This window comes from Macaca fascicularis, chromosome 7 (assembly GCF_037993035.2).
Source record: "Macaca fascicularis isolate 582-1 chromosome 7, T2T-MFA8v1.1".
In the NCBI taxonomy this organism is placed as follows: Eukaryota; Metazoa; Chordata; class Mammalia; order Primates; family Cercopithecidae; genus Macaca; species Macaca fascicularis.
Genome location: NC_088381.1, coordinates 12,792,331 through 12,864,419, shown reverse-complemented (window position 1 = coordinate 12,864,419; position 72,089 = coordinate 12,792,331). Strand labels below are relative to the sequence as shown.

The 72,089-nt window shown below is 36.0% G+C and overlaps 1 long non-coding RNA gene across 1 annotated transcript; it reads left to right on the top strand.

The window, feature by feature from the left end:
- Positions 1-21,405: 21,405 nt before the first annotated feature.
- Positions 21,406-42,439, top strand: LOC102145695 (uncharacterized). The gene is made up of 3 exons (XR_278646.5): positions 21,406-21,665; positions 24,439-24,585; positions 40,275-42,439. It is a non-coding gene; the product is annotated as an uncharacterized lncRNA (long non-coding RNA).
- Positions 42,440-72,089: the final 29,650 nt, after the last annotated feature.

Sequence of the window (72,089 nt, the reverse complement as noted above, 5' to 3'; positions counted from 1 at the left end):
GGAAAACCTAGGTAGTACCATTCAGGACATAGGCATGGGCAAAGATTTCATGTCTAAAACACCAAAAGCAACGGCAGCAAAAGCCAAAATTGACAAATGGGATCTCATTAAACTAAAGAGCTTCTGCACAGCAAAAGACACTACCATCAGAGTGAACAGGCAACCTACAGAATGGGAGAAAAGTTTTGCAATCTACTCATCTGACAAAGGGCTAATATCCAGAACCTACAAAGAACTCAAACAAATTTACAAGAAAAAAACAAACAACCCCATCAAAAAGTGGGCAAAGGACATGAACAGACATTTCTCAAAAGAAGACATTCATACAGCCAACAGACACATGAAAAAATGCTCATCATCACTGGCCATCAGAGAAATGCAAATCAAAACCACCATGAGATACCATCTCACACCAGTTAGAATGGCAATCATTAAAAAGTCAGGAAACAACAGGTGCTGGAGAGGATGTGGAGAAATAGGAACACTTTTACACTGTTGGTGGGATTGTAAACTAGTTCAACCATTATGGAAAACAGTATGGCGATTCCTCAAGGATCTAGAACTAGATGTACCATATGACCCAGCCATCCCATTACTGGGTATATACCCAAAGGATTATAAATTATGCTGCTATAAAGACACATGCACACGTATGTTTATTGCAGCACTATTCACAATAGCAAAGACTTGGAATCAACCCAAATGTCCCTCAGTGACAGATTGGATTAAGAAAATGTGGCACATATACACCATGGAATACTATGCAGCCATAAAAAAGGATGAGTTTGAGTCCTTTGTAGGGACTTGGATGCAGCTGGAATCCATCATTCTTAGCAAACTATCACAAGAACAGAAAACCAAACACCGCATGTTCTCACTCATAGGTGGGAACTGAACAATGAGATCACTTGGACTCAGGAAGGGGAACATCACACACCGGGGCCTATCATGGGGAGGGGGGAGGGGGGAGGGATTGCATTGGGAGTTATACCTGATGTAAATGACGAGTTGATGGGTGCAACACAGCAACATGGCACAAGTATACATATGTAACAAACCTGCACGTTATGCACATGTACCCTACAACTTAAAGTATAATAATAATAAATAAATTAAAAAAAAAAAAAATAATAAAACCACAAAGGGCAGAAAGAAAGTAGAAGAAAAAATAGGAACAAAGAACAAGAGCAATAAATAGAAAACAGTAACATATATGGTAGATATGAATCCAAATTTATCAATAATTACTCAACATCAGTGGTCTAAATACTATAAGAGAGATTACCAGAGTCACTGACAAAACATGACACAACTATATATTATCTAAAGGAAACCAACTGTAAATATAAAGACATGTATAACTTAGAAGTAAAGAAATACAGAAAGAGATACCATGCTAACAACTAACAAAATAAAGCAGAAATAGCTATATTAATTTCAGACAGAACAGATAAAGTTAGCAGGGATAAGAAGGGACATTATGTAATCACAAAAGAGCAAATTCTCCAGAGATACAAAACATTATTTAATAGGTATGTACCTAACAACAGAGCATCCATATACATGAGGCAAAAACAGATAGAACTACAAGAAGAAATAGATGACTCTACTATTAAAGTTGGAGACTTCAACACCTCTCTATCAGAAATGGACAGGCCTAGCAGGGAGAAAATCAGTAAGGGCAAAATTAAACTCAACAGCACAATCAGTCAACTAGAAATAGTTGACATCTATAAACTACTTCATCTAACAACAGCAGAATGCACATTCTTCCCGAGCTCATGTGGAACATTTGACAAGACAGAGCATATTCTGAGCCATAAAACACTCCTTACCAAACTTAAAAAAGTAGAAATTATAAAATGTGTGCTCTCTGACCATAATGGAATTAAACTAGAAATCAATGATAGAAAGATATCTGGCAAATCCCAAAATATTTGTATATTAAACAGCACACCTGTAAATGACACATGGTTCTAAGAAGAAGTCTCAAGACAAAATATTTTAAGATAAATGAGAATAAAATACAGCTTATCAAAATTTGTGGCATGCAATGAAAGCAGTGCTTACAAAAAAATATATAGTATTGAATGTATATATTAGAAGAGAAGAAAGATATGAAATCAATAATCTAAACTTTCACTTTAAAATAACTAGAAAAATCAAATTAAATCCAAAGGAAGCAGAAGAAAAGAAATAATAAAATTGAGAGCAAAAAATCAAAGAAATTGAAAACAGAAATTATTGATTCTCTCAATGAAGAAAATCAACAAAACCAAACCTGGTTATTTGAAAACATCGATAAAATTGATAAGCCTCTAGCCAGACTTACTAAGGATAAAAGAAAGAAGACATAAATTTCTAGTATCAGAAATGAAAGAAGAAACATCACTACAGATCCCATGGAACTTCAAAGAATAATATAGAAATATAAACAACTCTATGTTTACAAATTCAGTAACCTAGATGAAGAAAACCAATTTCTTGAGACACACTCTGCTAAAATACAAGAAGAAATAAACAGTTTGAATAAGCCTACCTATATCTGATAAGGAAACTGAATCAACAATTAATAGTAACCTTTGAAAACAGAAAACACCAGACTTAAATGGATTTATTAATAAGTTCTATGAAACATTTAAAGAAAAAGTTATACCAATTCTCTACATCTCTTTGATAGAATGTAACTGCAGAGCGAATACTCCCTAACTCATTCTATGAGGTCTGAATTACCCTGATACCAAAACCAGGCAATAAAAGAAAACCAGAGACTTATCTCTCTTATGAACATAAATGCAAAAACCCTAAAAAAATTAATAAATTACATCTATCAATATATAAAAATAATTATACACTATAACCAAGTATGCAAGGCTGGTTCAGAATTTTGAAACTACTTAACGTAATCAATCAATTCAACAGGCTAAAAAAGAAAAATAACATGATTGTATCAATAGATGCAGAAAAAGCATTTGATAAGTTCCAAAATTCATTCATAATAAAAATTGTCAGCAAGCTAGGAATAAGGGAGAACTTCCTCAATTTGATAAGGAATATCCAAAAAACAGCTAACATTATACTTCATAGTGAGAAACTGGAAGATTTCCCACTAAGATCAGATATAAGTCAAGGATGTCTCCTCTCATCATTCCTTTTCAATATCGTACTAGAAGTTCTAGCTAGTGAAATAAGGTGAGAAAAAGAAATGAAAGGCATACAAATTGTGAAGGAAGAAATAAAGCTGTCTTTGTTTGAAGATGACATGATAATCTATGTAGAAAATCTGGAAGAACTGATTTAAAAAACCCACCTGGGATTAATAAGCAATTATAGCAAGGTTGTAGGATACAAGATTAATACAGAAAAGTCAATCACTTTCCCACATATCAACAAGTGGAATGTGAAGTTAAAAACACAGTATCATTTTCATTAGCATCCAAAAAAAATGCTTAGGTATAAATCTAACAAAATATGTACAAGATCTATATGAGCAAAGCTACAAAACTCTGATAAACAAAAGAAGAACTATATAAATAGAGAAATATTCTGTGTTCATGATTAAGAAGATGCAATATTATCAATATGCCAGGTATTTCTAACTTGATTTATAGACTTAATGCAATCCCAATATAAATTGCAGCAAGATATTTCATGGATATTAATGAGGTAATTCTAAAGTTTACATAGAAAGGCAAAAGACAGAGAATAGTCAACATAATACTAAAGGAGGAAGAACAAAGTTGGAAAACTGACTTAACAGGACCTCAAGATGTACCATAAAGCTATGATAATCAAATGAATATGGTTTTGATAAAAAAGAGGACACATTTATCAGTGGAAGAGAATAAAGAACCCAGAAATAGGCCCACACAAATATAGTCAACTAATCTTTGACAGTTCTTTGACAGAGCAAAGGCAGTTTAATAGAGAAAAGATAGCTTTTTCAAAAAATGGTGCTGGAACAACTGGACTTTCACATGTAAAAATAAATAAATAATTATAGACAAAGATCTTATATCCCACAAAAATTAACTCAAAATGGGTCATGGATATAAATGTAAAATGCAAAACTATAAAACTCCTAGAAGACAACTCAGAAGAAAAAACTTAGATAAATTTGGGTATAATGATGACTTTTTAGATATATCACCAAAAGGATGATCTGTGAAAGTAATAATTGATAAGCTGGATTCATTAAAATAAAAAAAAAATCTGTTCTGTGAAAGACACTGTCAAGAGGATAAGAAGAAAAGCCACAGACTGAAAAACATTATTTGCAAAATACACATTTGATAAAGGACTCTTACCCAAAACACACAAAGAACTCTCAAAACTTAACAACAAGAAAACAAACAACCTGATTTTTAAAATGGGCCAAAGGCTGGGTGCGGTGGCTCACACCTGTAATCCCAGCACTTTGGGAGGCCAAGGTGGGCAGATCATCTGAGGTCAGGAGTTTGAGACCAGCCTGGCTAGCATGGCAAAAACCCTGTCTCTATTAAGAATATGAAAAATTAGCCAGCTGTCGTGGTGCGTGCCTGTAGTCCCAGTTACTCAGGAGGCTGAGGCAGGAGAATCACTTGAACCTGGGAGGTGGAGGTTGCAGTGAGCTGAGATCGTGCCACTGCACTCCAGCCTGGGGGACAGAGTGAAACTGTCTCAAAAATAAATAAATAAATAAATATATAAATAGCCAGAGATCTTAGCAGTCACCTCACTGTATTAGTCAGGGTTTCTAGGGGGAGATAACTAATAGGATATATATATATATATATATGAGTTTGTTAAGTATTAACTCATAGGATCACAAGGTCCCACAATAGGCTGTCTGCAAGCTGAGGAGCAAGGAGAGCCAGTTTGAGTCCCCAAACTCAAGAACTTGGAGTCTGATGTTTGAGGGCAGGAAGCATCCAGAAGAGGAGAAAGATGTAGGCTGGGAGGCTAGGCCAGTCTAGGCTTTTCATGTTTTTCTGCTTGCTTTATTTTCTAGCCATGCTGGCAGCTGATTAGATGGTGCCCACCCAGATTAAGGGTAGTCCTGCCTTTATTAGCCCACCGACTCAAATATTAATCTCCTTTGGCAACACCCTCACAGACACACCCAGGATCAATACTTTGTATCCTTCAAACCAATCAAGTTGACACTCAGCATTAACCATCACACTCACCAAAGAAGGTATATTAATGGCAAATAAGCATATGAAAAAGTGTTCAACTTCACATATCATCAGGGAATTGCAAATTAAAACCACAATGAAATACCACTTATCAGAATGGACATTGTTGAGATATTTCAACAATGAGATTCACATTTATTAGAACGGCCAAATATTCTAATATTGTTCACACTAACACAGCAAATATTGGTGATGATGTAGAGTGACGGGTACTCTTATTCAACACTGGTGGGAATGCAAAATGTACAGCCACCTTAAAAGGTAGTTTAGCAGTTTCTTATAAAATTAAACATACTCTTACCATACAATACAGCAATCAACTCCTTGGAATGTTCCCAAATGAGTTGAATACTTATTTCCATACAAAAATCTGCACTCAAACATTTATAGCAATTTTATTCATTTTGGCTAAAACTTGGAAGCAACCAAGATTATTATTTAGGAAGTGAGTGGATAAATAAACTGCAGTACATCCAGAGAGTGGAATATTATTCAGCACTAAAAAGAAATGAGCAATGCAAGAACCTTAAATGCACATTAGTCAGTGAAAAAAGCCAATCTAAAAATGCCACCTGCTGCAAAATTTCAACTATATGACAAAGTAAAAGTTTGTCTGGAAAAAGTAAATCTGACAGGAGACAATAAGAAAGGATCAATGTTTGCTAAAGTTTAGGAGGGGATGGAAGAATGAATAAGCAGAGCAGAGAGGATTTTTAGGGCATAACATTAGTTTGTATGATACTATAATAGTGGATACCTGTCATTATACATTTGCAAAAATACATACATTGTACAACATCAAGAGTGAAACTTAATGATGTAAGCTATAGACTTGTGTGATGACATGTCATTGTTGGGTCATCCATTGTAACAACTGAGTAACATCACCAGGACTTACAAAAACAGTGACTGTCAACATTATCTTTTTTACAACTGGTTTGATATTTTCTGATTATTCTGTATGACGTTGGCATCATTAAGAAGCCTAGTGTCTGGAAAATAGCATTTATGTCCTTAATGTTGAACAGAAAGAACACATACATGAAGAAACGAATGCCCAAATCTCAGCAAAATGGTGAAATAGGGCAAAGTTTCCTAAAAGAGTTTTTCCTTTGTTAATTACAAAGTACAAAGTTTTTACTTGGAAAAGCTCTTCATTCTTCTTAATGAATGGGCAGCATATTTGACCTAGAGAGGCTCACTAAACTAGTCAAAGAATTACATGTGTTTGAATAGGTGTCTCTTAGCTACACTTAGATGACAGGGACTGTTATTATTCATTTTATATCTAGCATAGAACCTCAAAGGGATGACTTTTGAGCTGTAAGTGCTTAATAAATATTTGCTGAATGACTGTTAAAAACGGATCAATTTAGTTTCCTAGGTAACTATGGCAGAGGATCTCAGTTTAAAGTTGGAATTTATACTTTCTCCCAAACACTAGTGTTATGGACTAAATTGTGTCTCCATTCCCAAATTCAAAAGATGAAGGTCCAACTCCCAGTACCTCACAATGTACTGAAGATAATATCTTTAGAGGTGATTCAGTTAAAACGAAGCCATTAAAGTGCAGCCCTAACTCAGTATGACTAACTCCTTATAAGAAGAGGAAGAGATACCAGGGACATAGAGAAAAGGGATATGAGGATACAGTGACAAGGCCAAAGAGAGAAGCTACAGAAGAAACCAAACCTGCCAACACCTTTATCTTAGACTTCCAGCCTCCAGCACTGTGGAGAAATAAATTTCTTTAAGCCACCTGTTCTGAGGTATATTGTTATGGCAGGCCTGGCAGATTCAAGCCATTCCTTTGAATATATAACAAGGAAATCCCATGTTTTAAATTTATGAATGTTTTATTTAACAAATATATTGACACTTCTTCAAATATCTTGGCAAACTGGTAAATAAGTATCTCTCAAATGTAAAATCTTTATTTTGTTTGATATAAATGTTTATTTCCCCCCTCTTCTTTCACCATTAAATAATTAACTATATATATATGCATTCTATTTATATCCCCCCAAACTTCCATGTTTATCTTATAATCTGTTTTGGTCTGACTTGTGTTAATTTGGCGCCTTTTATTCTAATTGATTGGAAGCTGAGGACCTCAAAGAGTGTTAGTCCCCAGTGCCTCCAACCATGTCATTTGATATTCAGTTCAATGTGTTCCTGCAGGGCCAGAATTGGTTTTTATGCAGCAATTTTCCCTTCATGCATGTTATTTCACCCCCACCCCCATCCCAAACCATCTTAGATGATGCCCTTTCAGGTTAGAACTAAGGAGGAAACAAACACTGATGGCATTTTATCAGCAGGCAGTGACTCAAGTATAACTACAACCCAAATTTCAGAGAGTGTACTTTTTTAACACTCCTACTGGAGGTATGATGATAATAACTAAAGTCAGACACAGACATTTCCTTCAACTTTTGCCAGACGATGTGGCTCCTTGAAGTAGATTACAATGAAGTCTTTACAAAGCAAGAGGCATGTTGGAGCCTCTCTCCCAAAGGGAAAACAGTTTCCAGTCTGAGACTGACCCCTTAAGTGGAGTCAAAATCCAACGGTTGCATCATCCTTAAAGCATGCTATCTAACCTGAAGGCAGCCTATAGAGTGGCAGTTAGAGCACACGTCCCTGGTTTCAAGTATTAGTTAATATTTTTTTAAGAGGATATGAGAGAGTTTTAAAGGGTAACAAAATCAAATTTTGAGAGGACTTTTATCCATATCATTTAGTTTTTTTTTTTTTTCCAGACAACATTTTTACATTGGTAAGCCTTGAACTCTGTAAGTTTTAAGATGACATACAAGACATTTTAAAAAATCATAATTACAATATGTTTGTTGCATTATTCACATCTATCTGATAAAAATATGCAAATTTAGTCAGAAAATTGAGAAAAGATTTAGATGCAGTTTCCAAAGACATTTCATTTCAACTTTTGTTCTTTCTTGGAATTCTGTTCATCACCAGTCAGAGTTGTGTCTGGATTTGCAATAGGTTCTGGGGACTACAAAGGAACAGAAGTCATGGTTGAAGACTTTACTCTGCTCCCACAATATGCTAGGAGCTGTCAGGCATACAGCATTCTTCACAATCAAAACCCCCTGTTAAGTACAATTTTCTGTTCAATACAGATCAAAATAATTTTTTTTTTTACTATTGCCCCTGTATCTTTGGCATCTCCATGAAGTTTTGTGGGTCCCTTGAGTTGGAGCAGTGGTCCCCAACCTTTTTGGCACCAGGGACCGATTTTGTGGAAGAAAATTTTTCTGTAGACCAGGGTGGGGGGATGGTTTCAGGATGATTCAAGTGCATTACATTTATCATGTATTTTATTTATATTATTACATTGTAATATATAATGAAATAATTATACAACACACCATAATGTAGAATCAGTTGGAGCTCTGAGCTTGTTTTCCTGCAGCTAGACAGTCCTATCTTGGGGTGATGGGAGACAGCGACAGATCATCAGGGATTAGATTCTCATAAGGAGCACACAACCTAGGTCCCTCGCATGCACAGTTCACAATACGGTTTGGGTTCCTACGACAATTTAATGCTGCCACTAATCTGTCAAGAGGCAGAGCTCAGGTGGTAATGCAAGCAATGGGGAGTGGCTGTAAATACAGATGATACTTGGCTCACTGCCTGCCGCTCACCTCCTGCCACACGGCCCAGTTACTAACAGGCCACAACTGGTACTGGTCCATGGACTGGAGGTTGGGGACCCCTGAGTTGGAGGATATTTGTATGCAGGAGTAACAGCAATGGCTCAGATTTTCTAGGGTTGTTCTCTGTGCTTTAAATGGTAACCAGATGCTCAATGATCATGAATGTCTTTAGTGTTGTGAAGAAAGTCCTATAGATTTCTCACCAACTTGAATTACTTATTTGTGCAATGAGATAGTGAAATTGATTTACCCCACAATGATTTCTTATGTGGTAACAGGGAGGTTAATGATAGGAGACCAGTGGCCATGGTAAAATGATGCCCAATGACCAATTTAGGAGGGCAGCTACCTCAGAAGCCACCTCCACCCTTGAAATCTGACACTTTGCATGACTTACATGAGAAAATGCTGACTCTTTTACATAGCCTACCCACTCATCGGGTCCCACTTTCAGGCTGAAAACCTCTTAGTTTAGTCTAGAATCTATGAATTCAGGGGTATATGGTAAGAGAAGGAAGTGCTAGAGCCTAAATGGAATTTCAGAAGTGATGTCATTGCTGGGGAAGAGGAGGCTGAGAATCAGCCTACCAGCTGGTTCCCTAGTGGCCAAGAGAGGTGAGGAACTGATGCAAGTTTTTAGATAAACCACAACTAGTTCAGCAATAGCTAGTCTATTTTTCTGCCTTATTTTCGCCCTAGGCATTTGGACCTATAATAGTTTTAAAAAATAACAACCAGATGTGGTCCTTACACTTATGCTACATATGATCTGGTGACAATGAAAATAAATAATTATATAATTAAAAATAGTTGGGCAAAGATACAGATAAAAGAAGCAGACACATATGCAGGTTAGAATCAATATATTTTCTCTTAAGAAGCAAAAAGTCCCCAGGATGCCTGTCTGCCCATATGGACTTAATTAACTTGGTTGATATTCAGACTTGGTTTGGGGCTTTTTCAGGGGTAGGAGGGGCAATTTTGGTGCCATGCAACATTCAGTATTTTGATTCCAGGAAAAAAAAGTGATAATGATCCATATTCCATTGTGTACTTTTTATATAATGCAAAGTTACCAAATGTGAACATTTTAATTGGGCTATTCTAAGCAGTACCATTGTTATAGGCCTTCTTGTCAAGATGAATCTTACATTAAAACATTTCTCCCAAGCTACCACAAAACCCAGAATCATAAAAAATTTAAGAATTGCTAAAATACAAAGGACCTGAACCTCCTTAGATTGTTTGTGTTTTGCATTTCACTCAGCTTGAGTAATGAAGCTAAATTTGGTTCGTTTCTTTTATACTTCGCCTGTCTCTAATCAGTTTCACTTTTGATTTTCCATGAGCTCACTGAATGGTGGTGTTTTGGGGGCTTACATGGTCCTGGTATTTTTGTCCATATTCTCAACAAGCTTACTATGGTCATGGAAAGAAAACATTTCAGGGCATATAAGGGTTTATAAAGGCTTGAATACTTTGTCAGAGGACACAACTTTGAGGCTAAAAATACTTATATAGGAAAATGAATGGAATTTTATGGAGCTTGGGTTTATTCTGAAATAAGAAAAGTCAAGCTTTATAGTCCATCGATATTTTCTCAGTTGCTTAATAAATTTCACAATTATGCTGAATTTTGTTGAAGCACTCTAATATGAATGGATATGTTACAGTATTTAATTTTTATCTGTTGATGTGTGTTATAAATCCTGGTAATGTAGGCACTGCATATATTTAATAAACACAGCTTGGATGCAGCATATCTTTCTAATAAGCATAACGCGAGCTCAGTCTGTGCCAGCTTGGTTAAACCAACAGATGATTTTAGCAGGAACAAAATGTTTTCAGTTTTCAGAGAATTCTTCTGTGCTATTAATTGGTAATGTGAATGAGCAATCGATATGCACCTTGCTGTATGTTCTGTTAAAAGATGATTTTAAATTAAATCTTTTAAGGCAAATTATTATTACTGAGTATAAAACGGCTGAATTATATCATTTATGCCAAGTCTTTCTCACTATTTAGTATTTTTGAGTAAAAGGGTAAGACTGCTGCCTCTGGATAGGTGACAGAAGTGGAGATTAAGCTGGCATTATCAGTGGTTTATATTCAGCTGGAGGATTACCTCGCTCCCTTGCCTCTTCTCTATGTTGGGTATGCTGCCTTGTAGCCATTCTGCTGTTCATTAGCGCCTCTACCAGAGGTGTGTGGGATGAGAAATCCTAGTCAGCCCCACTTTACTCCTTGTCAGCAATTCTGGTAAAAGAAGGAGCAGGGGACAAGATTGAAACTAATGGCTGAAATGAGGTTTGAGGATTATCTGTGGTTTTCATTAGCCCTCTTCACTTGTTAACAAGCTCAACCCAGAGCTGAATGCAGTATTTTTTTTATTCACCCGTATTTAGTCCCTGATAAAAATTCTGGTTTGCTATTTATGCCATACCAATAAGCAGGATATAAGAAAAACTGAATATACTAAGGAACTATAACTTAGTTTTGGAAAAATGATGTTACTATATACACAGATAAGGGTGAGATTTTTAAACACACACACACACACACACACACACACACACACACACACACACACACTCTTTATAATCAGTTCCTTGCAAAGTCTCTCATCTTCTGTAGTGTTTTCTGTTATTTTTTTTTTATACGAATGGTTATTAGCATAAGACACATTAGCCTGAAAGTGCCTTAGTCAATTCTTCCAAAATGAGACAAAGAAATTTAACACGGATTTAGTAATAGTTTCATGAAACATGACCTTAAAATTGCAAGTGTTTAATGTCATTAAATAAACACAGCACTGGCCTGGCACGGTGGCTCACGCCTGTAATCCTAACACTTTGGGAGGCTGAGGCAGGTGGAATCACGAGGTCAGTAGATCAAGACCAGCCTGACCAACATGGTGAAACCCTGAATTTACTAAAAATACAAAAATTAGCCTGGCATGGTGGCACGCGCCTGTAATCCCAGCTACTCAGGAGACTGAGGCAGGAGAATCGCTTGAACCCAGGAGGCGGAGGTTTCAGTGAGCCAAGACCACGCCACTGCACTCCAGTCTGTCTGACAAAGGGAGACTCAAAACAACAAAAACGTAGCACAGCACTACAGTTGTAGAAATCAAGAATCAAGAGTATACAACTACATAAAAAAAAATTGTCAGCTTTAACGTTATGTGAATTGGCACTTGGGATAAAATAGCAAGTGTCTGCATTATATGTGGGTTGACATAGGGCAGTATCTCAAAGAACCCAGGCAGACGTGAATGCAGAGCGCACCCTGGAAATCTGTGTCAGATGACTCTGTGACCCTGGAGAAAATCAATATACTGATGTTAAACACGCATGTGAAAAGTATGAATGAAATTATTTTGTAAAATATGTGAGTGGATAAAGCAATATTCCCCAGTAATATATTTAATATAGTCAACTTTAATATGCAGGTATAACTAAATCAACAAAATACTATAAGTAGACATTTGACAATTTTATCTACACTCCTAAAATCTTTATATATATTCAACTTGGCCAAAAATGACTTCAGGATTTTTATCAGAAATATCAAGGATGATCTTATATTCAGGGTTGGTCTTATGTCAGAGCATATATTAATTTTTGAAAACCAGGCTAAATTTGATTGTGCCAGTTTTAGCTACGAGAGACAGACATATCTCTTGGCAGACAGGGATAGGTCCCCAGTGAAATCCAACCTTTAAGCCAAAGACAGTTGAAAGCCTGAAAACTGAGCTATGGTTCTGGATAGATCCCTCAACTGGAGTGAGATTTACCCTTTCTCTCTCTCTCAGTTGGATCCTTCTGGATGATGCCTTTTAACGAGTTGAATGGTGCTTTTCCCAAAGCCTACCCACGGACCAATCAGCACTCACTCCCCCATTCTGAGCCAATAGAACCTCTGGACTCAGCCTCACAGAGGCCTACCCGCTTTCAGGCCGCCTCTCACAGCTGAGGGCAACCCGCTTTCAGTGTTCCAGTGTTCCTTCTTGCTGTTGAGAGCTTTCCTTCTGTCACTCAATAAAATTCTTCTCTGCCTTACTCTCCAGTGTCTGTGTACTTTATTCCTCTTGGTCGTGGTACAAGAAGCTGCAACTCGCTGAGCTGTGGGTGGTGAGAACAAACGAGCTGTAACCCGCCCCCGTTTTCTGAGTTGTGGGCAGCAGGTGCCAAGGGACCTGTAACAGGCCCCCAGTTTACCACTCTATGGGCGGTGGGCGCGAAGAGAGCTCGAACACACCCCTGTTTGCCTAGCTGTGGGTGTGAAGTGAAGCCATCGGGCGCCATTCCCTCCTGGCTTTCTTGCAGAACTACAAAATCTGCAACATTTCTTGGGGGCTCATACCTCGGGACTCCCTGGGTGAGAGCCGTGACACCTCCAGGGACTCCGCGGTTGCTGGCATCTCTGCGTTTTCAGTTGCCACCGTGTTCCCCTTGTCTAGACATTGGTGCCTAACACAAAATTTACTCGTGACACACCTGGTCCAGCTGTGGGCTAAGCACAGAGTCCCTTTTCTGCCGCGGTATCTGGGCTGGGACACGGGCTGAGTGCAGTCTGCTGGGCCCCACAGGCAGAGCAAGCGTGGCAGGCCCGAGCAAGGCCCTGGGCAAAGGATATAGCAGGCGCAAAGATTTCTTGCTGGCAAACTGGCACCAAAAGAATCTTGTAATGCTAGCAATCAAAACTATCATTAATTGTAGAGGGAAATACAGGATTAGCCCACTACCAAGGAAAATAACATTTGAAGAGAGTTTGATTTTTCAGCACAAATACAATGCATTTTAACCATACATGCCTCCAAAATAGTCTAGGCCATTCTATGAAATTCTATATGATTTAAATCTAGATTTTCATTGTTAGGAAAAGTGAGATAGGAAAGTGTATTGAACGTCAAACTCAGTCTTTGAGATATAGGCTCCTTTGAAACTGTTCTTTGGGTGAATCAAAATCACTGCCAATGGACACATTAACATTTGTGAATTGACTAGAATGTTCATTTCATGGCATGTAACTGATGTTGCTGTTAGTTATTTTTATTTAGTCAGTTTTTTAAAATTAGGATTTAGGCAACCAAGCATTACATGAGGATAAGGGTGATTTAGTTTTCTGTATTAATATGGCAGCTTGCATCTTTTTCATGACATTTTTTCTATAAGATACTGGTATTGAGAACACATTTTGCTTTTGTTTTTATTCATACATCAAAAGAGGTATCCTGGCGGGATGTGGTGGCTCAGACCTGTAATCGCAACACTTTGGGAGGCCGAGGTGGGAGGATTGCTTGAGCCCAGGAGTTTGAAACCAGCCAGGGAAACACAGTGAAACCCTGTCTCTACAAAAAGGAAATAAAAATTAGCTGGGTGTGGTGGCACGTGCCTGTGGTCCCAGATACTTGGGGGCTGAGGCGAGAGGATGGCTTGAGCCTGGGAGGTCAAGTCTGCAATGAGCCATGATTGTGCCACTGCGCTCCAGCCTGGGTGACAGAGTGAGACCTTGTCTCAAAAAATATAAATAAATAAATAAATAAATAAATAAATAAATAAATAAGACATCTTGAGACACAGAAGTTCAACTTTGCAACAATTCAGTGGGTCCAGAAAATAAGTAAAATCTAATCTATGACTCTCCTTGTTTCCTTTAATCTTATATAAGCATAACAGTGCTCCAAGTCTCCATCTTCTTTCTGAAATTAGCCTGTGCAATCTGTGAAAAAATATCTCCCTTTTCATGTAGGTGACCTCGATGTTAGTCCACAATAAAGGAACTTCTGGAGCTTTCCCTGACCAATCTGTGAGAACCTGCAAACTGGAGAAACTATACCATACCAGGCTCTAGAATCTATTGTCTAGGCCTCCCCAGAATCCCCCAATTTAAAACCAAAGCTTAGTCCAGAAAACTAACAGATGGCAAGTATCATCTTTCCTGGACAAGCTAGGAACCTGTTTTTTTTTTTTTCCTTAAGGTGACTTCTTAAAATATTTGAATAGTGTTTTTGTATTGCTGTTTTTGTATTTTCGGAATAGTCTGGAAATTGGTACTGAAATAGGTGATTGAAGCCTGGGGATGCCCTAGAAGCTGGAGAATTATGGGTTAATATTTGGTAATATCATAAATTCATATTTTATTTGTTATTTGACAAACCCTTGGGAAAAGACCAGAGTTCAAATGTTACCTTACAGAGTGCTTAGTATAAGCAGTGTAAGTTAGCCACTAGTTCATTCCACATGTCATGAATATGTGTTATTCATATATGTTATTCATCAGTAAAAATTACTGTATTTTTCTTTGGGTTGCTGGGCATCTTACAGCAAAATAACATGGTGGAAGGATAAGAGAGTTGAACAAGCAGCATATGAAGTGAGGTTATTTGGAAATTCCACTGCTCTGGAGAAGTGGGGTCTTCAGCTGAGGCTAACAACCTATGTTCTGCACCACACTGCATGAAGCCAGCTTCATGTAATGGGTAATGATGTGGGACAATACTCAAATACGTGCAGCAGTGGATGTGGCACAGATGGCTAAGACAAGGAGCACTATGAAGGCCACACCTTCAGTATGTGTAGAAATGCTCATCCTGTTCTAGCCTAGCCACCCAGAGCAGACAGGCATGAAAGTGGAGGGCAGGGAACCCGCTGTCCTTGAGTTGTTCTCTCTGAACTGACCAAGTTCTTGTAGAGAGGGAGCCCTTGGTGAAAATGAATTTGGCATTATATGTCAGACTCTGCTTATTCTAGCTGAGGAGAGAGAACAGCAGTGCGGAAGAATCAACCTGAGACCTACACAGATTCACAAGTTTATTAAGTCTATACAGTTTCACAAGTTTATTCATATTATTATTGTAAATCAACACTGTCCTGTCAATTCCTGTCCGTGGCATACTTACAAGTTGTTAAATGCTATATAATACCTTTGAGAGACGGGATGAGATGAATGAAAGTTATTTGTTTCACTTACAGTTTTAAACAGGGAATGAAGCACAGGCAAAAAACTACTTATGAAGGCTCCCCACGATGCCTCTATGAGTAGCAGAGCTACCAAACCTGTTGTCCTCCTAGTAGAGCAAGTGAGATCTATGCAGACCAATTACACTGGATCAAGGATAGCAAATTTCTCCCTCGGTGTCTTTATGGTGACTATTTGGAAATCATGCCTGGTCTATCTATTGAGATTTTATGAATTAAACCATTATATTGTTTAGATTAAAAATATTTAGGCTTGGTGTTACTAAAGCAGACAACAATATTACTGAAATATAGAGCTACAGTATGTGTGTGAAGAATAGGGTAGGCAAAAGAGTAGTAAGAGAATAAGGAGGAATAATGGCAATCAACATAGCAGATCTCTAAGAAACTGTTAAAGATATTATATGGTCTATTAATTGTGTAAGTTTTCAATTTCTGCTTTAACCAATTGCTTCACATTTGTTGGCTTAAAGCAACACAGATTTATTATCTTATATTTCTGTGGGTCAGAGGTCCAACACAGGTCTCACTAGGCTATAACCAACATGGTGGCAGAACTATGTTTGTTTCAGGAGGCACAATGGCAGAGTTCCTTTCCTTGCTGTTTCCAGCTTCTAGAGGCTGCCCACTTTCCTTGACTCAAGACCCCTTCATCTTCAAAGCCAGCAACATCCCACCTCTTCAACTCTTCTTTCATCATCATACTTTTTGACCACAACTGGGAGAAATTCTACGATTAATGGCTCATTTGATTACATTGGGCAACCTGAATAATCTGGGATAATCTCCCTAGCTCAAAATCTGTAATCTTAATCACTTCTGCAAAGTCCCTTTTTCCATGGAAGGGAACAAATTCATGGTTTCTGAAAATTAGGACATGAACATATTTGGGGAGACATTATTCTATCTAACTCATTAATATATTCTGCTTTTCCATCCCCCCAAATTCTCTTCCTTTTGCCTAGTCATAGAACTTTATCTTAAGGTCTTTATCAGTTCAATCTCTGCTCACTATTTTTGTTCATTCATTCATTCGTCTGTTTCTCTACTTCTTCATTATTTACATATGTATGAAATATTTATTTAACATCCCTTCTGTGTCAGACTACTCTCTAATCTCTTCAAAAATATATAGGAAAGGCAATTGTTTTATGAGTATTTCAAAAAAATATGTAGACAACTTCATGCTTGTTAAATGGGAAGTACTAAGTAGAAGACTGAACCCTATTGTCAGAGTAAGTATATGGAATAATGTTGGTCCTGAATGCTCTGTGACATTCATGGGTCAGTTGGTTGGATAAAAGTACTGTGATAGAGACTGGTAGGTGTATCCCCAAATCTATTCAGCCTAGAGCTGACCAAAGAGATTGTGTCTAAATTTACTAAGTTAGGTGCATGTGAATTTATTAAGTCAGGGTTGGCCATCTATGGCCTATGGGCCAAATCTAGCCCCCTGTTTTTATAAATAAAGTTTTATTGGAATAGAGCCATACACGTTCATTTACATAATTTTTTTTGCAGCTCTCATGCTATAATGGAAGAGTTAGATCTTTGAGATAGAATCTGTATGGGATGAAAAGCAGAAAATACTTAATTATCTGGCCATTTTACAGAGTACATTTGTCCACCTCTGGTCTAAGCCAACAGGAAACGTTCAGTATCTGTTAAGATGCTTTCAGTATTAAGTAACAGAATGTGTAACTAATAGTGGTTAAATAATGAAGAAATGTATTACAGCATGAAAAATAAGTGTAAGGTTTATTAATTACATGCCTCAAAGAAATGATCCAAGATCCAGGTCCATTCGGCCTTTCTGCTCTGCCACATTGGCAGGTTGGCTCATCTATTCGTGGTCCTAGTCTGGCTCTTACCTTCCCAGGCATCACATCCTCATGTACCTCAACACAGGCAGAGGAATGAGACACTTCCTTCACAGGTCACTCCTTATCAAGGAAGGATGGTTTTGTTGTACCTCCACACTGACCCTAGAGGAAACTTGCTTTTTTTTTTTTTCCCCCCCCTTTACTTTTCACTAGAGAGAACTGCATCACATACTCATGGCTAATTACTGGCAAGGAGGGCAGAATGACCGTGACTGGCTTGGGCTATCCAAAATTTATTTATTTATTTATTTTTATTTTATTTATTTTTTGAGACGGAGTCTCACTCTGTCGCCCAGGCTTGAGTGCATTGGCGCCATATCGGCTCACTGCAAGCTCCACCTCCCGGGTTCATGACATTCTCCTGCCTCAGCCTCCCGAGTAGTTGGGACTACAGGCACCCGTCACCATGCCCGGCTAAATTTTTGTATTTTTAGTAGAGATGAGGTTTCACCATGTTAGCCAGGATGGTCTCGATCTCCTGACCTCATGATCTGCCTGCCTAGGCCTCTCAAAGTGCTGGGATTACAGGGGTGAGCCACCCCGCCCGGCCCCAAAATTTATATTTTGGAACTGAGAGAGGTCCCTTTCCAAAGCACGTGGCTGCTGGGAAGAACAGCCATACAAAACTGGTACCCTGCTGGGAAGAAAAAGATAGAAAATGACCATGGGGCCAAGTGGCTGCCCTCCTTCTGCTAGCATCTGTGTGCCAAATCGAATGCCTTTCATCTCAGATCTGCCTATGTTGACTCATCGCATCTACTCCACTTACATTTTATGCTGCCTGACATTTTCATGAGTAAAGTACCCAACTTTTGAATCAAGAAACCAGTTTTGGATTCCTGCCCATTTTTCTCTCCTGACCGAAACCTCTTATTTCTAGCACAGTGGTTGAATGAGATGCTGTGAAACTATATTAGAAGTCAAACTGACCACAATTTGTATTTCAGGTATGCCAATTACTCACTATGCCATGGGGTTTTTCCTCTTTATAAGGAATATAATAATAGATCCCATTTCACAAGTTATCATAACGATAAAATGAAATGATTTAAATAAAGCATTTAACATAGTTCACATAGAAGTGCTCAGTGAATGTTGTGTTTTACAATTATCCCACTCCCATCATTGCACAGGATGTTCATAGTAGTACTTCCCTGAGATAAGCCTGAAATAGGACATGAGAATAATAAATTAATTATTTTCCCTATTCACACAAACCTCAATTAACTTTTTGAATGAAAAGCTAAACTCTGAGATCTGAGACTGTCATGCTGACATTGTGAATTTTGGGATGCTGGCTGAGAACAGAAGGGCTATAAACACATGCAAACTGGTTTGGATTGAACTGTGCAAATCAATTATTGGTAAGTTTGTTGACATAATATTTAAACCAAATAAAGTATTTTATGTTACTTAAAAGACGATGCCTTGGGAAACAAACACTTAGACTGAAGGGGTATGCCATAGCATTGAAGACATCAGCAGGTTTGGCCTTGCAAATCCAGCCTTTATATTTTCTTACTCTCCTGCTGGTTTTACATTCTAAGTGTTTCTCAAATTTGTCTCTCCTCCATCTCTACTACCACAATCCTTATCTGACATCTGGACTACTGCAATATTCTTCTTAAAGGTCTTCTTGCTTTTCCATATCCAACCTCTGTAACAGAGCCAGGTTAAAATACAAAAGGAGCAAATGTGATTAGGCTCTTCCCTTTAAAAGGCTTTTCCCTTTAAAAACATAAAATGAGAACTTCTGCTTCTGGACATGGTAAAGTAACTGGTATTAGACTTATCATGTCCCTTCTAAAGAACAGTAGGCCTGGGCAAAAAAAATATGAGGTAACTGTTCTCAAACATCTAACAATAGGCTGCATAGAACCACGGTCCTTGAAAGAAGGGACCTTCATAAGGCAAAATGCATTTACCTCACCTTCCTGCTAAGAACATTTTTCCCAATGGCAGGAGGTAGAGTCCAAGCACAGCCACAGTTCAGCTGATGAAAAGGCAGAGATCAAAATTTCGAGATGCTGAAGTGACTAGATTTTAACGAAAAAGGTATTTGAGAGGAGAGACCTGTGTAAAGGAGGGGCCGATAAGTCAGCTGGGGAAATTACTTTGAGTTGTTTCCCAAGTGCCAGGGTGTGTATAAATAGGGCAAGGCTTTCTGAAATCTAGAAGAGATGGCTTGCTCTGGGGCTGAGAGGTGAGCAAAGCTATCAGAGGTCATGCAAGGCTGAAACTTGGTGGGTTTCTGGCCCACCATAAGTGATAAGACCTTTCCAGGTACCTCTGGCATTACATGGAGGCATGAGAAAGGCCATGCCTAAGCCTATAAATAGTGTGCCCTAGAGAAAGAACCATATTCTAGGACTAAAGCAAAATCTAAAACAGAGTAGTCCTCACTAAACATAAACAGTTTTATAAGGTTAAGAAGACCTTCCAGTAATTTAATTGTCTTGCTGAAAATAAATACGGCAGAAAACATAATCTATGCTCTCTACAACATAAATTTAAAAATTACCAGACATGCAACTAAGCAGGAAAATATGATTGATGATCAAATAACAAAAGTTTGTCACTAGGAGCAGAGACTGAAATAACCCAGATGTTGGAATTAGCAAACATTGCCTTTAAAGCAACCATTATAAGTATGTTCAAAGATTTGAAGAAAAAGAAGACAGAATGAGTGAATAGATGGGGAATCTAAGCAGAAAAAGGTAATCTATAAAAAAAAAACCACATGGCAATTTTAGAACTCAAAAGGACAATATCTGAAATGAGAAATTCACATTACCAGTATATTGTATATTATAGGAAACATCGCTAGCAAACCTGAAAAGAGATCATTTGTAATAATCAAAGATGAAGAACAGAGTAAAAATAGACTGAAAATAAATGATGAGAGACTCAGTGACTTGTGGAACATATCAAGTGGTCTCAGTTATTGGTAATGGGAGTTTATAAGAGGAAAAGGAAAATAGAACAAAAATATTTAAAGAAATAATGGCTGAGAATTTCACACTTTGGTGAAAATAATCAAAGTACAGGTTTAAGAAGGTCAGTAATCCCCAGGAAAAAGATATACAAAGAAAACCTAGGTACATTACAGATGAAATGTTTAATAATACAAATTAAAAGCTATCTTAATAATAGAAAAAAGAGCATTGCGTACAAGGAAATGACAATACACAAATTATGACTGACCTTTCATCAGAAACCAGGAAGATTACAACACAATTGAAAAATACTTTTAATGTGCCCAAAGTAAATGAAACACTCAGTCCAGAGTTTAACATCCGGAAAACATTCTTCAAAACTGAAGGCACCTTAAGGTACAGAAAAACAAAGCTTGTATATTCTCACTTACTTGTGGGAGCTAAAAAATTAAAACAATTGAACTCAGGGAGATAGAGAATAGAATGATGGTTACCAGAGGCTGGGAAGGGTAGTGGGGGTAGGGGGAAAGGAGAAAGAGGATGATGGTTTATGGGCACAAAAATGTAGTTAGATAGAATGAATAAGATCTCGTATTTGATAGTACAACAGAATTACTACAGTCAAGAATAATTTATTGCACATTTAAAAATAACTAAAATAGAACAATTGAATTGTTTGTAACACAAAGAAGTAAAAAATGCTTGAGGTAGATAAATAGATACCCCATTTATCCTGATGTGATTATTATGCATTACATGCCTGTATCAAAATATCTCATGTACCCCATAAATGTATATACCTACTATATACTTACAAAAATTAAAAATAAAAAGAAGACAAATTAAAGGCAGTTTGGGTAAAAAAAAAATTCTGAGAGAATTCTTTGCCAGAAGACTGGGACTATAAAATATGCTAAAGAAAGTTCTTTAGAAATGATACTAAATGGAAAATCAGCTCTACAGCAAGAAATGAAAAGAACTAGAAATGATAAATATGTGGGTAAGTATGAAACTTTCTACTTTCCTTAGAAATTTTGTAAGACTATGGTCTGTTTAATGCAATAGTAGTAACATTTTAATGTACATTTTAAACACAGTTATAAGTAAAATATAAGCAACAAGAATACTCATGATGAGGGATGAATATGTGGACATTATATTAATTATAATGTTAAAAGATTCCTATATTTTATGTGAAGTGATACAATATTTGTTCAAAGTAGACTGTGATAAATTATATATTTTGATAACTGGGGCTAAAACAGTAATATTCAGAGGTATACAGAAAAGTCTAAGAAGGAAATAGAATGGAATTCTGAAAAAATATTATATTGACAACAAAGAAGTAAAGAAAAGAGGAACAAAAATCAGATGGGCTAAATAGAAAACAAATAACAAGATGGTACCTTTAAACTCACTCATATCATAACTGTATTAATGGAAATATACTAAATAATATGAAAATTCAGAGACTTTCTGACTGGATAAAAACAAGATTTAGTTACATTTAAAGAGATATATCTTAACATAGAAGCATTAGAAATTGAAAGTTAATGTATGGAAAATATATTATGCATAGAGTAAGTACAAGAAAGCTGGTGTGGCTATGTTGATATGAGATTAAGTAGTCTTTTCTTTTCCTTTTTTTTTGAAACAGAGTCTTGCTCTGTCACCCAGGCTGGATGGAGTGCAGTGGCATGAACTTGGTTTACTACAACCTCCTTCTCCAGGGTTCAAGAGATTCTCCTGCCTCAGCCTCCCGAGTAGCTGGGACCACAGGCATACAATTAGCACACCATGCTGAGCTAATTTTTATATTTTTAGTAGAGACAGGGTTTCACCATGTTGGCCAGGCTGCTCTCAAACTCCTGACCTCAGGTAATCCACCAGCCTCCACCTTCCGAAGTGTTGAGATTACAGGCATGAGCCACCATGCCTGGCTAGATTAAGAAGTCTTTTAAGGCATAAGGATTGCCAGAGGCAAGGAGGATTACAAGAGAAAAAGAGGGGGTATTTAATAATGAGGAAGGGTGCAATTAACTAGGAAGACACAACAATCATAAATATATATGCACCAAATAATAGATGCTCAAAATGTGTAGGCAAAATTTACAGAATAGAAAGAAGAGACAGACAAATTTACGATAATAATGGGAGGTACTTTTTTCAGTAATTGGCAGAAAAAGTAGACAAAAAAAATTGAGACAATGGATTTCTGTAACACTAGCAACCAAGTTGACTTAACAATTTATAGGACACCAGTTTAATAACTACAGGATTACATATTCTTTTATTCTTTTCATATAATCATTGATTATTTAGAGAGATATACCATATAAATGGGCTAAAAGTAAGTTTCAACATATTTTAAAAGATTAAATTTTATAGAGAATGTCCTCCAGAATTAAATTAGAAATCAATAACAATAACAAATCTAGAAATATTCTAGGTATTTGGAAATTAAAGAATATTTTCTATGTAACCAATAGGTTACAGAATAAATTACAAGGGAAATTAGAATATATTTTGAGCAATAATAATTACAATTTATCATCTAAACACTTATGTGATGCAGCTAAGACAGTGCTTGGAGAAAAATTTATAGTTTTATATTAGAAAAGATAAAACATTTATAAAAAATGACCTAAGCTGCCTTCTTAAACTAGATAAAGAGGACATTAAATGCAAAGTTAAGTAGAAGGAAAGAAATAACAAAGATAGAGGCAGAACAAGTGAAATAAAAATTAGATGAACAAGAGAGAAATGAATAGAGCAAAATGTGAATTATTTGAAAATATTAATAAAGCTAATAAACTTCTAATAAGACTGTTTAAAGAAAAACACTAGAGAAATAAATATGGTTGAAAGAAGGAACATCATTACATATGATTTAGATATTAAAAGGATAGTAAGATAATATTATGAATTACTTATTTCAACACTATCAACAATTTATATGAAATACACAAATTCCTTAAAATATAATTTACCCAAATTGGCATAAAAGGAAATAAAAAATTAAAATAGAACTACATTTATTAAATAAATGTATAATGAATATGTTAAATGAATTAAATTTATAATTTAAAAAACTTTTCCATAAAGAAAATCTCAGGCTCAGATAATTTTCATGCTGAAATTTATTAAATATTTAGTAAAGAAAAAAGCCAGCATTACACAAATTCTTTCAGAAAATAGAGGAAGAAACACTTTTTGATTCATTTTAATAAGGCTAGCATAACCTGGATACCAAAACCTGACGAAAACATTGTCCTCTTCTCTACAATTAAAAAATAATAACAACAACAGCAAACATTTTTCTAAAACCCCTAGGAAGCTAGGCAGAAAAGAAAATGTCTTCAATCTGATAAGCAGCATTTAAGTATAGCTATGATCTATAGCTAACATCAGTTTTAGTGGTGAAATATTGAACATTTTCCCAAGATTGGAGAAAGGCAAAATTCCATGCATCCACTACTTCTACTTAATATTGCACTTGCAATAAAGCAATATAAGGCAATTAAAGCATAAAAATTAGAAAGGAAAAGCAAAAGTCTGTACTTGCACACTATGTGAAAGTGTGCACATATGATATTTCTATTACACATAATAATGCTAAGGAATCTACAAGGCAATTACTAGCAATGGTAAGTACAAATCTGGTAAGTCAAATTTGCAGGATGCAAAGTCAAAATACAAACAAATATTACTTGTAGTTTTATATATTTGATGAAAACAAATTAAATTAAAAATTTCAAATACAATTTAAATAGGAAAAACAAGACAAACTTCATGGATAAATATAACAAAATATGTGGAAGAATGCAGCACCAAAAAGTATAAACCATATTAAAAAATTCACAGAAGACTTAATGAATGAAGAGATGTTCATGGATTGGAAGATTCAAACGTGTTAAAATGTGAGTTCTGCCCAAATGATCTATAGATTCAATGATATAAAAATGATCCGTGTTGTAGAAATAGCTTAGTTGATTCTAAATATATATGGAAACAAAAAATAATAGCCAATATAATCCTGAAAAAGAATACATTTAGAGAATTCATGCTACATTTCTTAAAGACTTACTACCAAGCTGCTTGTCACCAGGATAATATTATTTCTCTTTAACTGCATATTATGAAAATATCAACATATATAAAAGACACTGTATAGCATAATAATGTAATGCTCATGAACCCACCTTTTAGTGTTAACAATTATATACTTATGTCGACTGTTGTTTTATCTCTATGCTTCTACTTTACATCAATTGATTATTTTGTCTTAATTTGCTACCCTAAAACATCAAAAAAGTGAATTTTCCCCTTATCTCATATGTGGTTACTCTGTGGTATAGCTCATGTAGGAAGGACAGAATCAATTGTTTATTTCCTCTCTAGTTTATCAATTGTTTAAATGAAGAGGTGGAACCCTAGCATCTTCCAGAGATGACTCATTTTTGTCTAAGAATTATCAAAGATGCCTGGATTTAAACATACTTAATGTTTTACAGTGCATTGCAGACATATCTTTATTGATGCTCAGTTGTGCTATCTTGGATTAAAAAGGGTTTATTCAAGTTGGTTGCTGAGTATCCTTGATAGCTTTCTTGCTTGTGCCAGGATAATTTCATATATTTCTTGTCTCACATCTGGAATTAGCAACCACTTAAAATATTACTTTTTCCTTCTTATAGAAAATGGTAATGGGAGGGAAAATCTGAGTATTGGGGTGCTCGTTGCTGCTGGGTTGATCTTATCATAGACATTTGCTGTGTAGAAAATGTGTGTGTGTGTGTTGCTTTGTGTGTGTTGTGTTTATGTGTTATACATAAAAGAAATATGGCATTGACTTTTACAAATTCATTTTCAGGATATCAAAGTTTGTTACCTAACATATTAACCCCATATACAAAAGCAAATCACGATATTTTAGATTGGGATACAATTTTTTATATGGATTGTAATTCTTTTAATCTTGACATCAATAATAAATGAAGAGGGTGCCATTTTTACATGTGTCTTAGAAAGAATGTCTTGGGTAGAATGAATTTCTGTGGATCACTTAATGGACCAAACACCAATCAATTCACGTATTTTAAGTTCCCATTATTGTTTTGTGCTAAACAATGGAAAAATACGGAAAATACTGGATTGATAAACTGAGAATTCATTATTTTGATCACTATTGTGCTGCTTGGAAATATTTGCATGATCCGGAGTGTTGAGTAGGTTACCCTCTGCAGTTACCTTTCTCAATAGTTTCCTCTGAGAAATAACATTTTCTTGATCCTATTTAAACAAGTGTGCAAACATAGTCTCAAGACAAAATTCTTTTTATATACCAGCTCTTTTTTTCTACCAGGTTTCTCCCACTCCCACTCCATACCCCATAAAGAAATTCTGTAGCCACCATTGTCAAGTGATAATAGTTAAATGAGAAACCAATCTGTTAATAACAAGACAAGAGGAAAGTAGAACTATGTTCCATGGTGTATGCTAAGTACTTTCACATGAAATAATAATAATACCCATACTTAAGCAGACTTACTGAAATTCACATTATTTTAAACACTTTCCATATATTAACACCTGACCCCATAACCATCATTTTCATTGTACAGACAGAGAGACTGACAAACAAAGAAGTGAAGTAAGTTGCCTGGCTCAGGTTCCATACTCTTTATCGTCCTGGACTACCTCTCAGCATGTTATCTAATCTTATTGGACATCCAGGATAATTTTTTTGGTGTAGATATTACTGTCCCCATTTTACAGATAGTTAAACTGAGACTCAGGGAGATTAAATGATTTAAATACATAAAACTTGAAAATTTGGACCTAAGATTTCTAAATCAAAAACCCATGTTCTCAGTTTTAGATATCAGTGAACAGAATAATTATTTAGATGAAGTAGCTTATTAGTAATATATAATTTCTCAGTTTTTATTTTATGTAACAGAATATTAAAATGTTATAAATTACACAAGTATTAAATATGGAGTTGTATATTAAAATTAATACTGATTAATTAAATCAGTAGGGGCAATAATTTGGATATCAGAGGTTTATTTTTATACAGGTAAGTGAGAGTGTATTTGTCTCTTTTCTCTTAAAATAAATAAATTAATAAAATGATGCACTTTTGTGTGCCATATTTTATTCTTTGCTAGCGAATTTTTTATTTTATTTTATTATTTTATTTTATTTTCTTGAGATGGAGTCTCATTCTGTCACCCAGGCTGGATTGCAGTGGCATGATCTCGGCTCACTGAAACCTCCGCCTCCTGGGTTTAAGTGACTCTCCTGCCTCAGCCTCTTAAATAGCTGGGACTACAGGCACGTGGCACCATGCCTGGCTAATTTTTGCATTTTTAGTAAAGACAGGGTTTCATCATGTTGGCCTGACTGGTCTCAATCTCCTGACCTCAGGTGATCTGCCCACCTTCGCCTCCCAAAGTGCTGAGATTACAGGTGTGAGCTACGCGCCCAACCGCAAATTATTTTAAAAATTAATACATAAGAAAAACGGAACTGGCTACTTTATTTTTATTCAAAAAGAAAACAAAAATCCTCCTGGTGTAAAGAATGCCTGGATAAATATATCCCCAGATTATCCCAATGAAAACATTCTTTCTTGGAAGTAGACTCAGATGGGAAAAGCTTAGAACCAGTTGGAATTAGGTGACCACATTAGATAAAATGGTAGTAAAATTTGAAGGGTCATTTACAGTCATTGACTCTTCAAGTCTTTGGCTCTGCCAAATGCATCCCCAATCAAGAGACTCAGCCTTCCAAAAAATTCATGACATGCCGATTTGTATTGGGTCATTTATTGACTGTAATCATAGGACTTGTGTTACTCTGTTGAAATTCAATGTTGAATACATTGATGCTAAAAAATCTGTAATCTTTATTTATTGGCTTTAGCGTATTTATTTTTTAAAAACTTATAGTCTTCATTAATAACTGTAATTAAGAAGAAAAATAAAACCAACTTTCGTTTCCAGCTATTTTTCTTTTTTTTCTTTTTTTTTCCAGCTATTTTTCATAGCAAACAAAACAGAGGTACACCAAAGACATATAAAGTAAAAAGCTGTTGAACTGCATTTTAAGGAGAGACTTGATATTTCATAAATGTCTCTAATGAAATACATCTATAAAATGTGAAATTATTTTAGAATTCTAGCCACAGATCATACAATCTTTGAGAGTAAAAGGATGGATCAAGACAACAGGAAAGAAGGCATGAAGCTGTGGAGAGTGAGGGTGAGAAGCATTGCAGATGACTGCAAGCCAGTTCCCTGACCTTCCCCTACTCCTACTGCTGCAGGCCCTGGTCAGGGAAAGTAAAACTGACACTAGCTGTTTAACCTGTTGTAAGACCAGAAAGTAAAATGAAAACCATTACTACCTCTCAGGATGCAAGAAGGTACAAGAAAGGACTAAACCAGTTGAAGATGTTATCTCAATGGAAGACGGAATCCTAATTAAATTGAAGTCTTAAAAAAAAAAGACTAGTTCACAAGACTGATAGAGACATATATTTGATGAGTCGACTTGGTCTTTTCAAGGCCTTACTCTGGCTTCTCTTCTATTTCTGTGTATGATTAGAAGGATAAACAGTCTATAAGAGCTTGCTATCTATCGAATCCAACCATGCGGTCTTGAAAATTACTTCTGGGTTTACAGATAATTCTTGTATCAAATAAGTTGATATGAGACACCAAGAATTAGTAGGATTGGACTAGAGTCAAAACCCACTGCACTTATCAAGGCTTTACCGATCCTACTGTGTTCCATATGTGTTGAAGTCTAAAGATATCTAGAAATATATGGCATGATCACTGCCCTCAGGGACCTGACAGCATTGTATGTTAGAAAGAGGCAAAAACAACAAAAGAGAATGTAACTTATAACTGACTGAAATACCAGTGTGTCATTTTGGAAGCAGAGAAGCCTAATTTCGGGCAAACTTTTTAATGAGAATTTGAGTTTTCATATCTGTAAGGTGAAAATAAGATGATCAACTTACGGTTGAAATGACAAAGATGCATGTCCTATGAGATAGCCTTATATATACTAAGCATTCAATATGTAAGAACAGTGATGATAATGCTAATAATGACATAATGATGCCCCTAAGTGACAGACAGAAAATAACTGGACTAATAGGGATATCTCTACAAGCTGGAGTTGTTGAGCAAGGTACCTTAGAGTTAATGGGATCAGAACCCAGTGGTTCTGGGCCCCAAAGTATGAACAAAGGTGAATGAGGCAAAAATGTGACCTGTGTAAGGATCACTAAGGGAACCATCCTTAGACCCTTAGAGTCACCGGAAGTTTATACTTTGGCCTTGGGAGCAGGTGATGATACTTAAACGAACACATTTGTCCATAGTCTCTGAATGACTCAGCCATGAGCCTCAGTGCTTATGATTACTGTGGAATTGGTGCCAGCTTGGCCTCGTCAAGAATGCCAAATGTAATGTAATTTTAATGACTTCCATTGTATTTGAGGCTTCCTTGCTAAGATCCAGCATCACATTCCACATTTCAACTGATCTGAGTATACTAATGAAGATTAATTGTTCATTGATTAAGGAAAGATGAATCACCTTATTACTGATGTGAACTTTCCTTCCTGAAGTAAAAGTGTATTGAGCTTCAAAATACTGGCTCAGATATGGTGAAAGGCTCTATTTAATTGTCTTTCATTTTATTTTACCCCGATGATAATGGTAACAAAATACTTATTCCTCTTGAAAAAAAAATCAAGTGGAAGTTTTATTGTTTTTTTCCAAACATATACAAAAGTCCACACACAGTGATTGAGTAGAGGGTTTATTAACACCTTTTTCTCAAAAATTGAATGAACTCATTCCTATGAATCAATTTCTGATAATAAGTGTTATCATTTAGGATTGCATTAAGCTGCATGTAAACAGAATCCTAAACTCAGTGGCTTAGTCAAATTAGGGGTTAATTTTACATACTTAACAGGGAGACTGGAGAACTCAAGGAGCCAGGTTTTTTTTGTTTTTCCTCCCTCCCATTTCATTGATCTGGGTGTGTGATATCTGGTATCTTGGTTGGAGGTTGGCTGCTGTACCAATGTGCACTATGTCTGCCTTTCCAGGCAGGCAGAAAGTGAAGAGCAGAGGGCCAAAATGCCTGTACTACCTGAATCAGTCTATTTTTGTTTTGTAGGCAAAAATGGAAGGCAATGTCTTTTTCTAGAGTATAATATATACCCAACATATATATCCAACATACTTCTGTTTATATCTTGTTGGTTGGATCCATGACTCATAGCTATCCACTTTTTTCTCAAAAACCTAGGAAATCTTATTGTCTTTTATCTGAGAACATTGCTTTTCTAAACAGAATCAGGGTTCATTTAGCAAGGAAAAAGGAGGAGATGACCTATGTTGATTAGCATAGTCAATGGAATGGGTTTCCTTGCTAGGCTTCTTCTTGAGAGGAAGACTCTAGGAACATGACCATGACATATTAGAACTCCCTGCAGCAATATAGAAAAAGCAGTGGTAAGGAAGGTGGCAATCACATGATTTCCAAACCTTAGAACACTTGACTGGGGCTGGAGAACTCCTGAACTTCAAGTTCACCTCTGCTTCTCTAAGGTTTCAACAGCTTCCCTGTTGTCCCCAGGTGGATTTTCTGCTTTCATAGTAGAACCTTCTTTATTTTAGCAGTATGGTTTGATGCATGTGTGCTATAGACATGGAGTCTACATAACAGTAAGGCACCACATTAAAAAGTACAGCATCTAGAGGTAGAATACCTAGGTCCAAATTGTAGCTCTGTCACTAATTTAGCTATGTGATCCTGAGCAAGTTGCTTAATCTTACTTTGCCTCCATCTTCCTATCTATCAAATGGTAACAATACCCTTTTTCATAGGGTTTTTCTGGAGATTAAATGAGTTAATATGTTTATAGTATTAAAAATAGCACCCATCACATAGTAAACACTCAGTAAGCATTAGCTGTTATTTAATTCAACAAACTTTAAGATAGATATATAAAATAAAAATGATATGAAATCTAACCTTTTGAGAGTTTGTTAATTTGGGAAGAAAGATAATATGAAAATACTTGAGAATAATTTAAAGACAGATTTTAAGGAATTGCATAGTTGGGTAGTAAAGTATGAGGCCCTTTTTTTTGCCTCTGCATTATTATTTATTTTGTTAGATGAACATGAAACTTTGAGTTTGGGTACTGAATATTCCACCTGTTTGTATATCCAGGCCCCAGCTTATGATAGGCACTCAGTACAAATTTATTGACAATTATTACAGGAAACTGAACTAATCTGAAGATCATTGTATTTTTAGTAATTGAAAAAAGACTTCATGAATTATGAGAGCTATGATCTGGAAAGAATTATAAGAATTCAGTAAGCTGAAAAGAAAAGAAAAAAGAAAAGGACATTCTAACAGAGAAGGGTATGGTAGAATGTGATGGAATGCTGTGTTAAAAAGGACAATGGCAGCAATGTGTAGAATACACACAGTGCATGGCAGATGACTGACTTATTTGATCTTGGACATGATGGAGTAGTGATGAAGCTGGTTTTATCAGTTGGTTGAAGACTAAATACCTTGTGAATATTTTTGGATATCAGAATTGATCTGAGACACAGTAGAAACAATTACAGATTCTTTCACAGGAAAATATCGTAAAAATATTCACATTTTAAGAATTAAGCAGTGGAGTGCATAATTAGTAAAATTTGAAAAAGAAAAACTAGAGGTAAGAAGACCTATTAGGAGATGATTAAAGTCCAGAGGGGAGGTCTTGAAAAGGGCAGCTTCTCTTCAAAGGCCTGAGATTAGAAGTGCAGTCTCAGTTTCTTTTTGAGGGTATAATAACAGCTTCAAAAGGCATCCTAGTCTCTTCCTAAATTCCCTAAGGAATTCTAAGCATTTTTCTAAACACTCAGAATCACTTAGGAAGAATTATTCTTTCTAAATATGGGCAAATAAACTGCAAGGTAGGAAAAAAATAACTAGTTAGTGTATATAGATTTTTAACCTACCTTTATTTTTAAAAGTTATTCACTTGCTGGATTTTTTTGTTTAGTGGTACCATACTGTAACCTTTTACTTTGCAGGGCTGCATATTTTATGATCTGAAGATTTTTGAAAGGATTTTGTATCCTTTATTACATAATGTATTCTATCTCCCTTATTAATCTGTTGTCCCTTGAAGTAAGATAATTGCTATATATTTTTCTACCTTCTACATTGTTGAAAGTGATGACTTTAGTTAATACTATAGCAATTCAATGAAACCTAACAGCATGAAATCTTCCAAAATTCTCATGCAAGGTACTGACAATACCTTGCAATAAATGAATGAATACTTATTGATTGGCTTGTATGTGCTAAACATTCTGATACTCACCACTTATATAGTGTTGAATGAAACAGACATAATTCATGCACCCATGAAATCCACCATCTAGGTAATAAGACTGATAACAAACAGGTAAACAGATAAGTAAATAAGCAAGTCTGGTCGGGCATGGTGCCTCATGCCTGTAATCCCAGTACGTTGGGAGGCTGCTGCAGGCAGATTGCTTCAGCCTAGGAGTCCAAGACAAGCCTGGGCAACATGACAAAACCTTATCTCAAACAACAACAACAAAACAAACAAACCCACCCCCGCAAATAAGCCCCCCAGATTAGCCAGGCGTGGTGGCAAGATTCTGTAGTCCTAGCTACTAGGGTGGCCAAGGTGGGAGGATCACTTGAGCCCGGAAGGTGGAGGTTGCAATGAGCTGGGATCGTGCTCTGCACTTCAGCCTGGGTGACAGAGCAAGATCCTGTTTAAAAAAAAAAAAAAAAATTCTGATGAGTTGTAAAGGAATTAAACAAAATGCTGAGGCAGAGAAGTGAGGATGTGGTAAAGTGTGATAGGAGTTGAACCTATTCAAGAGAGTGGTCACCTCCAAGGAAGAGATATTTAGGTGGAAACTGAAAGATAAAATGGAACTAGTCTTGTAAGTTTCAGGGGAGAAGCATTTTAGTAAAAGATATAGCATATGCAAAAGTATAAAGTTGGTATATATCTCAAGGCACACTTAAATATGGTAGGTGAAGAATTATATCGAATGTTTAAAGATAGAAGGATTTACAAAGGCATGGGCAGAATTAAGAATAATCAACAAGGGATGGTGAAATACATCCTGCAGAGAATAATGTTAAAGTCTGAAGAAGATATTTAAAAAAAGAAAGAAAGAAAAAAAACTACTTAAGGATACTAGAGAGCAACCAAATGTAGGTAGAATGGCAGAAAAGTGGACTTCTAAAAGAAGGAAATAACATTAAATATTTCTTATTTTACCACTGTTTGCTGGGTGGATGGTTCCAATCAGAGAAACAGCATGCTGGCTAAGACTCAGAATGCTGTAGTTTTATAGACTTGAAGTCCTAGAGGACAGGGTCCAGAGATAGCATAGTAGGTGTGAAGTGAGGGAAGTAATCTTGACAGTGAAGGAAACAAAGAGGTGGAGAACTGAACACTCTGTGTAAACTTTGCCCAAATTTCTGGCTAACCCCTTAAACTGTGAATGCGTAGGCAGGTTCTAAGGCACCCAGCTAAGACTAAAATAACAGAACAGAAATCTCAGCTGTTGCCCACCACAGGGACAATAACATTTAGACTTTGAATTCAGAGAAGTTAACTACCAACTAAAACGAACAAAATATTCAGCAATCTTTAGAGGAATATCACAGAATCCAGAGTCTCTACAAGATATTATGCAAAATCCCACACTGCTATACATAAAAAAGCAGGAAACATGACCTATACTCAAGAGAACAGACAAACAGTAAAGACTGACACACATTACCTGGGTGTTGAAACTAGCAAAAAAGATTTTGAAGTAGCTATGAGAGCCATGCTCAAGCACACAAAGGAAAATATGCTTGTGATAGAGAAACAAAACTCAAGAAGAATAAACAGAGGAACAACAAAAAAATGAAACAAATGGTAAAATGATATATATAAAAATCTACTATCAATATTTATATTTAATATAAATGGACTCAATGCTCCAAATAAAAAGGAGACTATATGTTATTTATAATAGAAAATTTTTTAATATAGTGGTGCAGATAAGTTAAAAATGCTAAAGTAGAATTCAAGAAAAGAGTATTACCAGTAGGACCTGTATATGTGTGTATTTATTTATATAATTATATTTATGTTTATATTTATTATAAGAAATTGGCTTATTCAATTTTGGGAGCATGTTAATCAAATGTGAAGTCTGTAGAGGTGGCAGTCAGGAGGGGAAGATCATGAACAAGTTCAAATCTTACCAGCATGGAATAAGGCTTGTTGTCCATAGCTAATCTAGAAGAAAATATCCAGGGGAAGCAATGATAATGGCAGATCGAGAAGCTGTTTGAAATTTCCCCCTTAGGGAAGACCTAAGCTCTCCGTTAAAGGCCCTCCAACTGATTAAGTCAGGCCCACCTCAAATGAATACTTTTCATTTTGATTAATTTAAGATTAGCTAAGTAGATGCTTTAATTCCATCTGCAAAATCCCTTCACAGTAGCACCTACATCGGTGTTTGATTGAAAAAGTCGAAGATATGTATATGCTTTAAAATGTATTCTTCCTCCCTGCTAGTCTCCAGTTCTAGCCAAGAAATATCCTTGTAGTCCACACTTCCAGCTGGAAATCTACTGGAAAGAGAAGTCTTATGACTGTAGCTAAGCCTAATCAAGTTAACATATCAAAAGCTATCAGGTCAGAAATAAGAACAAATATTTCATAGTGATAAAAAGTCAATTCATAGAAATATATAATAATTATAAGTGTGTATGTGTCTAATAAGAGAGTTTCAAAAAACAGTGAGCAAAAATTTACAGAATTAAAGGAAGATACAGATAATTCCACAATAATTGTTGAAGACTTTAATGCTCCTCTCTCAACAATTGATAGAATAACTGGTAAAAAATCAGCAAGTTCATAGATAATGAACACTAGCCACTCCCTTGACCTACTTATATTTATAGACCATTAAACCAAATAGCTTAAACCTAAGTTTAGAAACAAAATAAATATTTTCACCCTCAACATTCCCATTGAACACTCTATGAAGTTCTTGCTAGTGTGACATGACAAGAAAAGAAAATAAAGGACATAATTATTTGAAAAAAGGTAAAAAATATATGCATTTACAGATGCCCTCATTATTTACTTAAGAAAAATTCGAGGTATGTACAAAACAAGTATTAGAATTAAAAGTAAATGTAGCAAGATTATAGGATACAATGTCAACATACAATTATCATGAGTATTTTCATATACTAGCAGCAATCAGAAGGTGAAATTTTTAAAAAGTTTCCATTAAGATAGTGTAGACAAAACATAAAATACTTAGAAATAATTTAGCAAAATGTGCATATCCTCTTCATTGAAAATTATACATCATTGCTAAGATAAATAAAAGGCCTAAATAAATGTAAAGAAATACTATATTCATGGATTGGAAGACTTACTATTGTTAAGATATCAATTCTTTCCAAATTGACCTATATTTTCAAAACAATTTCAATCAAAATTCCTATGGAAATTGGCAAGCTAACTCTAAAATGTATGATAATTCAACTAAAAACCTTATAATAAACAAAGCCACTTTTAAAAAGAGCAAGTTGGAAGATTTACACTATCTAATTTCAAGAATACCCTATAAAGTTATAGTTATCAAGACAGTGTGGTGTTAAAGGATATATATATATGGATATATATACATATGTTATATAGATATATATATTTTCCACCTCTCTCTTTCTCTTGCACTCTCTCTCTCTCTCTCTCTCTCTCTATATATATATATATATATATATATATATTCATTCATATCAGTGAAACAAAATATGAAGTCCAGGAAAAAATTCACATATATATGATCAGCTGGTCAACTGATTTTTACAAAGGGGCTAAGACAGTACATAGGGAAATGATTGCCTTTTCAACAAATGGTTTTGGAGAGAGAGATAGAGACACTAACTTCTGTCCTTATTTCTCATCACACACAATAATTAATCATTTGGATCACTGACCTAGGCATAAAAGCTCAAAGAATAAAGTTTCTTAAGAAAAACAAAACAAAACATTAAATTAGGCTGGGTGCGGTGGCTCAAGCCTATAATCCCAGCACTTTGGGAGGTCGAGGTGGGAGGATCACTTGAGGTTGGGAGTTTGAGACCCACTGGCCAACATGGTGAAACCCCATCTCTACTAAAAACACAAAAATTAGCTGGGTGTGGTGGCATGTGCCTGTAATCCCAGCTACTCAGGAGGCTGAGGCAGGAGAATCACTTGAACCTGGGAGGTGGAGGTTACAGTGAGCCAAGATCATGCCACTGCACTCCAGCCTGGGCAACAGAGCAAGACTCTGTCTCACAAACAAACATACAAACAAACAAACAAACAAAAAACATTAAATGAAAAACTTTGCATCTTGCCGATAGGCAAATATCTTCAGGCACAAAAAGCAGTGATAATAAACAACTTATTTAGACTTCATCAAAATTAAAATCTTCTACTCATCAAAAGTCATCATTGAGAAGACAAATAGGTAAGTCGAAGACTGTGGAAAAATATTTACAAAACATATTTCTGATGAAGAATTTCCATTCAGAATATATACAGAACTCCTACAACTCAATAATAAAAATGCAAACAACCTGGTTTAAAACAGGCACAAGATTAGAATAGACCCTCCTCAAAGGAACAATAAGCACATGAAAAAGAGCTCAATATCATTAGACATCAGTAAAGTACAAATAAAAATCACCATGAAATCTCATTATATTCCCCCCACAGGAATGGTTGAAAATCTTAATAAAGGAATGATTAGAGATCCCATCATACACTTGGTGGTGGGAGTTTAAAATGGTACAGCACTTTGGGAAAACTCCTAGGAGCTTATTGTAAAACTGTACATATATTTACCCTGTGACCCAGAAACTCCACTACTGGTAATCAATCTAAGAAATATTAAAGTATACATAAATAAGTTTTTATAACAAAGTTTATTAAAGTTTTATTCATAATAGCCAAAAAAAAAAAAAAAAAAGTGGAAACAGTCCAGTATTCATCAAGAGGATAGAAACAAAATGGTGGCATATTCAAACAATTGGGGTACTAATCAACAATGTAAGGAGCAGACAACTGATATAAGTGCTAACACGGGTAAATCTTTGAAAACATTATGCTGTGTAAAGGAAGTTTTATACAAAGAGAACCTATTGAGTAATTCATCTATGTGCATTTTTAGAATGGGCAAAACAAATGTGTGATGAAAACAATTAGCATAGTTGTTGCTTCTGGAGGTGCTGGCAGTGGAGATTGGGAAGGAACCTGAGAGAAGTTTCTAGAGTGATATTAATTTTCTATATCTTGACAGCAGTTTGGATTATCCAGATATATACATTTTCAAAACCGATAGAATGACACATTTAAGATTTGTGCAATTTACAGTAGGTAGATTTTACCTAGAAATAAAGAAGAAACTTATATTAAACTCTGCTAATGATATGCATGCTTAAGTGTTTAGGGGTGATATATACTAATGTCTGCAACTAACTCAATTACATCAATACATATGAGAGATTGATACATAAGTAGAAGGATAGATGAATGGGTAGATATGTAATACATCAAAAATAGCAAAGTGTTAATTGTAGAATCTTGGCAATGAATTGGGTGAACAGTATATAGTTCTTTCAACTTTTCTGTATTTTTGGCAATTTTTACAAGTAAATTTTTGGAAAAATTACAGATGATTGGAGGATCCTAAACGCAGTCTTCTCTTCAGTTCCAACCCTACTACCTATCCTACTTCATAACTCTATACCAATGTTTGAATTATAAAAAAAAAACCTCTCAGAAGAATGCTTATTAATTACTTTAGTGATACATGTAAACAACTCCCCCAATTCCATGACTGGCATGCCGAGAGTACTGTTTTTAACATGGGAATTGCTAATGGTAAAGTGGCCTTATTGCATTTGAGCTGAATATGTGTGCAGACTAAAAATTAGCCAAACTTGCCTGTAGTATTTAGAGCTATAGACCTAAAATCCTAAGATTAAACATATTAATTGTTCCATCTTGGCAGCATTTGAAGCAGTGGTCTCCTCAGGTTTGAATCTATAGTTAACAGGTCACTATTGCGCCTCTACCTTCACCCTTTTTTATTTTATTATCTCCCTGCCTGCTGGAGGTGATTGTTGTAAAGCAGGGGTCCCCAACACCCGGGCCGCTGACCAGTACGTGTTCATGGCCTGTTAGGAGTTGGGTCACACAGCAGGAGGTGAATGAGCATTACCCATCTGAGCTCCGCTTCCTGTCAGATCAGCGGCGGCATTAGATTCTCATAGGAGCACGAACCCGATTGTGAACTGCGCATGTGAGGGATCTACATTGCACACTCCTTATGAGATTCCTAACTGATGCCTCATGATCTGAGGTGGAACAAGGAACTGTTTCATCTGAGAACAATCCCTGCACCCCTCTCCACTCAGTCCATGGAAAAATGGTCTTCTACGAAACCTGTCCCTGGTGCCAAAAAGGATAAGTACTGCTGTTTTAGACAACTGCACTATTTAAGGTTTATATACTTAATTTGCCACAAATCTAGAAGCACTTAAGATAATCGCACAGAACATCTGAAGTTTTCTTACTAGAAAAGAACATTTTAAACAATAAAGTTGTATGGGATACCATGCGTCTTAAGATTCAGATTCAGGCTTGCTGAGAGAGGGCTTCCTAACCCACCCTCACTATCTTTGGCCGAATATATTTACAATGGCAATGGGCTGTTTCTCAGCAATTGCTTTCTAGGAATTTATCTTTCCCTCCCCAAAGAGTGGGCTTTAAAATGAAGCACATAGTTTCTTGAAAATATCATATTAGAGTGGTTATTGTGTTAAATGCTTTCATTCTCTCACCCCGTTTTTATTAAAGCCACTCTTCTCCTGGGGGATGGAGGCAAAGACGATCAGAAAGGGGCAAAAACACAAGAAGACAAAAACATTCCAGGAATGCTGTTACTGCTTTCATAGGTCACAGCCTTTTCTGAAAATTTGTCAGGTGTCCTCTCCCTCTGTTTTGCAGGTGGTTACAATCATAATTGGGCCCTAAAAAAATAAAATAAAAGAAGTTGTGGTTGGAGATCAAAAGTTAAAAACATCATTAATTATTGATAGGCCTGGATTTTGACAAGAGCATTCTTTGGGTCAGAGATGAGTTAAGAAGCACTTAACAAATAAGCAGCCTTGCAGATTATTTTTGCAGTTCTTGTTGGAACAAAAGAAATTTTAAAAATATATAGGATTTTATTATGTAGATATGACAATCTTTTATTCAAAAAATGATTACTATATTATACAAAGCCTTGCCTCTTGACCAAACATTTAAAATGAATGGTAGAAAAAAAGACCATCACATAAAAAGATAGGTGGTCAATGCCAAGTGTGACATTCACATATTCAGAGAAAAACATTTTTCTTTATCCCATTCTCTACTCCTTTGAGCTATTGTTTTGAGGGAAAGCATTTTTGTTCTTTTCAATGTGTATTCCTTTTGACCATTGTAGACTAATTTGAATTTTTTCTAAGTAGGTCACAAATAAGTTATGATGCTGCTCGTTTCTATTTTAACAGCAGCACAGTAACAACGAGCCACGTTTTCGAAGGAGAGGCTTCTGGGTACCAGTTAGAACAGCAGTAAGAGTCGAGACATGATGTGTTCCTTCTTTATTCTTTACCCCCCACATGAAAAGGCCTTAGCCCCCAGCTTTGCCTCAGGCCAAAGCCATGAGGCCATAGCCTAAAGCTCCTGATGAATCCTCATAGACTTCGCTGGTCAGAGTTTCTCAGGCAAAACCAGCACAAAACAAATGCTTTTCACTTGATGTCTGCCTCTTGAAAGCTTGGAGCAAAGATATCTCTTTGAAAAAAAACAAAACAAATTTGAAATTATGCTTATAAGGCCATTTTTTTATCTTTTGCCATTTGTGTATGCAGCAAACGCTAAATATTGTATTGCCTAGCAGGAAGTCAAATACAAGTACCCACCGTGTCTTAAATAAAATAAGAGGCATGTTCATTTAGAAACTGTGAGCGGTAATTCAACATGAAAATCTGGGGGCAAAGAAATGATCTTGGGAGCCCTTGGGCAAACCTGGAGAACTGGCACATGGGCAGTCAGCAACCTGCTTTCCTTCATTACCAATGGGATGTGCATTGCCTTTTTTCCCCTGTCTTTATTCATTTTTCAACAGCCTGCCACATGCAATATGCCAAATCTCATATAAAAAAGCCTTCTACACACACACACACACACACACGCACACGTGCACACACACACGAACTAAAGAACCTTCAGCAGATCCCGACATAGACAGACAGTAAAAACAGCCATCTGCACTGAAGCCCAGGATTTATTCAATTATACTTGCCCAAGTCATTTGTTTGGCTTTGCAATGTAAAGAGTTCTGTTTTATTGTTGGGGCTTTTCAGGCTGTCTAATTGTTTTCAAAACTCTTCTCCCCAGATGCGTTCGGCATTTACCAACAGCGAACAAACACGAGCAGTGGAACGCAAAAATGTGTGTGCATCAAATGAACATGAAAATCTTCACCCAGGTCACCTGCCAGAATCAGACTAAGGTTCCTGGTATTTAATGGAAAGGTTAAAAGAAGTTTACAGCTTTAATGCCCGTGGCACACTGATTACTTTTCAAGATTTTGAGGATTAAAGCCTCTGAGAGTCTTTTGAGCAAGTTTGAACAGTGGTGTTGGGGAGCATGAATGGCAGGTGGCTGGTCTACAAAATCTCATCCAGGTTCAAGCTTCTGGACATGATGTTATCAACGCCCCACTCAGATTTCATGTTTGATCCTGAGGATTCTATCATTGCTCTAATCAAGTCAGATATGTGGTTAATGCTTCACATTTTTATTTAAAGCAAGGCTTTTAGTACTATGTATGTTTTCAGTTAAACCACATAGCTGCTCTAGCATAGTATTATTTGTGACCTTAGCTGCTGTCTCCAAATGCTCATTGATATTCTTGTAAAAAAAAAAAAGAATAATCATTGAGGTTCTCTTTCACAAAGCCTCTATTCTTATTAATGGCCATATAATGCTGGTATCTTTTGGGTCAAAATGGAAAGATTTCATGCTGTACTTTGAAATACAGTATTATTTAGCACAATAAGTCTATCACAGGAAATCTTAAGTTTAATGTACAAAGCATATTAAAAAACCCACGAAATTGGAAATTTTTATGATCAGAGATGAATCCAGTATTTCGGGTGCAAGCCTTGTTTAATGTACACCTGCTGAAAACATTTCATACATAAACACAGATGGATATCTCCATGTATATACATATATATGTATATGTGTGTGTGTTTCCATGTCTGTCTCTATCTTTATACCTAACTCGGAAAGTTGATTACCTTAGTTATAGTTGGGCATATTTTATCCTCGCTTTTAGCTTACAACAATTATGGAAAGTCTGAATTTTGTTCATCTGTCTGCATTTGAACATGTCAAACATCTGTTAATTTGTTCCAGTCAGAATCATTTTACCCTATAAAAGAATCAAGCAGAAGACTACTTATAGTTTGTCTCTGACATTTTGTTAAAAATTAAAAGCTTCCTCCCTCCCTCCCTTTCTTACTTCCTTCTTCCCTTCTTTTCTCTATCCCTCCCTTCCTTCCTTTCTTTTTCCTTCCCTTCTTCTCTCTTTTCTTCCAAGTGTCGGTGCCTGGCTAGAATTGAAAATAAACTACCCTTTCTTTCACTGTTTCCAAAAAAGTATGCAAATGGAAATTTAAAAGCTATCACATAAAAGTATATCCAAGTAAAATCCTATATGAGAGACATGAACATAAAAACAAATGCTCCTAACTGTAAAATCAGGCAAAATGCCATGTCGATGTGTGCAGTCATGTAGTCAACTAACTCAAGATTACCCTTGTGGTGTTTTTGTTTCCAGAATTATTCAGTTCCTCAGATTCAGATATGAAGGGAATGCAGTGTATTTCATTTCTGAGTTGCACCCATAGGTGATACACTGTAGGTGACCTTTATATCTTTTTGTTTTCCTGATTGCTAGCCTGAAGATATCTGTTCCTAGGGAGAGCACTAGCAGATTTTTTTTTTTTTTCTGGAGAAACTCTGAGAGAGTTGCTCAGTTTTGGTGCTTGGTTAGAAAGCTTTCCGTGGGCTCAGATGAAAGCTTTCCTTTGCAAGCTATCACAAGTGTAGGAGTTGTCTCCTTTTATCTGAGGGAAAGAAATGGGGAAATAACCAACAGGAGCAAGTCTTCATTTCTATGGTGTCCTGGATGCCTCTCTTTTTCCTGCTTCCCCTTATTTCATTTTCTGGGTATGAATTTGAAACATGGTGGGTTATGGCTTTGTCTTTCCAAGATTTATTTAGTAAGATTTTGCGATCAATATGTGTCTGGAGCTGAGCAGCCAGAACTATTTCAGTCATGCCTTTGGAGTCCTACTGCAAATATTCAGAGTTTTAGAACTTCTATTTATGTGAGAATGGGATACCATAGATACCATACCTACCGATGGATGCACTGTTTTGCATCTGTTCGGTTTGCTTTCCTATGGGAAAAACAATGACCATTGCTAATTTATATGCTTTCTAAAAACATTGGTTTGTTGGGAATAAAATTTGGTTTCTCTGGGTCATAATACTGCTGCCAGACAGATGCATGTTTTGCATGTTATTAATGTAACTTCGAAACCAACAAAGACAGTGAATTCATTGTATTTTAGATACAATTTAAATCAAGAAAACTGAAACTTGGGAAATGGCTACTGGGAATGCAAAAATACTTCTTTTAAATTTGGTTTGTTGTTTAACATGTACTTAAATGTCTACTGTGTAGTCCCTTATATTTATTCTTTCTCTCAGAAATGATTACTGGATGCCTAGTGTGGGCTAGGCACGGTGTCAGATGTTTGGGTTACAGTGATGAATTGTAATGGGAAGAGAAATGTGGACGTGGCAAGAAGATTCCAGGGGAAAACAAAGCTAAACTAATACGAAAAATTAGGACACTGACCTTTGTTTGTACCAATAAATATTAAGGAATTTGAAGTTATTTGACAAGTAGAGAGACCTAAGGATGGGTTTCAAAAATTTCTCCTAGTGGTCAAAGTATATTTACAGAAGGCACTTCATGATGACAGAGAATAGAGTGAGGTGAAGTGGGTAAAACTGGGGCAACTAAGAATTGAGCTTCTCATAACAAACTTCTTGACTTCAGAGCCAGCGCAGAGTTTTTAAGGGAGCATGTGAACTTTCCTTCACTTGAAAACGTGAACGTTGGGCCACCTCCCACTCTGTCAGATGATTTAGCTTTTATCTGCTGTAGACAGGGGGTTTGAACCAGACGGCCCTTCTTGTCCTTCCCACCATCTCTGATTCTCTGATACATGTGTTGGAAAACAGCTTTTGTCAAAAAGCAATTTGCCATAATTGGTTGTTTATGACGTTTTTCCCGACTCTGTCCAGAGTGAAGTGAGGTGTAGTCTGTAAGGAAGAAGGTGAAGGTGACAGTCAGTTTCATGAAGGGTACCCAAACAGCCTACTACAAGTGAGGCCCCGAATCATCGCACCACTCTCCTTTTAACTGATTAGGCCACATCTCACTCAAAGATGAAGCATTTCATCTCAGGAGTAGTTCCTTTTTATGGCAGCATTGCCCTTTTCTTTGCCATAATTAAGATTCTGTCACTGTTTCCCTTATAAACTCCTATTTTCTGGAATTTATAACTAAAGGCTAAAAATTCCTTCTAGGCTGCAACTTGAAAACTGCAATCTGATCTTTTTACATGTTGGATTTTTTTCCCCTTCTGTAAAGGAAGAAGAAGTTCAGCTGAGCTTAAAGGGGTCCTAATGTGGGAAAAATTAGACTGAGGATTTTCCTTTAGTTTCCATTCTATTGTGTCTAATGAACTTTGAGTTTACAGACTCTGAACTTTTAAATGTTAGATATATGCCTTAAAGGACTATTTAGAAATAAATGAGGTTTGGAGTTTGTAAGAGTCTTATCTTTACTATAATATTTCACCAACTATACTCTAAGGAAAAATGATGAATAAATTAACTAGAAATCCCTTCTCAAAATTAGTGCGTTTTTGTAGCTAATTATTTAGCTATTTCTGAGCTTCCCTAACCCATATAGCTTTACGCCACAGCTCTAGCAGTCTCATCCAAGGAGCATCTGTTAATGATGGCAAGCAATAGATTTAAAAAGTAACAGAAAATAGCAAAGGAGAAGCAATCTTTGCCTATCTCATTTAGTTTTGGTTGAGGGAAACTGGGAACGCTGAATTCATAGAACACTGCATTTCAAAGGCAAAGAACAAGCTCAGTAGAAATGTTACCTTAGTCCTATTGATCCCTGGGGTCCAGGAAGCCAAACTTGAATCAATTGAACTCTACTTGGTTTACGATAAATGATTTGATGAATCTCCCCCAAAAAGTCATTTTATTTTTTCTAGGTATACAAGTCTAGGTATAAGAGAAGTTACTTACTTCGCAAGAGTATGCAAACCTGAAAGGATAAACATTCATTAATTCCTGTCTCTTGCATTCATGTCTGGATGTGTCTGACCCTCAGACCTAAAAAAATAAGAAAATTCAAACCTACAAAATCATCATTTTTATGCTTTTCCCTTTTCTTCCCCTAGGTAGATATCCCCAGCATTTAATGTGAATGTCCTTGCTTCTGAGACTTTCAATTCTTTATTTTTTATATAAAAGTAGGTTTCTTTTGATTTAAAAAATGCATTTTTTTATGCCAGAAGGGAGATGTTTTATGTTTTTCTTTTATGTTCTCTTCTTTTTAGTCCACATGAATAGGTTTACCAGTTTTATTTTTTATTTTCAGATGAATACAATTTCATGTTAAGCTGGACAAATTTATTCAACCCCAGTTCAAGTACAATTTTTAAAAAAATAAATAAAGCAAGGTCAGGCTAGCTTTGGTTTTTAAAAAATATTTTCTTTTATAATAAATTCTCTCTCAAATGATGCCTATGTGTATATTTTGACATAATCATGGGTACAAATGTGCAGTGTCTGAAATCTAAAATGACACTGGAATATCTTTTCTTGCATTAGCATTACTTTAGTATTCCTACAACAGAGGATGATTTGAGGAAATGCAGAGGCTTTCGGCTTATATATATACTTCTGATTATTATTCCACTTCCTATAGCTACAGATCCAATTTCATACCATGATGGATGCATCTCTCAGAGTTCAAAAGAAGTGATGGCAAAAAGAAGGGCTTTAAATAAGGCAACCATGAGAGCCCAAGATGTAAAATTTGAAATCAAATGCCATAGAGTTAAATGATGATCTAGGTTTTGATTTCTGCTCCAACAACTGAGGTATATTTGGGGTCTTCAAGTGTAGCGTCATGTATGAAAACAGTACTAGGAATCTAGACAAGGATGACTGTGACATTTATGTTCCATCTCATCTAGTATTTTGTTTTAATCAATGACTTTAAAAGCCATGTCCTGGGAGGGCAGAGGTGCCATCACTTTAGGGGAAATAGATAAATCACCACACACTGAAGAGGTGCAAGAATTAGGCAAAATGTTGAAATGTTGTTCTCATTTTATTTTTGGCATTATGATGCTTTAGACATAGTCAAAAACTTACTGGTGATTTCAGCATCCTGGAGATTTCAGGTAGGTATTGATAGGTGGTTTGTAGAATATTCTCACAAGTGTAATTGCATTAAAGTAACAGATGATGCTGTTGGTACTTGATGATTATTCTACATTAAACTTAAGAAGCAAATAGTTATCTGGCTTTTTTGTACTCATAATGTGTTTATAATAGAAATTTTTGATATGCAACAGAAGTTAATTGACTATTTCGATTTATTTGATCTCTTCCCTGGTTAACAACAGAAAGGAAAGAGAGAAAAGAAGGAAGGACAAAAGGAAGAATTCATTCATTTGAGGCACAATATTGTGCCTTCAAGATGCCAAGTTCAAAAAGAGAATACTCTTTAATAAGGTAAAATGAATTGAATATTAACAGTATTGTGCAAATTAATTTACTTTGCAATGATAGTGTACGTGATGGGTGTGGGTGAGGCATGAGAATCCTGTGGCTTGAGATAGGGGGTTCTCGTTGAGACAAGGGACAATACAAGGGGGAAGAGGGACACAAAAGAGGAGGAAACAGATGCCAAAGACCAATTTTGATTTTGTTCTTGGATTTGTTTAATGCTGACCGTGAACAAGGTTCTCATAAGTTCTATCAAATAGTACTGAAGATAAATACTACTCCTTTCAAAATTTAGTTGAGTTTCTTTGTTCGATAAAATACTAGTAAGTAGAGCACCCCTGGAACCAGAGGCAGGAGATTGGAGCTTGGCTGTCACTTAAGAGCTGTCAGCATCTTTCGACTATTTTATTAAATGAGGGACATTTAATGGTATCTAACATTTATCTGCCTTATGAAATGCAAAAACATATCCATTCGGTTCTATGAACTCCATATTAAATTGGACAACCCTAGGTTTATATTTCCTATTGTCCGCATGTACAAATTGATAAACATTTTTATAATATGAATTTGTGAATTTTGGGGTCACAGTTCTGAGTTAGGTTAAAACCATTTTGCAAAAAATTTGTCAGCTGCAGACTCCTTGCAATAGGACACTAAGTTTATTTAGTAATTTTCTTTAACATGTGTCTGTTGTAGTGTCTGGAGAGAAATGTGAGTAAAGAGAACTGAAGGAACCTTTTCGGTGTATTCAAAATTGAAAAGGAATGTTTCCAATTCTAATGTACCTGAGTAATTCTCAGAGAGCAAAACCTTGGAGCAAATACCAAAAGGCTATAGTTTTTTATTATGATTAATAATAATAATAATAAGATGAAGAAGAAGAAAAACAGTTTTTCCCTCTTACTGCTTTTGTTGTCATATACTGGAAAAATAAATTCTCATCTAACATTTTATTCCTCCTGCATTCTCCTTGTCTCAAACTTGTGGGGCTCTCAACTTGAAAACTTAACTTTTCTCTTTCAAAATATGCATTAAAGCACAAATGACTTTCTCGCTTTGATGTTGCCAGAGAAACTTGAGCACTATGTAATTAAGCTTCTGCTTTAAAGTATTTCTCTCAACAAACACAGGCTTCTAGGACTAAGACTACATAATAGATGTTATTAACTGTACATATAAATAGGAAATGTGTCTTGCAAAGCATTATATTAGCTGAATGAGCTTGCCTTATTCCAAAGTCATCTCTTTGCTAATAATGACTCATGAGTTTCCTTTCCATTATTTAAAAATAACGTAATTACAGGTGATTCTGTAATAATTTGACATATCTTATATTCATATCTGAACCTATTAATTAGAGACAACATACGTATTTATAATGCGCTTTTATTATTCAAGTTAATCCCTTTAATCCTATTTGAATAGCCAGATAAAAATTAATCCCTTCAAACATCTTTATAAACAAACATTTAAAGTCACCTATTTTCATCTTTGTCCTCAGCACCTACACTGAAAGCTTTCGTGATTGATGTTGATAGAAGTAATAAACAAGTGTTTGGGCAAGAATAATATGCAAATTGTTTTTCTTTGCAAAGAAGGGATATGTGTTTACTGAAGAGTTCTCCCAATCCACAGGGGTTTAAAATCACAGAGAATTATTTCAGAGTGCGGTCATATCCTTAGAAATTAATGATTCAGTCATTCTTGGGGGTTAGGTTGTTGTGGAGGTCCTTGACTGTTCTCCTGAGCCCGTCCATCTCATAAAATAAGCAGGTGTCTATTTGAAGACTTTCTAGACCAAGAGGACCAGGTTAGTACAAGGCCTTTAGGTTTCTCAGAGGTTCCCTTGGAGTAGGCATTTGCTAACATAATAATAACAGAAGGAAGTCACACTGAAGCCAATTTTGGATTCTTTTCCCAGCACTGTGATCCTCACCACAAGGTCACTGGAAGCAGGGGAGGAAGCAATTGCTTTTCCCTGCTGTGAGCAGTGGATTTGAACATGCCTCACACTGTTTTCATGCTGCGTTTTCTTTCCCTCCCTTTTCCCCATAACACAAGTGTAAACCGAGCGTGGGAAAGTCCTTTGGGTACTAAAAATAACACAGTCTATCCACAGATCAGCTGATTATCTTATTTCACTTATTTCCTCAGAATTATGCAGAGTCTATCAATTAAGTAATGATAACTTTTTAAACATGAAGGAACTAAAAAATAGTTGGTATTCGTTTATGTTTTGAACATTTTTGTTGTAAAGTGTAGAAAACTTGAGAAATATAGTAAAGTAAAAAGGAATAAAATTTAAAAAGTCAGTAAGCATAAAACTACGGAGTAACTATGCTTGATATTTAGTTTAAATTCCTTCCAGGCTTTAACATGGTTTAATAATTGAGATCATGTAATAGAGATAGCATTACATCTTTCGTCATGTTATAAAAGTCTTTGACAGCATATTTTAAATTAGCTACATGACATTAGTTCTTAAGAAAATTTAAGAAATTTTTAAATTTAAGAAATTCAAGAATTTAAATGTAAGAAATCTAAATTGGATTTAAGAAAAAAAATTAACCATTCTCTTATTATTGGAGAGTAAGGCTATTTTGATTTTAGTTTTGCTAATAAGAATTCTTTGAGTCTCCTTTAATGTAAAAGTATTTTATCTGTAATTATTTCCTCAGAATTTATTACTACACATGGAATTATTAGGTTACATTGTGTGAATATTTTTAAAGTTCTTGATACAGAGCTAAATATTTCTTTGAAAAGTTTGTGAAAGTTTACATCCCCAACAGTATATGAGAATGTCTATTTCCCACATTTTCAGAAACGTTTAGAAATATTGTCCAATTTAAGCTAGACAAGTTACTTGCTGAGAAATGCTATTTTTTGTTTCTATTCTGAGTTCTGAATAAACTAGCAAAGTTTTGTACTTAAACATTTGTTGCTTTACACGTTTTTTATTTTATTTATTTGTTTGTTTGTTTGTTTATTTATTTATTTCAGACAGAGTCTTGCTCTGTTGTCCAGGCTGGAGTGCAGGGGCGCAATCTCCGCTCACTGCAAGCTCCGCCTCCCGGGTTCACGCCATTCTCCTGCCTCAGCCTCCCGGGTAACCAGGACTACAGGCGCCCGCCACCTCGCCCGGCTAATTTTTTGTATTTTTAGTAGAGATGGGGTTTCACCATTCACAGGATGGTCTTGATCTCCTGACCTCGTGATCCACCCGCCTCAGCCTCCCAAAGTGCTGGGATTACAGGCATGAACCAGCTTCACACTTTTGCTATTTCTTCTGAGAATTGTTCTCCCTTCGTCATACCCCTTGCCAGTTTTTTTCTTTCAATTGTTTGTGCTTCTGATATTGATTTCTAAGAATTCTTTATATAACGAGGATATCTATCAGCTCTTTGTGCACCACAGTTATTGAAAATATTATATTTCAAATTTTATTGACCTATATATGCAGTTGTTCCTGGTGTAGAGGAGTTATGAATGTTGGGAGACAATTCTGCATGGATCTCTTGGTTTCTGCACATCCTGTGAACAGAGACACTGACTGCTTTTGTTTTAGGACTATCTTTTCAAGGATGTTTGTCTGGCAAACAGCCCTAGAAAACAGACATCGTGTCCCCATTGGAAGCATAGGAAAGAGGATCTTAGTGCCCATGGGAAAAGGTTAGGGGTCCTTAAGCTCAGGTCCCTCTCCTGTAACTCAACCTGCTTGTCCCAATGTCACGTGAATACCTTCGCATTGTTCTGTGGAATGGAATATCACAGCACTGACACAAATTTGCCCTGGGGGGTTTATTAAAAATAACCATTTAGTTAATTTTATAACATCTTCAATGTTTTGTTACTCTTCAGCATTTTAAATTCTTCCTCGTTCAATTTGGATATTTTGTTTTCCAAAATGTTTCTGTGTCCTGAGTATTTTCAAATTTATTCTGATAAATTTCTGTAATATATTTCCTCATAATCAATACATCTTAAATTCTGTTGTATCTTTTGGTAATGAACCCTTTTTGAATTTCTTAATATAATAAGTAGGCTTGAAAGAAACTACCTATACAGTTTTTTAGTTCCTCTTGTGGTTCAGTGTTTGCTTTCTAATTCATGCATTTCTGCTTTTAGTTTTATTACCTTTTCTTGTGGTTTTATTCTCATTGTTATTTAATTTTTAGTTGTATTTTCAATTTATTCATTTTTTTTTGAAATTGTACCAGTTAGGTTCTTTTTGACTACAAGTGGTATAAATGCTGACTCCAAGGAGTCTAACAATAGAAGTATATATTAATCTCTTATCCCTGTAAGTCTAGAGGTAGGGTAGGTGCTATGGATCAGTACTTGAAGGTTTTATTAAGGACTCTGGTACTTTTCATCTCTCTTCTCTGTCTTCTTTAACATCAGGCCCCATTTCAGACAGGTTAACATCATGGTCACAAGGTGGCCAGGTAGTAGCCAGGTTACATACTTTCTTGTTCATTTTCAGAGGAAGACAGAAAACTTCTCTTCCAGATCCTTTTCTTTCATCTGATTAGATCAGCACAAGTCATGGGAGCATCCCTATTTCAACAGCAGTTTGCAAGGAATGCTATAACTAATTCAATTAGCCTGTCAGGATCTATGCCCACAGCTGGCAATGGGGTGACCTTCGTCTCAGTCATGAAGGGCTAGATTGATGGACAAACTTGGGGTTCTCTTAGAAAGAAAGAAGGGGTTTTTGGGTAGGTCACCAGCAGCATAAATGAAAGCCTTCAAGGCTAAAATTTACGTTGTGCTTGTCCACATTACAAAAGTTTTGGTATATGACCATTTTTATTATTTAATAATAATCTGTAAATTATTTTATCCTCTTTGATTTGTTAGATTGGGATGTGCTTTTAAATATCTAAGGGTTAAATATTTTCTGGTTAAACAAGTGATAATGACATATATATATTCTGACAGTTCTAATTTATTAAAGTTTTCTTTGTATCTATCCATATCAATTTGTAAATGTTCCAGTGATGGGGAGCTATATATTCAGATAATTCTATTGGTAGTTGGCTTTAAGAGTCACAATAAAAAATAACTTGAACCAAGCTCTTTAATTTTATTTATTTAACAAACACTTACATAGCTGACCAAGTGCCAGGAACTTTTTCAATTGCATTGTAAATATTACCTAACTTAATCCTCACAACAATCCTGTAAGGTAATTCCTGTTATTCTATTATTCCGGTGGCACAGAAAGGATAAGCAACTTTTATGGGGCACACAGCTAGCAAATTGCCCTGCTTATGTTTAAACATGAATGTCCTAGTCCCAGAAGCCATATCTTTAACACTCTCCTAAACTAGCTATCAGTCAATGAAGAAGTAATAAAATGACTTCTGAATACAATCTGAATAGATTGAGTGGCATCAAGTCTAAATTTGCCTCTCCAGTTCCAAACAAAATAACTGAAGTGATTTGTAAGAAGGAGGGGGAAAAAAGGAACTGATAGCAATCAAATGAGGAAAGGGACCCTATATCTTGTCATAATCTTCAAAACATGGGGATTAAGGAAAAAAAAAACATTTGTTGGGGTTCAGTTTATCTCTAAATCACTGTCCATTTTCCTCTTTAATATTAGCAAAGAAGATAAATGTTTAAAATCCAGAGAAATCTCATTGATAATGTCCTGACTTTGAGAAAGGGGTCTGAGGAGTGAGTAGATAGTCACACATAGAAACTATTACCTATCAGCAAAAGATCTTAGCAAAGGAAGGCAATATTAGGAGTTTCCATTGATTCCTCTTGATCAGGAGGAAATGAAGCATTAAGATAAAGTATTCATAATTTAATAGGAGTTCATCCTCCTCCTCCACCAAAAGAGACACAGTGGAACGGCAGCCAGGAGCTAAAATAAATGAGACAAAGACCCCCCGACAGAAAAGGAAAATGTAAGGAAAGTTGTATTAAGATCCTCCAGGAAGTACTTACCATAAGCCTCTAATATGTAGGACCAAACACATAAATATTTAAGATTGCTCATTTAAGAAGTCTTGAAAGAGTGAGCTTTGGCTTTAGAACTCTAAATTGAGCTGGGTAGATGACTGAAAACTCAAGGATAACCTCTTAGAGTGGGTGTGACAGAATCTGTCTCAACAAAGGAGATAGAGGACATTTAATGAATTTGGAGAAATTAACACAAAGCCAAGATTCAGCAACCTAACTATACATACAATTCCAGCTACATTCCTACATGATAGTTATCCTTGCTTTTTCATTAAACATGGGATTGGGTTTGGGAGTTACCTGACTGAGGAATCACATCTGGACCTGATGGAAAGGCCTATGCATCATGCAGGAATCCTGGACAGGTATTCCTCGATACAATACTTGTTTTAGGGGAGGGAGGGCCATATGGAAACAGGAAATAATATAGGAAATTATACAGTTGGTAATCTGAATGGAAGACTTTGACAGAGACTGTAAGCTGCTCATCAAAACCCATTTCTTCTGTTGGTTTCATAGCTGGATTATGTTTCTGTCTTCCTTGCAGTTTGTGTGGACTTGCTCACTGCATTCCAGTCGATAGAATGAAAATGGAAGTAATTCTAGGCCAATGTCCCCCAAACCCATCAACACGCCATGTTCCATGTCCAGGTATTCCTGAAAGTCATGCACAAAAGATGGCAGTACTTCCAATAGCCTGAGTGCCTGAATTGCTATTTGGATTAGACTTCTCCCCATCAACCCTTTCCAAACTGAAAGCACATTCAACTTTTGTGTGAACAACAAATAAGCTTCTATTGTGTTTGTGCTATTATTTTTTAATTTATTTGCTACAGCAGCTAGCCTGCTCTAAATAATATAGGAAAGGTTTTGATAAATGCCAGAAAAGATGGCCAACATCTCCAATGTTTTTATTCATGATCTCAGATGAGGAGAGATTCCTTTTATCTTCCAGCAGTCTCAAATCAAATATCGTGGTGTAGAGTTGTTGCTTTTTGTATTTTATTGTCATTTCTACAGCATGGAGGAAGGTCAGACCACAATCCCTTACCCTCTGAATCCCTTACCACGTGGAATTGCTTGTCCATTGGGAAAAGCATATGTGTTTCCAGAAGGGACAAAAGATGGTGAGGGAGAGAAACAACTTTTGAATAGTATAATCTAAATGTACTAATACAGATAATTTATGACATTATGATCCCTTTAGTATAAACATTTCTAAAGATTTTTCCCCCCTTGGGTGTGTGTATGTGTTTATCCCCTTTGGAAGGGATAAATAAGAAACTGGTTAGCAATTGTTACCAGTGGAAAGAAGGCCTAGAGCATTAAATTAACTTAACTTTGCATTTTATACCTGTCTGCACTATCCAAAAATTTAAACCATAAACAGGTATTTTACTCATTTATTTTAAAATATTTTAAATATTAACAGATATATGAGATGACATTGTGGGTCAGATTTTCTACTTTATAATCTTAGGCATAAAAACTAATTTTAAAGAATGTGAAAAAAAGTGAATTAGACAATTTTACTTACATAAGACAGTGAATGTGGCTTGTTTTTTCTGCCTCTCCAACACTTTTCTATGGGACTGATATATATACTCTGAAGTAAGAGGTTAAGATTATTATGGTCTTATTGTTGAATTAATATTTCTAATATTATATATGAAATATATCACTATAATTTACTTTGTTTAATTTAGTCTAATGTATTTATAAATCTAATTCTGATTTTATAAAATGAATAATCACTTCAGTGCTTTATACTATAATTTGTGTTTCTCCTTTAATTCACTGCATGACTATCAGATGCATGATTATTGAGTAAATTTTTCTAGAACATAGTAATATATTTTCTAAGCCTTCTATCTCAGAATATTTTTTAATTGCCTTTGTACATAAAAAAAGTCTTGGCAGACCATAGAATTCTTGGATCTCATCCTTTTCTATTCAGAACTCCAAAGATGAGTCTAGTATCTTCTGGCACTCAACATTCTAAGAAAAGCTAAGGCTGATCTAATTCCTTTGTAATTGTTTTTATTGCCTGGTTCCTGAAAGAATTTTGTGTTTACTCTTGAAATTCAATAATGTTGCCAGGATATTTCTAGGTATTAACTATTTCTTATATACAACACTTCAATTATAAAATGAACATTTTTCATTTCATTATCTCTTAAATTGGGATACACATTGCAGTCAATGATTAAAAAGGATTATGTAATATTTTAATTGGCAGCAGTTTTTTAATAGTGAATTTGAAAATAACGGTATGTTTTAGAAGGAATGGAATCTCAAGTTTGATGAAATAATAAAGTATGGTCTCTATTAACACATTCTCTTATTAGGTCCCTTAATAGTTCAAATTATTCTTTAAGTAAATCTACATATTTCTTGATATACCTACTTTGTTTTCCTTTGTTACTTCTTAAAATGTCACATTTTCTTTCCTTATCTCTTCTAACTCATTTGCGTATGTGTAAGCTTTTGATTTTTGTATATACAACCTTGCTGACTTACTGTAATGCTCTACTTGTTTTCTCAGTTGATTCTCTTGGGGTTTCTATGTAAGGATTCATACCAATGGCGTATAAGAATATTTTTGCCCTCACTTTCCAACATGCTTATCTCCTGTGTTTCCCTTCCTTCTTATTGGCCAGTGTTTGTTCTAATTGATTGATACATAAACTCTACCGTTTAAATAACTTGTGCATCACCCCTATGCTATACGACATGCTTCTACTCCTCTTTGGAGTGAGTAGAAGATAAATGTGATTCATAATGAACCTATGTGATTTATAAATGCACTTCATGTCACAAAGTAGCATATATTTCTTTAGTTTTCATCAGCTGCCTCCAAGTCGATTGCTCCTTCACCCTGACATTCTCTCCACTGGCTTCCTCCAAATATGACTCATGTGAAGGCTTCCCGCGTAACCCCACTTCATGCTCTGTGGTGTGAAAAATCATCATTAGGACCAACTTCTATATTGTCCACAACATCAGACTAACTGTCCTAACTAGAGGATAGCTGGTCAGGTGTTCTGTGCTTAGCATCTAGAACCTTTAAGAAACTGCATGTTGTAGGAGAACTGTAGACTTTTGTGTGTTTCCTCAGGGTTCTTCTCCAATTTCATCCTAAATTCAATGCGATTGGTAGCTATTTTTTTTTTATATATATATATAACTTGAAGCCTAGGATTGTGACTGTCTCCTGGTTTCATAATAATGGAGATTATTGTTTTCATCTTTTAATTTATTTTTTTAAAGTGAGTGATAGATGTGAAGAAAAACTGAAATGACACCATGTTCTTTCCTAATGCAGCTGGTTTGCATGCCATTTTTCTTTTAATAAAGCTCTCTTTCACTTTATCTTGATTGTATTATTTTCTTAAGAACACAAAGTAGATGCATTCTAAAATAAATGTATTATTAGTTTTTCTTATGTGTTTTATTTTAAACTTTTGTAGGTTTGATTCCCTCCACCTCATTAGACCAGTTTTTCCTTTATGTTATAGATTTTTGTAAAATGTATTATCCATATATTTTGTTTGTTTGCATATACTTAAAAGTGGAGAGAATTTGCCAGGTTTTGCCAACCAATAGACTGTGTATAATCTCTTTGATATTTTTTATAGTAATGCGGGGATGTGGTAGGGTGTTAGGATATACTGTTCAAGTTTTATGCTGGAAAATAACTTGATGTTCATAGCCTCCAGCTACATGTGCAGTCTAGAAGGCATTTATTTAATGTAATTTGGCTGATTTGATGTGAGATTAACTTTATTGTTGAGTGGTATATGCCTTTTTCTTTACTAGCTAGTTCCGTAGCAGTTTCCACACCAAAGTTCTATGGCAATTTATAATTTTCATTTTCTAAGTTGGAAATTTGACTATTACTGGGCTGTTGTTTCAAAGAGTGATTGATTTAACCTCAGGTAAGCCAACTCTCATTCTAATATCCACATCCTAAAATATCTTTATGGCTATCTATACATTGTAACCCAAATACGGCAAGGCCGTTGAAGAAGAAACAATAACTATACCCTCTCTTGTGGTTTTTGTTGGTATAAGTGGCTAGCCTTAAAAAGGAATTCTACTGCTTTATGACTATAATCCTGCATTTATAGAATTACTAATGGTTTTCAGGACTTTCTGTCCTTTAATGAATTTAAGAGGGAAAATTATAGGATAGGTTGTTGTAAAAAATGTGGCTATTTAAATACTTTGGTATGTTTTCCTTCTTGTATATTATAGTTTTTCCTAAAACCTTCTTGAAGAATTTCGATTTTTTTTTCCAGGAATACATTATCTACTTTATCCCTTGACTCAGTCCTTTGCCTTTCAACTTTGTTAATTTTTTTTTTTTTTTTACTATTTTACTATTTTATGATTTGAATTTACATCTCGGCTGAGCAAAGGAGGCAAGAAGAAAGGAATTTGTAGTTATTGCTTTCATGTGTTGATTTACAGTCTTGCATCAGTCTTATCAACACTTTGAAATGTTTGGATCTATTTTTCTACTACCAAGAATAATAAAAGGATCTTACGTTTGCTGATGATATTTCTATTTCTCAGCAATGATAATACTTTCGTCTGGGCTTTGAGATGTTAAAATCATGTGCGGAATTGTCAGAGCTGATGCACAAATATATTCAACACAATTCTCCTTTTAAATGGAACTTTTCATAACAGTTGAGTTGGTGCCTGACGTGATTCTCTGTCAAATGTCTGTGGCTTAAGGTAATCCATGCCAGGCTTTACCTTTATTTTCCTAAATAATCAAAAACTCTTTGAATTTGCAAGTTAGTACATTCTGTATTCATTCTCTGGACTATAATTTCGTTCTAAGAAACTGACGTAGATGATGCCCTCCCAATGCTTCCTTGCCTCTGGGATTGAATCAGACGTGGCTTTCAACCTCTGTCCTCACAGGCGAAATGAAGTGCAAAACTGAACTAATTAACCAGATGTCTCTAACGAAAGTAATCCACTATTGAGGAGAAGGTAGGAGTTTGAAGCTAGAATGATTTTTTTTTTAATTGGTTAAATTCAAAAGATAAGTAATTGCTCAACTTGGCCAGAAAATTGGCAGCTTCTCTTTGTGGATAGGGCTATCTAGTCTTAATCTTTCAAGTGTTCAAATTCTTGTAATAAAATTCTACTAGAACTAGAGTTACTGTTTCAAAAAATCTATTCTCACTGAATTCAAACTTTTTCCCCCATGAGAGGCCAATTCTTTTTCCTTTCAGTATTACCTAATTCAGAAAGAAGGGCTAAGTTAATATTTAAAGTCATGCTCCTTAAAATGCCTATCATAATTTTAAAAAAGAAAAATAGGGGCCAGGCACGGTGGCTCATGCTTGTAATCCCAACGCTTTGGGAGGCCGAGGGGGTTGATCACGAGGTCAGGAGATTAGCTGGGCATGGTGGGGGCACGCCTGTAGTCCCAGCTACTGAGGAGGCTGAGGCAGGAGAATGGCGTGAACCCAGGAGGCGGTTGTTGCAGTGAGCTGAGATCACGCCACTGCACTCCAGCCTGGGTGATAGAGCAAGACTCTGTCTGGAAAAAAAAAAAAAAAAAGGAAATCTTTTTTATTTAAAGGCTACTTCCTTCTGTCTACATCTTTTCTAGGTACATAATGCTAACATCAATGAACCTCATTGGTAAAGTTTTTGGAGGAAAGCAATGTACTTTTCTAAGCACACCAGACAAGTCGAATTCTTCCTGGGATTAAAAATAATCATGAGGACATTTAAAAACATGCCTGCAGCTGGTCACTGAGGGTATAAAGAAAATATAATAGTAGTTGATATTAAGTAGATTTCCCATATTTTCAAAGTACCATCTAACTGGGATTCATACCAAAATGGCATAAAATCCAAGAATGTTCTCATGAATTCCGTATTTTCTGGACTGATTTGAGGGAGAACACTTAGTAAATAGGTGGAGGTAATTAGGTCTTGTGAACTGGAGCAAGAAAGCCTTAGGAACTGGGATTTAAAAGGGCAAGTTCAGTCAGGTGTGGTGGTTCATGCCTGTAATCCCAGCACTTTAGGAGACTGAGGTAGATGGATTGCTGAGTCCAAGAGTTCAAGAACAGCCTTGGCATCATGGTGAAACCCTGACTCTACGAAAAATATTAAAAAAAAGAAAGTGCCGGGCTTGGTGGTGCACACCTGTAGTCCTAGCTACGAGGGAGGCTGAGGTGAGAGGATTTAGTGAGCCAGGGAGTTTGAGGCTTTGGTGGGCTATCATGCCACTGCACTTCAACCTGGGCAACAGAGTGAAACCCTGTTTCAAATAAATAAAAAATAAAATGGCAAGTTTGTAGCTTATCTGATAGAAGAAAAGAGGTAGTCCTTTGTCAATGGAGGTGTCAAATATAAAATTTAGGAAAGGAAGAGGGTAGCCAGGCTATGGGAAATCACAGAAAACAGAGTATTTACCTCTAGAAAAATAAAAAAACATGGACAAAGAGGTTAGGAGGAGATATTGTCCTGACTGTCTCATTCATATAAATTTTCTGGTTAATTCAAGGCAAATATTTCCAAGGTGTTCATTGAGCACCAAAACCTTGCCACTTTCAAGATGCTGATGTAAAGAGAAAACCAGGTGGTCATGGAAAATTTACATTGATCTGGTCATAAATGCCTAAATGGCAATTCCTTGGAGTTCACGTGTTCTTTCTCTCTTGGGTCAACTTGAAATTAAAATACTCTATTTTGTTTCTTTATGGTGTAAAACTATCCAGAAATGAATATCCTGGGACTCTTTCAAGCCAATAGCAAACAGGGAAGTAAATCCATTCAATGATACATTTCCTAAAGCCACACAACTACAACCATCTGATTTTTGACAAAGTTGGCAAAAATAAGCAGTAGGGAAAGGACACTCTATTGAATAAATGGTGCTAGGACAACTGGTTAGCCATACGTAGAAGAATGAAACTGGACTCTACCATTACCACACACAAAAATTAACTCAAGATGAATTAAATATTTAAATGTAATACCGCAAACTATTCATATAAGAATCCTAGAAAGAAACCTAGAAAATACCCTTCAGACACTGACTTTTACAAAGAATGTAAAGTCCTCAAAAGCAATTGCATCAGAAACAAAAATTGACAACTGGGACCTAATTAAACCAAAGAGCTCCTGAACAGCAAACAAAACTATCAACAGAGTAAACAGACAACCAACAGAATAAGAGAAAATATTTGCAAACTATGAATCCAGTGAAGGTCTGATATCCAGAATCTATGATGAACTTAACCAATTCAACAAGTTAAACACATATAACCCCTGAGCAGTGAGATTTGCAGGCAGGGGCAGCTTGGTGACCTGGAATCAGTCTGCATGTACTATTCCTGGGTGTCCCACCCTACTTCTCTGAGGCTGTGGTGCAGTAGGGCCCTCTCTGCTCCATCCCCAAGTAGTAATTCAGGCATTTGGAGCACCCACTTGCCTGGACTGGGAGTCTGAGCTGCTCCAACCTTGATGGACATAGATTGTGGTGAAGTGGGTCCCTCTCTGTTCCACTCCCAGGCAGAAATCCAGGCATCTGGAGCACCCATTCACCTGTCAACAGCCTGAACCACTCCACCCTTCCTAGACATAAAATGCAATGCAACAGGACCCTCTTTGTTTCATGTCCAGGCAGACCTCCAGACATTTAGAGCACCTGCTTGCATGCATCAGCAGCCTGAGTCACCCCAAACTTCTTGTGAAGAGATCTTGGTGCAGGGGGCCCCTCTCCATTCCATTCCCAGGTAGATCTCCAGGTACTTGGAGCAACAGCTTGGCTGGATCAGTAGCCTGAGCTGCCCCATCCTTCCTGTGCAGAGATCCTGGTGCAGGGGGGCTCTAGGCAGATGTCCAGACATTGGGAGCACCTGCTTATTTGGTTCAGCAGCCTGAACTGCCCCACTCTTCTTGGATGTAGACTGTGGTACAGCAAGGCCCTCTCGGCTCCATGCCCAGGCAAATCTCCAAGCATTCAGAAAACCAGCTCACTTAAGTCACCCCACCCTTCTTGTGCAGAGATCTTGGTGTGGGAGGGCCCTCTCTGCTTCATGCTCAGGAACATCTCAAGTATTTGGAGCACCCATTCACTTGGGTCAGCAGTCTGACCTGCCCCATTCTTTCTGTTCAGAGATCCAGGTATAGGGAGGCCCTTTCTGCTTCATGCTCAGGTAGATCTCCAGGCATTCAGAGGACTCACTTGTTTGGATCAACATGCTGAACTGCCCTACCTTTGCTGGACATAGATCATGGTGCAGCAAGTCCTTCTCCATTCCATGCCAAGTCATCTCCAGGCATTCTGAATACCCACTATTTTGGATTGAGAGTTTAGGCCACCTCTCATCTCTGTTCAGAGAATGTGGGCCAAGGAGGTTTTCCAGCTCCACACTTGGGCACATTTCTGAGCACTAGGCCATTTGCCAGGTTCTTCCTAGGTGCTGGTGCTTGTGCTTTCCATCAGGGGATCCTGTAGGCAGACCTGCCTCATAAAGCACCGCACCCCCCCAATAGTGACCCTATTCCCACAGAGGGAGCAGGGAGTTCATACCATTGTGCGCTCCAGGAATCAGCCAATTGCCTGAGGCAACCGATAGCTTCTCCAGTAAACAAAGGTAAAGTATATACCCAGTCCTGTTGGCTGTAGTCAACTCTTACCTATAAGTGCCATCTACTGTCTTGTAGGTCAAACTGCATAGCCCAATATAAAGCCTGCCAACAGAAGTGCACAGGGCTATAGAAACAAAGCCAAAACACCCTACCCACATTTTCTACAGTCACTCTCCCTGGGTGGAGGCGCTGGGGAACATGGGAAAGAATATATGTATATATATGTGTGTGTGTGTGTGTGTATTCTTATATTATATATTATATATGCAATATATATAAGAATATATATGTAATAGGGAAAGAAAGAGAAAAAATTCTAACTGCATGAAAATAATTACAAGAATAAAAAGTGCCCGCATCTCCAGAGAAGGAGGAACCAATGCAAGAATTCTGGCCCCATGAAAACTCTGAATGTAGTGACACCACCAAAGGATCACACTAACTCTCCAGCAATGGTCCCTAACCAAAATGGAGACTCAGAAATGACAGATAAATAATTCAAAGCATGGATTGCAAAGGAGCACTATGAAATTCAAGACAAGATTGAAAATCAACACAAAGAAAATTCTAAAGCAATCCATGAAATGAAGGAAGAGATAAACATCTTAAAAAGAAATCAATAAAAGCCTCTGGAATTGAAAAAAATTCACTTAAGGAGTTTCAAAATACGATTGAAATCTTTATCAATAGCCTAGACCAAACAGAATAAATAATTTCAGACCTTTATGATGAATCTTTCAAACTAACCCAGTCAGATAAAAATAAAGAGAATATTAAAAAATGAACAAAGACTTTGAGAAATATGGGATTATATAAAGTGACCAAACCTATAAATTGTTGGCATTCCTGAGAAAGAAGGACAACAATGGAAAAACCTGTAATACATATTTGAGGAAATAATTCAAGAAAATTTTCCTAATCTTGCCTGAGAGGTAGACATTTAGATCAAAAAAATCCTGAGAACGCATGTGAGATACTTTACAAAATGAACATCAGCAAGGCACATAGTCACCAGACTATCCAAGGTCAATACTACAGAAAAAGTCTTAAAGACAGCTAGAGAAAAAGTTAGATTACATACAAAGGGAATCCCATCAGGCTAACAGTGGACTTCACAGCAGAAATCTTATATACCAGGACAGATTGGGGGCCTGTTTTTGGCAGTTTAAAAGAAATTCTAACTAATTATTTTATATTCTGCAAAACTAACCTCATAAGTGAAGGAGAAATAAAATCTTTTCCAGACAAGTAAGTTCTAAGAGAATTTGTTACTAGACCAACCTTACAAGAGATCCCTAAAGGAGTTCTATAGATGAAATTGAAAGAATATCTGTTACCACAAAAACACGCTTAAGTATATAGCCCACCGACCCAATAAAACAACCATACAATGAAAAGTTACAAAGCAATGAGCTAACAACTTCACAGTAGGGTCAAACCTCATATATCAATACTAACCTTGGATGTAAATGATTTACATACCCTACATAAAAGGCACAGAGTGGCAAGTTGGATAAAAGCACAAGATTCATCCATCTGCTGTCTTCAGATACCCATCTCACACATAAAAATACACACAGACTCAAAGTAAAGTGTTGGAGAAAGATATACCACACAAACAGAAAAGAAAAAAAGAGCAGGGGTCACTATCCTTATGTCAGATAAAAACAGACTTTAAACTCACAGTAAAAAAGGACAATAAAGGGCATTTCATAATGATAAAAGGCTCAATTCAACAAGAAGACATAATTATCCTAAATATATATGCACCCAATATTAGAGCACCCAGATTCATAAAACAAGTAGTTGTAGACCTAAGAAAAGACTTAGAAAGCCATGCAATAATAGTGGAGGACTTCAATACCCCACTGACAGTGTTAGATCATTGAGGCAGAAAACTAAGAAATTCTGGTCTTAAATTTGACACTTGGCTAATTGGACCTAATAGACATCTACAGAATACTCCACCCATCAAAAACAGAATATACATTTTTCTCACCTGTACATGGAACATACTCCAAGATCGACCACATGCTTGCTCATAAAGCAACTCTCAATATACTGAAAAAAAAATAAAAATTTTACCAACCATTCTCTTCAACCACAGGGAAATAAAAATAAAAATCAATTCCAAGAGGATCTTCCCAAATCACACAATTGCATGAAAATTAAACACCTTGCTCCTGAATGACTTTTGGGTAAACAAAAAATTAAGGCAAACATAAAATAAATTCTATAAAATAAATGAAAACAGAGATACAACATGCCAAAAATCTCTGGAATCCCACGGGAATACCAAGATGAATCACATACAAATCTTTTTCTCATGAGACTTTCATATGAGTTGATGAGTTAAGGCAAAGACAACCAGGAGGTAATTAGGTACAGCGGGTCGTTGAGTACCATCATTTCACTCAACATGATTTTGCTATAACATTGATGAGAAGAAAAAAAATATTGATTAGTGGCTGGAGCCAGTATCTGTGTAGAGTTTGCATGTTCTCTCCACATCTATGTGGGTTTTCTCCAGGTACTTCGGTTTCTTCTCACGTCCCAAAGATGTCCCACATTAGGTCAATTGGTGTGTTTAAGCTTTCCCAGTCTGAGTGAGTGTTAGTGTGTATGTAAGTGTGCCCTGCAATGGGATGGTGTCCTGTCCAGGGTTGGTGCCCACCTTATGCCCTGAGCTGCCAGCATAAGCTCCAGCCACCTGTGGTCCTGAACTGGTATAAGCAAGTAAATAATTATCTTACTTGTTTTTATTTATTAATTTGTTTTAAATGTTTGTAGAGCCCACGTTTATTTCAATGTTTAATTTTAGAAGAGTTTTGGTGGATAGAACTGGAAATCATATGTAAGAGGAAATAAGCCAGCCAAAGAAAGATCAATGTCACATGTTCTTATCCGTATGTGGTAGCTAAGAATGTTGATCTCATGGAGTTAGACAGTATAATGATGGTTATCAGAGGCTGGGAAAATAAGAGGTTGGGAGACGGATGAGGATAGGTTGGCTAATGTGTATAAATATACAATTTGAGAGAAGATATATGTTCTAGTGTCAATTGCACGGTAGAGTGATTATAGTTAAAAATAATTTGCTGTATATTTCAAAATAGCCAAAAGAGAAGATTTGAAATGCTCCCAACATAAAGAAATGATAAATGTTTGAGGTGATGAATATCTCAGTTACCCTGATTTTATAATTACACATAGTATATGTGTATCAAAATGTCATAAATACCCCATAAAATGTCCAATTATTATGTATCAATTTAAAAAGAAGTGGTTTGGGTCTTTGTTTTCAGGTTTGGTGATGTTTTTGTGACCAGAAATATGCCAGTGCCTGGGCATAGTTAGTGTTTAATAAATGTTTGCGGACTGATTGAATGAATGGGATAAACTGTGCACTTAACAAGGCTCATAAAGTAAGGGGAAAAGGATGAAGAACATAAGGTAGGAGATATAAAAAATAAATATCCCAACATTGATATTTAGGTTTTATTCTCAAGGATATAGGGAGTCATTAAATATTTTTTAAAATTATGTAGTTTATCCAAGAGCAGATGCATACTGTGACTTTAAAAGTATCTGCTTTACATAATGGGAGTATGCACATAGATGAAAGTGGAAAAATTGACAGTAAGGGAAAGAAGTTTCCTCTCTGATGGATAAAGTATAAAATAATCATACAAAGAATTATCTCCAGTCAATCATCACCTTCTGTAGAAGAGGGAATCCTGGGCAGTACTTTCAAAATCTTCTTCTTCTACAGGCAAGCATATTCCTGTCATTGAGGCTGACTTGATTTAATGTCTTGAACATTCATGGTGTAGACTTTCATTGATAGTGTTTCTATGTCTGTGTCTGCCTAGTGGAATACACGTTTCTTGAGGTCAGGGAACAGGTCTTATTTGACTTGGTATCTTATGTGTCTTTACATACTTGATGGTCAACATCTGTAGAATAACGGAGGAATAGGCTCCCCATATTCCAACTTTCCGATGCCCTGTGAAAGACAGAGATTTACTAAAAGACTACTCATACTACCAAGAAAAGAAATTATTTCTATGTGTTAGTCTCGGTGAACTGTCTTGATCTATATCTTTCTGTGATAAGTATATCCATTCTCCCCTTGCTGATAGGCTCAAGTTTCTGGGCTTGCACAAATCAGAGAAGCAGACCCTGCACTAGAACCATTTTGTAAGGCAAATGTCATCTTCCATGAGAGTGAGCGGTCCTTTCCCAATGACACCTTCATCTCAGTACTCCTACCTTTCCAAAGGGTTCAAATTAGAAATATTGATACTTTTTCTTATGTTTAGAAAAGAATAATAATTCAAAATACCTGAGTTCCAGAAAGAAAAATTTAGGCCAAATGGAAAAAGAATCTTTTAACAATTGCCATACTTAAAAAAAAATCATATTCTGAACTTTGCTTTATATGATGTTCAGACATTGTCCTTTAGCTTGTAAGGATTTGGGTAACCTAAATAGCCAGGGAGGCATGGTCCATGTTTGCTCTTCCATTCCATGACTCAGTAGGTTTTTTTCAAACCTAATTTGTTTTTCATGCTTTACCAAAGAATGAAGGCAAACTTTACAAATGCATTAATGGTGAAACAGATGACAACTTTAGTACAGGCCCCATTAGCCATGTCGGTACAAGTTCAAACACTGAGGAAAGAGAACATTTTATTAAATATCACCTGAAGACAGCAGAATAGAAAACAGCAAAAAAGAAAAATGGTCACTGAAAAATTCAGTGCTGAGGAACACACACTGTATTTTTCACCATTTGCCATATTTACTGAAAAATCAATGGTAGATCTCCTGTAGTGTGACTGTGGTGTGACAAACTCTTATTGTAGGTTAACATCCTATTATACCAGTTCATTTGTGTAAAACTTTCTGCTGGAGTGGCAAATATTAATAGCATTGTCAGATAAGAAACAAAAGCTGGAGTCTTCCAGGTATAAGAGGGAAAGGAGCATCTCTCAGAATGGTGATATGTAATCGTTGTTTTTATTTTTGTATATGCTGTTATTCTCAACACGATTGGAGATTACTCAACAAAATACACAGAATCCAGTAAGACAGAATCAATGTTTAAAATAGAAGAAGGAAAAGTGTGAGGGACAAGAAAATTAGAATACTAATAATAAGTTGGGCTTGAGAGTAATCTGTGCACATCGAATGTTGGGAGTTTTCATTCTTGAGTGAACTGAGCCTTGGATGTGACACTGAAGTTTTGAGCAGCCAACTTAAAGGGAGACCTGATCAGCTTTATGATTCACAGTGTTTAATGAGATAAAAAACAAACCAGGTCATTGCTCATAAATATTCTAATTTTTTCCCATTCTATGCCCAGTTATAAATTTATCTCATGGATTTGGAGAGAGAGAGAGAGAGAGAGAGAGAGAGAGAGCACGCTGAAACATGGGACACAATATTCTAACAGTGCTTTCACAATGAGCTTACATATAATTTTCTACTACATAGCCTGATAGAATTATACCCCAAAGCAATGAAGTAATAAATCTTTGGGGAACTAATGGAATGTGTTTGAGGGGTGATGTTTCCCGCCAGAGTGGTATAATGAAAGACAGATTTTAAAGTATGCCATGGACTAGATAAGCTCTATATTCTCTTTAGACTATTTAAATTCTCTCATTCTCTCTTATTTTTTTCTTTTAAACTTGAGATTTTTAGGTACCTGGACAAGGTAACTGGTTAGTGCGGACAACTCATGGGCTTCAACATTTAGTCCTGATGGGAGTGAAATTACATAATTCCGTGAATATTGAGGTGCCTGACGAGAACACCTAGAAGGCCATTCTGCATTCCACAGAAGTGACCTCAGGATGGCCAACATTTCCCTCAGTCTCTTCCAGGTTATGGAAAAGCCTCTTCTTGGCCATGATGTTCAGAGGGAACCAAATTAGCTTGATGGCATCATGTCGTGGAATAAATAAAAACTAATTTATGTTCTCATAAATTTTTCAGTGTGACTCCACAAAGTGAATCAAATGGAAATAGCTTCCATCTCTGAAATTCGAGTTTGAAAATTGATAGCACAAACTTATCTAAGAAATGTAGAATAGAACTTCAGAAATTAAGAACCATGGAAATAAAAAGATCAGGGGAAGAAAATATATCCAAGCCTCCATTGCCATTCACTCTTCCTTTATGTGTCTGTTCTGCATTCCTCAAGTCCTCAGATTTGTCTGCCTTGCCTCACCCTCTGAACGGCCACCTGATGGTAGAATGATTCCGTTGGATTTGTCTTTCCAACAATTAGAATGAATCTCATGATAGGCAACTCAAAGTTGGTTGAATAAATTAGTGTTGGTTTTTTTTTAGCCCCATCTATATAAGTGAATATCACATTGCTAGTTTAGGAATAACTAAAAGTTTTATTCTTAAATTAGTTAACAAATGAAATATTGATATTGCATTATGAATTTAAGATATGAGATAAGGAAGGAATAAAAATTGGGGAGATTCTTAAGGAAAAGAGGGTAAAAGTTGACAGAAAAAAATCTTGACAATATATTTTTCTATTTTTGCTAATTATTTTTCATATATTTGAAACCAAACAGAAGAAAACAACAACAACAACGACAACAACAACTTCTTAGTTGTACTGTTTTACAATATGTGTTCAATATGTGCTAGCCATCATTTAATTCTTTGGTGAAGACAATAGCGACAGGGAAATGAATACTTTGCCGAAGATGTGCTTAGGAACTTTGAATATTTGTGCAGGTCCAGGGTTGTCAGTGCTGCTGAGGTCACAGAGGCGAGAAATGAAGGCTGCAGAGAGTGAAGTGGGGTTTTAAGCTCAATAGGTGGCTCTTGGGTCTGGGGCACAGGCACATTGGGAATTAGGCACATTTGCCCGGATCCTCAGCCAGTAAATGGGTATCCTCCCGACAGTTTCAAAGTGGTTCTGGCCGTGTTTAACTTCTCTCTCTGTGGGGGGCTAATCTCATAAAGATTTCAGCCACACAAGCAACAGTGTCTGGGGTGTAATGATCGCTTTGAAGTTTGTTTGCCCGTCAGTGCATTTAAACAGTTTAAATGTTGCAGGAATAGGATTAGATGCCCCAGTGAATTCATTTCATTTACCCCCAGCAGTGGTTTCCCAATACTATGAGAGGTTTACATGGTATCAATTTAGAGGCATGCTGCTTTTGAAGATTTTCCCCTTCACCCTCTCAATTTTCTACCTCTCTTAAGGTCTTGCCTAGAAAAATATTAGGGGTCAGGGCTCAGTAAAAGGGGCATTATGGTTACGACTTTAGGTCATGCAAAATACAATTTTCTGAGTTGTTTTCTAAAGTATTGTTAGCTCAATAAGTAGAAAGCAGAAAATCAGAACAAAATGAAGGCCATTTGAAAATTTGTACAAAGATTATACATAAATATTGAACCACTGTACAGCCCAATCTCTGAATTAATCATGCCATTTTAGAATGGAGAATTTTGAATACTGATTGTCACACTAGCTGTGCAGCAAGTTGATACCAGATTGCTTCTGTAGACTTTAACCCTTAGGAACTGCAGAGAGTGTATATTGCCTTCAAACATAACCCAAAAGTTATATTTAAAAATTAAATAGTGATTTGCAGTGGTCCTTCAATGCCCAACAGTTCTATGCCAAATTCTGCACACTAATTCAGCACTAGAAAACAGAATAAGCCTCTCTATCCTTGGATACAGAAGGAATAAAGTTGTCCTGAGCTACTGTGTCCACTGAAAATGATCTCTGGGACCAGCAGAAGTTAATATGGAAATAGTTAATATTATACATATGAAAAATTTCCATGAAGAGAACAAAATCTTTCATTTTGTATCATTTCAAAATGATACAAGAATATATTATTATTTTTCATTATGTTTACTCTCTCCTAAGCAGCTCAAATGACATATTTTAAAGTAAAATGTTCATATTTACAAAATTTTGGGGATATTAAACAGGTACTTTCCAAATATATTTGACTTAGAGGATTACTGTATTTCTTAGACATTTTTGTTGTCCTTTTTTTCTGAAAAATAATACATGTTCATTTTAGAAAACTTAGAAAAAACAAATGAAAATTATACATAAAATTCAACAATCTTTATGTAACCAGTGTTAAAAAGTCGAGATTTCCCTTTTTCTTTTTGCTGTACATATTTTTCAATAATTAAAACTATACTATAAATAAATGATTTCTCATGTAGCCTATATCATGAACATTTTTCTTTGTCATTGAAATTATTACTAAATGTGATTTTCATGGCTGAAGAATATTTCATTTATGAATATACCTTAATTTATTTCAATGTTTCTGTTTTTGATTAGATATTTAGAATTTTCTTAATGTCATGATACATAGTTTCTATTTGTTAGAAATAGTTGTTGGGCTGGATATGGTGGCTCACACATGTAATCCCAGCACTTTGGGAGACCAAGGCAGGAGGATTGCTTGAAACCAGGAGTTAGAGACCAAGCTGAGCAACAAAGTGAGAACCCATCTCTACAAAATAAAAACAACAAATGTAGCTGGGTGTGGTGGCGTGCACCTGTAATCCCAGCTACTTAGGAAACTGGGGGAGGAGGATCGTTTGAGCCCAGGAGTTTGAACTATGATTGCACCACTGTACACCAGTCTGGGTGACAGAGCAAGACACTGTCTCAAACAACAATAAGAAAGCAGCAGTTACTGGAATCACTGGGCTGTAAGTTCTGATTATTTTAAAGATTCTGAATATATACATATATTCAAATATTTTTCAGAAATAGTCTATACAATCATTAGTGAAGTTAGATGTTTTAAAATATGCTTATTAGCTTTGAGATTTTTTCATGTTCCTTGTCCAAACTTTGAGTATTATTTTGAGGATGTTTGTGTTATTTTTAGTGATTTTTTAAAAACAGCTCACCATATTGGGGATATTACCTTTGTTTGTATTTGTTATGAATATCTTCCCCCAGGCTGAGGAGTACTATTTTGTTGCATCTCCTATCACATTCTTACCCTGCTGCTATAGCATCTGAAAAAAGAACCTATTTAAACGACCTCCTTTAGAACCGTATATTTTTATTAAAATAAGAAACAATTTTGTCCTAAGAATTTTTGAGTAATTGTCTCAGTATTGTGGAGAACAGATCCTTAAATTGCTAAAGGTATGATAATAGATTTTTTAAAAAGAACTAGATACATTTCGACTACTTTAGTCTTCCCTGGATGCTCACACTTCTATTTTCCCCACGTGTGCCTCTGCCACACTCCTCCCCCAACCCCATCCTCACTTTCTCCCTGTTTTTCCCTGAAGGAGAAAACTTCTTTCTTTAAAGTAGGATGAGCAATCAGTTGATCTTCTCTTCCCACTGTCTGGTTAGATTACCTAGGGACTCGCAGCAGCTCTCTTAGAGTATGGTTTGCTTACCACACACAAAAGGCTCTGCATGCAGAAAATGCTAATATCACTCTGCTTGATCCTATTTTAAGGGACTTGCAGCATCCCATACTTAGTGGTACCATGCATAATCAGTCAGGCAATGTTGCTTGATACTGTTTATTCTGATCTCACTTTGGCTTAGTTTGCCAGCCAAATTAGTGAATTGGCCTAATCTCTCACTGCAGTTATTTTATAATTATCTCAAATGTTTAAGAAATATTCTAGGCATTGACCAGATTTTTATTTTTCTTGATGACCCAGGGGAACCTAGGTGACATCCGCTTTTGGCCTTGACTTAGTCATTTCTCTTACCCCATAATCAACACCAATTCACGATCTGATCATGATCATGATTCAAGATATATTTTATCTTCATCTGAAAACTGGACTTAGTATTTTGCTAGGCATTTATGGAGAATTAATAATCAACACTCTAGAAGATATACCCAGATGCCAGACAAGTGGAAATATTTTTGTCTCTCCTGTGGTTATTCTGATGCTTTGTAAAAAATAATTATAATATGCATATATTTATATAATTATAGAAATACTTGTAGCTTTGTGTTTTAGTGTGAAAAAGCTTGTTCCGTGGCATGACCTATGGGAGAGATTATGGAGGTCTTCAACTGTACATGCTGTAGGAACAAACACCACTTAAGCTAGGCTGTGCTTCCTAAACAAGTATTTAATCTCCTCATTAAAGATATATGAAACTAAAAATCAATGAGCTCCGGTGGTTAGAGCATTTTAGTGGAACTAATGGATACACCTTGTCTAACATTAGAAACTTCACTTGTGGTTTACAGCTGTACACCAAGAGAAAACATGAATCTAGAAATAAGGCCTCTGGCTAGAGTAATAATTGGGCTGTGAGTTCTGGATAAGCAGGTCTCCTAAATGAATAATGTATGGAATAAGTATTGCCAATTCACATTCTCTCACATTAAAAAGATATGGTGAACTCTTACTATAAAGCTTAAGATAAAAGATGGCAAACTTCTGCTTGGATACATGCCCTGTCAAGCCTCATTAGAAAGATTCTTTGTGCAAATTTAAACCTCTAACAGGCTGACATCATGAACTATTTAAACTGAAAAATAGTTCACAAGATTTGTTTAGAGATATAAAAAAATTTCACTTCACCAAGAAAATACAAGTCAAAATACTGGTATATTTCCGGCTAAATAATAAATAAAAATTTCCAGCCATTTGAGCAAGAACAAACACCCAGAACTTGAAATGAATCTCCTACAAGCCATTTTATAAATAATACTACATCATCTCCAAGAAAATCCCACAGCATTGATTACCTACCACCCATTACCTACCCATTTTGCTTCTAGATTTCAAAGTTTTGTTTTCTGTCTACACTCGTTCTAGACAATGCAAGTAAATACAATGAACACACAAGATAGACTGCAAGCTCCACAAAACCAGAAACCATATCTGACTCCTTTAAAATCTAAAGTGGGGACCACTATATAGCAAGCACTTAAGTTTTCGTTAAATCAATGAATGAATCTTAACCAAGGTCGTATATGAATCTTGGCTGGATTGTGAACTAATGCAGCAGTCCACTCTGGCTCACGAGGAGTCAGCAAGAGACAGTTGTGCATAGTCCCAACTCTGAATCATTACCAGATCTTTGCTTCAGTTATCTTTGTGTAGATTTGTCTCTAGACGTTTCATTCATGCTTTTGTAGCTCTTCACTTAGTAGAAATAAAACAGCTAAATGCAAAACTCTATTAAAGTTTCAATCTGACTAAAGGGACTTACTTTTAATTCTAAGCACACGACCAGGTGACCAGTAAGAATTATAGAACACATGTGTCTTGGAAAATGGAGAAGAGTATCCCATGCAGCCTTTTAGTCTAGAAGATGTCCTTTTTCTCTGGACACTAGGGAAACTTCTATCACTACAGGTGCAGAGAGTAATAATAGAAGTTTTTCAAAAGGTGTTTTTGAGATATCCAAAATAAATGATCAAAACTTTACCAGTCCCAATGCTACTCAACATATAGAAACATCTAAAACAGAATTAGGAAAAAAGGAAGAAGAGACTCCACACAATCATAGAATAGACATATGGCTCTCTGCTATACCAGTGAAGGCTCACAGCAAAACCTTAGTGTAGAGCTCACCCAAATGCTCCACTTAGTTACCCATCTGTACTTCTCTTCACAATCATTCTGGCTTTTTCTTCTTGAGATTAATAGTAACTTGTATATAGTTGATTCCATAAT